A 72089-nucleotide genomic window follows, 5' to 3' on the forward strand; every position below is an offset into this window, starting at 1 on the left:
AAGTGAAAAAATTGCGAAAACATGAAAACTATAAAGGACTAAAGTTGAAAGTAAAAAAAGTTGTGAGGATAAATAGTAAAAAAATAAAAAGTTTTGGGTTGAAAGTTAAAAAAACAAATAGTTTTGGATTAAAAGTAATTTAGCAAATACTTTTGGGTGAAAAGTAAAAAAAATCATTTTTTTTTAAATCTCTCAAAGCATTGGGTAAAGGTTGCTTATTTATAGTGTTTTAATTTAATGTTTTAATATAATGAATAAAAAATAGCAATAACAAAACAACAAAAATAAATAATGAAAAAGTAAAAAGTGGATGATGTATCAAATCACAATAAATTACTTAACTCAAAAAACATATATAAAAAAATAAATGTATAAAAATATAAAATACTTTGTAATCACATGGCAAATGAGTTGGCTGGTCGAACCTGACACACATTCTAAATTTTACACACTCCCTAACATGACACGAAACCGAAAATTATGTTAGACACATGAAGCCGAACACAACACAAATATTCTCCCATTGACACAGACACGATCCGTTTAACCCTAAATCTTCTTTTCTTTTGTTTTTTCGTAGATGATGGGTCCGTAAAGTATTGTTGTTGAACTTAATCGCATCGTCCACATGATAACCAGGTCCCATTCAAGATTAAGAAGGAGAATGAATATGTGAATCTCGAATTAAGGTGATAAAGATCAAACGGGTTAGAGATAATTCTTGAAGATTTTTTTTACCGAGTCTTTTATATTTAAATTGGGGATAATTGTAAGTTTGAATTAACAAGGTTATCTAGTTGGTTTATTTAATGGGTATGTTTGTTTGTTTTTTCTTTTGTTTTTTTCAATTAATAATACTTTAAATTACAAAATTACAACCAAAAATTTTAATGTACAAAAAAGAATTATGTTTAAACTATTAAGCATGATAATAACCTATCGGTTATTTTCTAAAAATTCGGCATAAAATACCTTATTGGTTTAAATTATGACACAAAAATGTTTATGTTAAATAAAAATGGGTTTAACGGGTCATCCATGTACCCACTAGGGGTTTTTGGGTTCTCAGGAACCCATTGATTTGGAAAAATGGAAAAAAATTAGTGGAAACATTGTATGATTTGGAAAAAAATAGTGAGAATTAGTAAGAATCTACTGAAAGTAACCCCGGAAAAAATTCCTAGATCCGTCACTGCCAACCACATCGACCAAACACGACTCGTTTAGTGTTGATACACTTTGTGTGGACGCGACTCGGCTCGGTTCGACTCGGCTCAGTTCGACTTGGTTTCGACACGGTTAGGTCCGGCTCAAGCCCGACGTCACGACATTCCTCCGTCGTGCGCCCCAGAGTTCGACACGCGAAGCACGGAGAGCCGCGGACCAAATCCCGATGACATATCACCATGACATCATCATTGTGATGTCATGGTTGACTAAACTTTACAAATTGAATATGAGTTGAGTTGAATCTGTTTCTTACGAAACACATTTTGTTTCGTATGATCATTGGGCCTTGAATCTGACATTGGGCTTTGATTTTTCATTTGGGCCAAATTTGTACATCGACGAAACAATTAGATTCACTTGTATGTCGACGAAACAGAAGGTGTTTCGTCGACTTTGTTTGTTTCGCCGAGTTATTTTTGTGTTTCGTCAAGGTCTGTGTCTGTTTTAGTATAAATACCCCTCATAGTTTCTGTGTGAAACTGATGAGCACAGAGAGACTTAGTGAGAGTCCGTTAAAACATTGTTTGTATATGTTTGTGGTTGTACTCATCCATAATCAATAGATATTGAATCATTGGTTATTCTGTGTGTTTTTCACTTTGTTTGGTTTGCACCGTCACGGGGATTCCGCACTCGTTACCGTGTTTGTGACAAACAAGGATAGGTTTACGTTATCGATCCACTGGAAAAACGGGACCTACAATTGGTATCAGAGCTTTGGCTCTAATCCTTGTTTAAAACCAAACTTTGTTAGTGGTTTATCAAGTGTTTGTGATTTTCAAATTTGTATTCTGGAAAAGTTCTTATTTTTCTGAAAAATTCTTCAAAATCAGTTTAAATTGTTGTTTTTGCTATAAGTTTTATTGAAAACCTTATTTTTATGGCATGTTAGCATGATAGGATTTGGGTTTTCATTGAAAGTTTGTGCAATTTCTTGATTCGAAAAATTGTTTGGTGACCGGAAAGTTCAAAATTTCTGGGATTGACCTTCATATCTTCAAAGAATCTTCAAAGAGTTCATAATTGTTCTTCATGACATCAACTTTTTGATCTTTTGAGAAGCAACTATGCAATTTGTTTGATAATTAAAAATTACCTGTTGTTTGAAAATGGTGCTCAAAAGCATGGTGGGTAGTGAGTTTGGTGTGATAAGCATGGTCTAGGTTGAAAAAGGTGTACTGCATGTCAGAGAAGAATAAGGCTTCCTTTGAAAGTAGTCACCAACTTTTTGATCTTATCACTTTGATTTTAAAATTCATAAGAGACAAAATCATTTTCTAAAAAAAAAAAAAAAAAAATCCACCAGCAATTTCGTCATCCACTAAACCAGTTTCATCACTCTTCATCTAGTTTCATTGCATTATATGATTTAATAACCTGTTTGTCGTATATCATTTATAAACCGGTTTCATCGATTAATATATCAACTTCAGTTTCGTCGTTCATCATCTGAAAATCTGTTTCGTTTTTCATCAACTCCATTAAAACGTTTCGTCGTCAGTCAACTTCATACAGTCAATCAAACAGGTTTCGTCGAACTCATTAATTCATTCCGTTTCGTCAGGACTAAGATCAGATCTGCTTCGTCGCACAGGTCAACAAAAATTACATCTGTTTCGTCGACAAGATCTCTCATTTGTTTCGTCGCCAAGATCTTTCACATGTTTCGTCGCAATCAAGACATCATTCTTGTTCGTCGATATGATTCACTAAACTTGTTTCGTCGCAACACATAAACCATTCTGTTTCGTCATTTAGTGAAACTCAATCAATTTCGTCGCATACAAGTTCATCAGTTTCGTCGCACCTGTTAAGAAGTGTGTTTCGTCGTCCATTTCACACAAGTCAATTTCGTCGATCAATATTCAACCTGTTTCATCGATCAATATTCAACCTGTTTCGTCGTTTTGAATCATCTTCTGTTTCTTCGAATCAATACAACATCAGAACAGTTGACGGCAGGGTTGATAATCTGCTCCGATCAGAACAGGGGTTTTGGAGAAAGAGAAATAATTTGAATGTTTCAGCTGATGTATCGCAGAGAGGGATAGGAAGGTGATAGTGGTAGCTGGGGTATTTTTGATTGTTTTGGCTGTTGATAAGGTATCGAAAAAGGAGAAGAAAAGGGCTGTGGATGTTTGGTTATCGAGAAAAGAGGAGAGAGACACAATATGTCGGCAGCATTGAAAGTGAAATGAATTGACTTTTGGGTAATATTGAAGATAGGGTTTAGTGCATGTTTGGTGGGCCAGCTTGTGATTTGATTATACTACTAAATGGGCCGATGACATGCACTATATAATTTGAATTGAATTAGTTTGCAACTTTAGTGGGCCAACTTCAACTTATTCAGTTTACATTTCACTTCATGATTTAAGGATATGCACATGGATGACGTATGGTAATGCTTGTAGAAATTAGACATTCATAGCACCACTACACTTGAGCCTATTCTTTATCAGGTATATTTTTTTGGGGGCCACTAATTTCTGAAATTGTGTTGTATGGGCTGCTCTAAAAGGCTATATATGCAGTCATATTTAAATGTGATGCAATTTTGGGTTTTTTTTTTAAGTTTGGTCTTGATCAACAAACTTTTCTACAAGACTATTTTAGTGGATCAACAATCTTAAGTGTTACGTACGAGGTCGGGTGTTCGCGGAGTTGATTTGAATCGCGCTTCTAAATATCACGGTTTCATCAAAAAGAGTGTCGTCGAGAAACTTGTTCAGTTTTTAAACAGAAGACTTGCAAAAGTGTGATAACAGCCTGTTTTCAAGTGTGTGACCAGAATTTTCACTTATATACACCAATCATGAGTTGCACAAACCCATGGGATTGGAGTACGGACTCACAACCGGTTCAAAAACCGACTTCCATGGCCGAATATTTAGCGAGTACCATACCTCGACAACAACAGTCAATAAGTGCAAGTCAATGGGCTTTGTTGTCGAATCAAAATCAAAACATACAGAATCTTTTGGTAGCGAGAGGAGAAGGAAATGCAGCTACTAGAAAGATACGTCATGATCTGTTGAAAGAAGAAATTCGAATCATTTCATTTCTTAGAGAATGAAACCCTAAATGATATAACTACTCGTTATTATCATTTGATGAGTGAAATGTATTATTTTAGTGTTCTTGCATCTCAACAGGAAATGGTAGTACGGTTTGCTGATGCTCTACCTCCAAAGTGGAGCCCATTCATTGAGTTTTTAAAGCATACGGGCGTTCTAGATGCTGTCAATGTTAATATCTATGAATTCATTCAGAAGTTGGAGCACAATAATGATGAAGAAATTCGGAAAGCTAAACGAATTCCTGCTCCTCAAAATACCGAAATGTATCTTGCAGGTTTTAAACAGTTAGCTAGTTCTAGTTCAGTTCAGCAACCGAAGTTACAAACGGCGTTTGTGTCAAATACAAGCTCTTTTCAGTTTCCACAATCAGCTCCGAGTGCCTATCATCCGCCTGCGCATATGAGTGCTCAAGCTCAGGCTTATTCTAGACCTCATTTGGGTAGTGCTTATATTCCTGTTCCATCACAACCTCAAGTTTCCACAACACATCCTCAATTCGATCCAAGTGTCGATTGTGGTCCGCCCATACAGTTAGGAAACGGTGATCAAACAGGAACTGCGTTTCTTGCTGAAATTGTCAAGAATGTCAATGATGGTGAATCTTCGGGAAATGATGATAGTTCAGGATATAGTGGCAGTATTGATGAAGATGGTTCAGGGGTGAGTGATTACAGTTCAGAATCGGACGTGAAGGAGGGAATGGATTCTGAAGCTGATAATTTGTCGAATGATGCTAACAAGAAATATGACTTGATCAAGAAAGCTGATGCTACATCAGAAATGGAGAAGATTCTCACTGAAGATGGATCTTTCTCTTCTCAGACTGCCTTTATGGATAATGTCACAGCTTCTACAAGTCAGGTAAAATCTGAAACTCCTAGCATATGTAGTGATTGTGCTAAGATGAAACATGAATGTGCTGAATTGAAACGTGAATCTGAAACGGTTCATAGTCACAATCAGAGTTTGGTTATTGAACTGTCAAAGTGCAAAGAGGCAAATATGGCTCTGGTTAGAAACGAAAAGGAACTTAAATCTGTAATTGAAACCTTAAAGAAAAGTGTTTCCGAAGTGAGCAAAGTTGTTCATCATAAACAAGTTAGTATTAATGATTACATTAACATCATTGAGGAAATCAAAAAGGAACTAGCCATTGCCAAATGCGAGCATGATGCTATCAAGCAAAAGTTGGAGAGTTATTCTAACTCCCGATTTGTGCTCGATCACATCATAGACGTTCAAAAACTGAAAGGTAATGTGAAAGGCGTTGGGTATAAGTCGTGTCCGCCTCCTTTGAGACACAATTATACCAAATTGCCCGATGAAGAGGATATGCCTCGGTATGAACCCAGTGTGCCTCTTGATTATGAGGAAGTTACTACTGGCCTAGGGTTCAAACCGGACAATTCATCGGAGGGCTCATCTGATAACAAAGAAAAGTCATCATGTGCTTCGAATCAAAGTCCTCCAATCATTGAGGACTATGATTCTTCAGATGATGAATCAGATGTGAATGACCAGGATGAATCACTTGATGAGACGAAAGGAGTAGAAATTCCAATTGAGAATCATATTCTTTGTAATCCTCCTACTCCTGTCGTGCAACCTGTTGCCAAGCAAGTGATAGATCCTGTCAAGGATGTCAAAGACGACAAGGAATGTGTGTCTGCTGTTAAGAGCAATAACTTGTTGTATACTTTAGTCGGTGATAATAAAATTTATTCAGACAAAGATTTTCCAATCAAAAACGTCAATCAATCTTTGACTGACAAAGTGTTTGAAGATACTACAAACTAGTTTTTGGGAAAGACAATTCCAGGAGTCATTGTAACTCAATGTGACCCAATTCCAAAAGCTGAAATCAGAAAACAATTTGGAAAACATAAATCACCGACAAAGCAACAACCAATTGCTTTTAAGGGTAAACAACAACAACGAGCTCCAAAGCCAAAGGCTAAGGTTGATTCTAAAGGAGCTCGTTACAAGAAGAAAACAAAAGACGTTAAGTTTGTGGCCTCCAAAGGTACTAATAAAGTGGAGACTTTTGAAAATAAATCAAATACCGATTTTGTACAAAAAGTCAACATTTTGAAACGTAATAGTGATAACAATTCACCCAACACACAAATGGGTGTGAAGCTAGTACCTCTGGGTCTACAACTTCTACGTCAAGTTGTCGATTAGATTCTCCTAAGTTTGTTGAAAGGAGGACTAGTTTCAAATGTGGGAAGTTTGCGCACATCATTAAAGACTGCACAAACTCGCCCAAACCAAATTTTGTTGAAAGAGCCCCCTCTGAACAAGGTCACTCACAACGTCGTCCTGTTTCTCCAAAACATGATAAACGCACTATTAAAGAACAAGAAACAAAACAACGGAGTCAAAATGTGAAAGTGATCGAAAAGGCCTTAAGACCTGAAGAAAAATCTGTTAAAAGGAAACCTAGTTTGTCACAACCATTAAAACCAGAAATTGTACATAATACACAATCTAGTAAACGGAAACAAGCTTGGAAACCTAAAACGGGTGAAGGTTCAAGGGGAGGCGTGAAATTTCCAAATCATCAAGAGATTGAAATTACATTTCTTGATTCTCAGGGGCAACCCAAGTCTATGAAGGCTTGGGTCCCTCTCTCCAACTAATCTCTGAGTGAGTGTGCAGAATGTTCCAGGAGGAACTATTGATAGTCGTAAGATTGTTGATAGTGGAGCGTCCTTGCACAAGATAGGCGACAGAAGAAATTGTTGCCTTTGATGGAGAGAAGAAGAAAAAGGAGACAAAATTGTCTGTTGAAAGAAATTGAAAAGCTTCGACAAAATGCAAATCATTTCAAAGTGTGATTGTTAAAGGCTTTGATCGGGTCCCTGGGATAGATTCAAATCAAAATGTACGCACCTGCAGCACGTCTGAAGTTCAAAATCAACAAGATGAACGTGCAGTGTACATTTCTTCGCAGTGTAATTGAAGAAAATGTGTTTCTTGAACAAACCAACCGGGTGTGCGGATACCTTGGCATGGATTGAACAACTGCACACTACTTCTCAAAGAGAAAGTCAAGGACCTTCGCTGGTGCAATGTGGAAGACCAGCCGGACCTGGAGGTTTATGATCTTGTTGCTGTGAAGAGATTTCTCGATTAATTGAAGTAGCTGAAATATCAACCTTGATATCTACACCGGGTGGATATCCAGTTGGGAGAGCACTCAAATTCCTGGCAATGCACGAAGCAGTTGCAGGATACGGTTTTAAATTTCTAATCTCTCCTCTACTTGTCGATTTTTAAGCTGCTTTACGAATTATTATCATCTCATATAGCACTCTTTGGCCTGACACGTTGATCTTGAATATCACCTCACACGTCATTGTTTCAATATGAAACTCGTCAATGTTGTCATGGTCCGCACCGCTTACCGACGTGCCAACTTATTTTTCCAAAATTCGATAAAATCATTTCTGATTAAAATTTAATTTTGGTAAACGGCATTGAGGTAAAACAAGAGTTAATCCGACATCGGGAAATCGTTTTTGTAAATACCTTTGTGTTTTTAAAATTTATCATAGTTTGTTGATTTTAGGGGGAGTAAATCCAAAATTTGAAAAATCCAAAAACATCAAAAAATTTCAAAAACACAAAAACAATAGAAAAACAAAAATGAGTTTCCTGGCGAGAAAAAGAGAAAATGATAGTACATCAGTGGTCTATCCAAACCTCTTTAAGCCTTAAATGAAAAACGATAAGCAGCTCTATATAAGATGTATTGGTAGGCTCACAACCATTTTAAAGTGTGCAGGGTGATATAAACCTTAATCGACTGAAGACCAGGTGGGAACCATACATTAGCATATGGTCTTGGTACCGAAATTTCGTTTGAGAGATTGCCGAGTTTCTGAGATATTCGGTCTTTATGCTGCTTATCATCTGGGTATCATGGTTGTATCTTTTAACAAAAAAAAATGGGGACGCAAGTCTAGATCTTCCATGATACCATACATACGTGTACATATTGCATTCGACCTCAATAAGTGATCAACAATCACATGTCCAAACAAATAAGTGATAAAATATCACATTTCTTGCGGGAGTCAAGTTCGTCTCTTTGCTGTACGAAAGTACTGACCTGTTCACGGACTTGCTCCTGTGCCCTCATGCATCGAAAATCAAGTTCCTCATCAATAAGTGATTCTATCACAAAGGGCTTGTTTTCAATCAAAATAAGTGAGTTTCTCACATTCTTTTATATGGTCAAACAGATGATAATCGGTATACTCACCGGTAAGATGAACCCTCGTGCATACCTTGATACGGGAATGTGTCGTGTGTGGATGAACACCGGTCGGTAAGTATAAATCATACCTTAACGTATCCCCTAAACATGATTACATCTGATAAGTTGAGCTTAAGTGGACAACAATACCGATAATTGTTATAGGATGCTTATCTAAATGTTAACTAAAAGAACAACAAGAGCGTTTTGACATGACCGTACACTGATATGATTCTCTTACCCTCGAAACTCGCAAAAAGAATGTCTGTAAATATTTATTTATTGCTTTCGTTTCTGCATCTTTGTATATATTTATTTATTGTTTTCCGTCTTTACTTTTGAAAAATGAAAAATACCAAAAAGATTTTAGGTGTGTTTTAATATAAACTTTATAAAATCCAAAAAGATTTTGCTTCTAGTTTATTTTTAATTGACCGATGTTGGAACTCGAGTCTATCCTACCCAAAATCCTGATCGAAAGCCGGAAAACAATTGCATCTTCATAAATGGTCGAAGTTAACGAGTTTTGAAAGTTAAAGGATCAAGACTGAACATTTTCTAAACTTTCAAACTGTTGTCGGTAGGTGTTTGATTGAGATTTGATCTCACATGTGTCGCTTGTTTAAATGTTAACTATATTCCAAGCAATTGTTCTCATTATGCGTTTAGATTTCTTGCATGTGCAGATGCTAAAGGCGAGGAGAACATGTTCGATGACAAGCTTCAGAATGAAGACACAGCATGAAGGCTCTCAAAAGATAATGATGATAGAGTTGTCGCTGACCACTCATCAACACCACAAGGATCTGAAGAATTAAAGTCAAAAGATTCACGAGCATGACTCAATGGAGAGTTCATTCTAAGGGGGAGTTTGTTAACACACTTCCTACATGAAAAGGGGAGTTTGTTGATACACTTTCTTCTTACGAAGCGTGAAGACTTTGAAGATCCTCCGACATGAAAGACACAGAAGACGAACTATCACAGAAGACGAACCATCACGAGTAGCGTCCAAGGGGGAGTTTGTTGATACATTTTGTGTGGACGCGACTCGGCTCGGTTCGACTCAGCTCGGTTCGGCTTGGTTTCGACACGGTTAGGTCCGGCTCAAGCCCGACGTCACGACATTCCTCCGTCGTGCGCCCCAGAGTTCGACACGCGAAGCACGGAGAGCCGCGGACCAAATCCCGATGACACATCACCATGACATCATCATTGTGATGTCATGATGATGTCATGGTTGACTAAACTTTACAAATTGAATATGAGTAGAATCTGTTTCTTACGAAACACATTTTGTTTCGTATGATCATTGGGCCTTGAATCTGACATCGGGCTTTGATTTTTCATTTGGGCCAAATTTGTACATCGACGAAACAATTAGATTCACTTGTATGTCGACGAAACAGAAGGTGTTTCGTCGACTTTGTTTGTTTCGCCGAGTTATTTTTGTGTTTCGTCAAGGTCTGTGTCTGTTTTAGTATAAATACCCCTCATAGTTTCTGTGTGAAACTGATGAGCACAGAGAGACTTAGTGAGAGTCCGTTAAAACATTGTTTGTATATGTTTGTGGTTGTACTCATCCATAATCAATAGATATTGAATCATTGGTTATTCCGTGTGTTTTTGCACTTTGTTTGGTTTGCACCGTCACGGGGATTCCGCACCCGTTACCGTGTTTGTGACAAAAAAGGATAGGTTTACGTTATCGATCCACCGGAAAAACGGGACCTACATTTAGTAAAAGTGCGTGTGGATTCAATCCACCAGACTCGTTTAGACCAAACAATCCGACCTAACTAACAGTGCAATTTGTGATAAGTAAAAACAAAATCCAAGATCATGTAAATTAGTTGTTATTTTTTTTTTTTGAATGGCAAATTGGATCACTGAAGTATCATCGTGCTACCAGCAGAACTACCCTATCATATCCTTCTTCATTAGGTCATTAGGCATAATGGCTATACACCAATTCAGGAGTAAACCCAATAAATTTTGGAAAAAACCCTTTTGTGGGAATCGAACCCAGGACCTATTAGTCTCAAGCCTTATCCCACTCACAAAATACCACTGTGCTATAAAGCAATGGGCAAATTAGTTGTTATCTGATATACTTTTATTCCTATTCTTTTATTTGATTTAATCTCCAAAATTAAAATCTCTTAATTTAATGCAAACATTTATTTAGTTTTAAATGTCACGTCTTTTGTGCCAATCTCTTAATTTAATGCAAACATTTATTTAGTTTTAAATGTCAAGTCGCTTGTGTTCTTAGGCTATGCGGTATGGTAAAAGCTTATCCTTGGAGGATGACCCGCCACGTAAGTGTCACGTCATAGTCCTTGAAGTATGCCCCTCCAATGATGAAACCATGGAAATAGAGGATGAGCCTACCCTACCAACTTTATTTATTTATTTTTTTAACTTCATCTATTTTTTTAACATTTATTAAATAAGATATAAAAATAAATACATTAATATTAAAAAACCAAAAAAAAAAAACATAACCTAAAAAAATAAAAATCCTAAAAACTATCCCACATTTTCATGATTTTTCTTGCATTTTTATTAAAGTAGCTCGCTTTTCTTCGGGATAATTTCTACATCGGTTGTCATTATATCCCATTCTTTTAGTTCATTTTTTTCTTTGTTCAATCGAACCTTTTCTTCCGCCACGCGTTCCTTCGTCTTTGCCTTTTGGGTCGTGAGCATCTCCCCACTCCAACCGGGAAATCCCTCCCCCTCTTTTAAGGGCGAGTCCTTACTCAATTCGTAAACAAATTGCGGACTCGAGGCTAGGCTTTCTCTGTGACTTTTCCTCTTTAGCCGGCTTTCAGGCATGAGGGCTCGTGTATGCTTTGAATTGGGCCATAAACGCGTCCATCTTGGAACCGCCTCCCGTTGTGGCTTGTTTTTTTAGCCGCCTCCTTTTTTGATTTGTCCCGGCCCGTAGGACGTTCCTCCTCTCGTACCGTGTACTCTTCTTCGTCAAATTCGGGATCGTCCTTTATATTAATTTGACATCATGTGTCCGAGTCCCCGGCACTAAAACTACCGGTCTCCGAGGTTTTTTGTCGTTTAGGCATCTCAACCTCATTTGGAACCGGCGCCCACTTGTTGGACGTTCGTGAGAATTCAGGATCGTGATCGATTCCTCTTCCGTTGAATGCGTACAAACACGTATAATGTGCGGAATCCAAATACATGAGTGAATCAGAAATCCGATGTAATTATCAATGTTTTCTATTGCTGATATGACAGTACAATAACGCGAAAACAAACGAGCAGAGCTTCGCCTCAAAGTTGCTCCAAAAGTTACAAAGGATCAAGACTTCTCTCCTATATATAGACTTATGCCTTCGTACGAAGCTTTAGGTGGTGCTTTCATACGAAGCTGCCTAAGCTTCACTTCATATTCTCTTCAGTTCAGCATGATGTGTGTGTGAGTGTCGTAGGTTTTTATGTATATTTTTAGCCTTTTTTACACGTTTGTCAAGTTTTAAATTTATAAAACACCATATTTTACTAACACCAAACACACATATGGGCAAGTGCACCCATCGTGAGCATAGTATAGTGTTGGCAAGATACCGAGGTCGTCCAAGGACACAAGAGCTTTTAATACCGGTTTATCATCAACGTCTAATCAAATCAAAAGTTAGAAAAAGGTTTTAAACTAAAAAAATAAAAACTAAAAATGCTGAAAAATAAAAACAGATAGACAAGATGAATCACTTGGATCCGACTCATGTTTAGCGTAACCTTTGATTATTTCCGCATTGTTGCACTTTTGCACTTTTTAAGAGATTATCTTAGTTATTGTAGTAGGCCCCTCTTTCAGTTAGTGTAAAATCAGAAAATGAAGGTTAACCAAGATTAGTAGAGAGAATGGTCACATAGACATTGAACAAAAGTTACCAATGAAATTCCAATAAGAGGTGCAAACTTGAAACCCTAGAACAACAAAAACGAAAAATTGTAAGTCTGAAATCCTAAAACCTTTGTATCTAACTTCTCTCTAGAATTTAAGATTTAATCTCTAGAATTGAAAGTCTGACACGGTACTACAAAAACCCATTTAAAAAAATTGTATATGTGTGTGGCTTAACCTATTGCCCATCTTGTCACTTCTACAATACTAAAAGAAATCAAAAACATATGAACCTGTGGATATGCCACAACTAAGAGCAGACTTTATCAAGTGAAGCATCATGGCTGATCTTAGACACTTATTAAAGATCAATTGTGCTTTTAACAAAGGGCGTTTTTGAGAATTCATAGAAACAACAGCATGAGCATGATACTCAGCTACCTGCAGCCTCTGCAAAATACAATTTTTGAGACATTTTTTATCAAACGTAGCATAATAAGTCCTACGTTCACTAAGAATGCTATGATGCTCGTTTTCCAAAACTTATGATCAAATAAAGTACCTCAGTAGGTGCTACGTGCCTAGAGATATTAAGAATTTCGGTTATGTTTTGTGACACTAATGACCAGTGCATGATTGAGTCGTTAGACACGACATACACATCATGCTTTGAGGTAGCGCATACCATGTTCCTTAACTGTACACATTTTTATGGCGGTTAATAGAAATTACGTGATTGAACATTTGAACGAACAGAATGTAACGGTGGAAACCTGAAAATGAACGACCGTAGGCGTCACTGCTCTAGAATTATGAAAGAAGTCATAGTAGTTACCACATTTCAACGTTTGTTAGTATATCTGAACATGTAAAAGGATGCAATGATATTAAAAGTGGAAATTACTTTTACGTATACAAGCGGTGGCCGGGATTGTTAATTGTACCTTATCAGCAGTTTGACCGGATAAGGGAATGTCTTCATAGTTTTCGTATTGTAGCGCCTTCCACGTCGATATTGTTCCCTTGTTAAATGCATTCCCCTCCACGGAAAGCCCTGAATATATTTACCGGTTCTTGCTTGAGCAGCGGACGTATTGGAACCGTAACCAATTTGATCTTCGTTGTCGGTTTCTTCTTCCTCATATGTATCGTCTAAAGAATCTGATATGTCCCCATACTCCGCCATGTAATCTATTCAATCAACTTGGTTACGCACATTCAATCAACAGTTAGTGTGCATGAAAACTAAATAGCTAAAGCTACTTCCAAATAAGGGAAAAAAGACCAATTTAAAGTATGCTCAAGAAGCCGTACAGATCAATGAGTGAAATCAAAAACAGAAATGAGAAAACCCTACTCAAATTGCTGACATTTATGATCCAGAAAGGATCAATGAGTGAAATCAAAATAGTAACTAAAACAAAGATTTAAATTACTTATAGAGCATAAATATGGAAAAGATCCTCTTCTTGTTTGTTTTCTGCAACAAATTCAGAGGTGTGAATCAGCTCAATCTTTCTTCCAGTTGTGTTTAAAAGAAAAGGGGAGATGAAAATGGTGGAATATACATAGAAAAGGGGAGATTCAGAGGTGTGAATCAGCTCAATCTTTCTTCCAGTTGTGTTTAAAAGAAAAGGGGAGAAATATATTCCACCATTTTCATCTCCCCTTTTCTTTTAAACACAACTGGAAGAAAGATTGAGCTGATTCACACCTCTGAATCTGTTGCAGAAAACAAAAAAGAAGTGGATCTTTTCCAAATTTCTGCTCTATAACTAATTTAAACCTTCGTTTTAGTTACTATTTTGATTTCATTCATTGATCCTTTCTGGATCATAAATTTCAGCAATTTGAGTAGGGTTTTCTCATTTCCGTTTTTGATTTCACTCATTGATCCATATGGTTTCTTGAGCATACTTTAAATTGGTTTTTTCCCTTTTTTGGAAGTAGTTGTAGCTATTTAGTTTTCATGCGCACTAACTGTTGATTGAATGTGCGTAACCAAGTTGATTGAATAGATTACATGGCGGAGTATGGAGACATATCACATTCTTCAGACGATACATATGAAGAAGAAGAAACCGAGGAAGAAGATCAAATTGGTTACGGTTCGATACGTCGGATGCTCAAGCATGTAGGTCCCTTTCCGGAGGATGACGAACCTAAACCTTGTTATACTAACTCACTAGCGAGTGCGGAATCCAAGCTAGCAAGCAAACCGGGATGAAGCAAGTATAAACACAACACACAAGGTTCACCGATTAACACCACTGTATTAATACGTATGAAGGTTTCGGTTACAAGCACAATGTTTACAAATCTAACTTGCAAACTCTCAAGTGTGTGTGTGTGTTTTCGGACAGAATGCTCTCAAGAATACTCTTCTATCTTTCTATGTGCATCTGTCTTCTCACATACACTGCATGGGTATATATATACCCAGCCCAGGTTGACATGTCCGAAGGATTCGATAGATGGTCGAAGGATCATCTATCGATTACGCAGTCATCGAAGGATTCACAGGGACCTCGAAGGATGATGTTTCGAGGTCCATCAATCGAAGCTTATCTTTCGAGGATATCGAAGGATCCACATCATCCTTCGATCTCTTATCCTTCGAGACAGACAACCCATATACAAACATAACTGTTTGACCAAGTCAATCCGGAGGATGGTTGACTCGGTCAACTTACAGACTAACTCGGACATCGTTTACATATAGACCGAATACAGACAAAGTACAGACACAAGTGCACCAACAAACTCCCCCTTGGCTGTAGCTTTGTCTCGAACTTCGATGGTCTTTGGTCTTCGAGTTCTCAAAACTCTGATGTCCTTTCAAGTCTTCAATGTCGGAGGATCTTCAAAGTCTTCACGTCTTGAAAGCAGAGAGTGTATCTACAAACTACCCGTATCATGTAGGAAGTGTGTTGACAAACTTCCCCTTAACATAAGCTCCCCCTTGAGTTATGCTCGTGAATGACTTGATCTTTATGAAGTGAGATCCTTGTGGTGTTGATGATGGCCAGCGGCAACTCGATCATCTTCATCTTTTGAGCGCCTTCTCGTCGTGTCTTCATTCCAAAGCTTGTCATCGACCATGTTCTCCTAGCCTTTAGAATCTGCACATGCAAGAAATCTAAACGCGTAATGAGAACAACTGCTTGGAATAGTTAGTATAACCAAGTGACACACGAATGACCATGTCATAATCAAACACCGTCCGACAGTTTGAAAGTTTAATAAATTTCTCAATTTTAGACTTAACTTTCAAAACTTGCAAATTTCGACCGTTTATGAAGATTTAGTCAATTCGGTTTTCGTTCAGGTTTCAGGTAACGAAGACTCGAGCTCCAACATCGTACGATCGAAATTAAAGTAGAAATAAAATCTTTTTGGCTTTTACAAAGTTTATATTAAAACACGCCTAAAATCTTTTTGGTATTTTTGAAATTAAAAAAAAAAACAATTTTAATATCCTTTGAGTGTTATCAAACGACATCATCGCTAATGTCGTGCTGATATGCACCAAACGACGAAACTGTTTAAAAGAAAACAATAAAAGTTAAGCAGTAAATAAATATATACAGACATTCTTTTTGCGAGTTTCGAGGGTAAGAGAATCATATCAGTGTACGGTCATGCCAAAACACTCTTGTTGTTCAGTTAGTTAACATTAAAATAAGCATCCTATAACAATTATCGGTATTGTTGTCCACTTAAGCTCAACTTATCAGATGTAATCATGGCGAGGGGATACGTTAACGTATGATTTATACTTACCGACCGGTGTTCATCCACATCACGACACATTCCCGTATCAAGGTATGCACGAGAGTTCATCTTACCGGTGAGTATACCGATTATCATCTGTTTGACCGTATAAGCTGTGAGATACTCACTTATTTTGATTTGAAAACAAGCCCTATGTGATATAATCACTTATTGATGAGGAACTTGATTTTCATATGCATGAGGGCACAGGTGCAAGTCCGTGAACAGGTCAGTACTTCCGTACAGCAGAGAGACGAACTTGACACCCGGATAAATGTGATATTTTATCACTTATTTGATATGGACATGTGATTGTTTATCATTATTGAGGTCGAATGCAGTATGTAATATGTACACGTATGTATAGTATCATGGAAGATCTAGACTTGCGTCCCCGTTATTTTTCGGTAAAAGATACAACCATGATACCCAGATGATAAGCAGCATAAAGACCGAATATCTCAGAACCTCGGCAATCTATCAAACGAAATTTCGGTACTAAGACCATATGCCAATGAGTGGTTCCCACCTGGTCTTCAGTCGATTTAGATTTATATCACCCTGTACACTTTAAAATGATTGTGAGCCTACCGATACATCTTATATAGAGCTGCTTATCGTTTTACATTTAAGGTTTAAAGAAGTTTGGATAGACCACTGATGTACTATCATTTTCTCTTTTGCTCGCCAAGAAACTCATTTTTTTTTTCTATTGTTTTTGTGTTTTTGAAATTTTTCGATGTTTTTGGATTTTCAGATTTTCGGATTTACTCCCCCTAAAATCAATAAACTAAGACAAATTTAAAACACACAAAGATATTTACAAAAATGATTTTCCGATGTTGGTTTACTCTTGCTTGACCTTAATGCCATTTACCAATAATAAGAAGTCAAATCTAGATTTGTCAAAAGCTTTGGTAAATAAGTCGGCACGTTGGTCATCGGTGTGGACCTTAACAACATCGATTAGCCTTTTCTCAAAGCAATCACGTATGAAGTGATATTTGATTTCGATGTGTTTGGTCTTTGAATGCTGCACAGGATTTTTAGTGATATCTAAAGCAGCAGAATTATCAACGTAAATAGGAGTAGTTAGGAATTCAAAACCGTAGTCCCGCAATTGTTGTTGGATCCAAAGAACTTGGGAGCAACAACTTGAGGCAGCAATGTATTCAGCTTCGCATGTTGATGTAGCGACGCATGTCTGCTTCTTGCACTGCCATGTGACTAGGCGATTTCCTAAAAACTGACATCCAGCCGTTGTGGATTTGCCGTCGATTTTGCATCCGCCAAAATCAGAATCACTGAAAGCTACCAATTCAAAGTTATTATCCCTAGGGTACCACAGACCGGTGTCAGGGTACGCCTTCAAATAACGAAAAATCCTTTTGACAGCTGCAAGATGTGAGGCCTTCGGGTTAACTTGATATCTGGCAAGCAGGCACGTTGGGTACATTATATCTGGCCTTGATGCTGTGAGGTACATAAGAGATCCGATCATCGCGCGATAGTATGAAGGGCTAACAGGTTCACCCTTCAAGTCAGGAGTTATTCCGTGATTAGTTGGCAATGGGGTACCAATGGGCGTTGCATCGGACATCTGGAACCGGCTCAAGATGTCACCAACATATTTAGTCTGATGGATGAATATCCCAGACTCCGTTTGTTGCACTTGTAGGCCCAAGAAGAAAATCATTTCCCCCATAGCACTCATCTCGAACTTATCCTGCATAATGCGCTCGAAATTCCTACACAAAGCATCATTAGTAGAACCAAAAATAATGTCATCAACATATACCTGTACCAGAAGAAGATCTCCATCTTGTTCTTTGATGAAGAGAGTACAATCGATAAGACCTCTTCGAAAACCGTTCTCCAGCAGATATGTAGATAAGGTTGCATACCAAGCTCGTGGCGCTTGATGAAGACCATAGAGAGCTTTGTTGAGCAACCAAACCCGATCGGGATGGACAGGATCTTCAAAACCTGGAGGCTGTTCGACATATACCTCTTCTTCAACCACACCATGTAGAAATGCACTTTTGACGTCCATCTGGTAAACCTTGAATCCTTTGAATGAGGCATAAGCCAGAAAGATCCGAATAGCTTCCAGACGTGCAACAGGTGCATACACTTCGTTGTAGTCGATCCCTTCAATCTGACGAAAACCTTGAACGACTAAACGAGCTTTGTTCCGAATAACCACTCCACGGTCGTCTTTCTTGCATTTGAAGACCCATCGAGTGCCAATCTTCTTGTAATTCTCAGGTTTTTCAACAAGCTTCCAAACACCAAGCTTGTGAAATTGCTGCAATTCTTCCTGCATGGCTTCAACCCAAGCACTATCTTTCAACGCTTCTTTCCACGATTTTGGTTCTTCTTGTGACACGTAACACGCGAAGGACCAGTCATTTTGTTGACCAGATTCTCTTATAGCTGAATACAAACCAGCATTCCGGTTGTTTCTCAGCTGATTACGCGTCTGCACACCGCGATGGACATCTCCTATAATGTTCTGCTGGGGGTGGGTATCATGAATCCTCATTTCAGGATTATCTGGCACACGTGCATTGATACCCAAATTGGTAAGATTAAGATCAACAACCAACTCCACACCAGGAATGTGGGTAGAGGTGGATGCATTCCCTTCAGCAGTGTCTACATTCTGCATATTAGGTGTATCACCAGAGGCACCTTGAACAGGAGCAGCTGGAGCCGAAGATCCTTCGGCTGCATCATGATATTCATCATCTTCAGAAGAATCATTATAATCAGCAGCATCTTCATAAACCTCATTTTGAACCATATTGTTGACTGACGAAGAAGCTTGAGGGTCAACAACAATAGGTCTAACCAAAGGCGAGACAGCAGCGTTGTCACTTTCCAACAACATCCTAGCCGCTGCTGATTCTTCGTCAAAGGTTGGCAGATTGAAGGAGTCAAATAGCCCATCATAATCGAACATCCACGGATCACCCGGAGCCCTAACAGGACTCGTGTACCTTTGAACCCTAACTTCACTCCATAGCTCAATCTTTTTGGTAGCTAGATTCCAAACACGAAAATTCGGAGTAGCATATCCAAGGAAGAAACCCTCGATAGCTCTTGCACCAAACTTTCCATCCGGCTCAATCATAGTACATGGAGCACCAAACGGTTCAAGGTAAGAAAGATCCGGTTTCCTTTTCTGAAGGAGTTCGAAGCAAGTCTTGCCATGTCTCTTTACTGTAAGAACTCTGTTCAACGTGTAGCATGCAGCCGATACAGCCTCCCCCCAGAATTGAATAGGGAGTTCCGACTCTACTAACATTGTTCTTGCAGTTTCTATAATCGTCCGATTCTTCCTCTCAGCGACACCATTTTGTTGTGGAGTATAACGAGAACTGTACTCATGAAGAATGCCTTTAGAAGTACAAAACTCATCCATAACTTGATTCTTGAATTCGGTACCATTGTCGTTTCGGATCCTCTTCACTTTCAACGAGTAGAGATTCTCCAACATTGTAAGAAGATCCTTGAGGATGCCAGGAGTTTGACTCTTGTGTGCCATGAAGGATACCCAAGAAAATCTAGAGTAGTCATCAGTAACAACTAGACAATAGGCATCACCGAACGTTGTCTTGTGCTTCATAGGTCCAAAAAGGTCCATATGAAGACGTTCGAGAGGCATGCTGACAGTGTTGATTTTCTTCAAAGGGTGAGACTTCTTTGTTTGCTTCCCCTTTTGGCACGAGACACAGATATCCTGAAGATGAAAACTTCTCACAGGCTCACCATTCACAAGATTATTTTTCACCAAATGGTTCATCTTTCTCAAGTGAATGTGTCCCATTCTTCTGTGCCAAGATATAGACTCCTTTTCTGTGGCTTTTGAGACAAAGCAAGTGACTTGTGCAGATGTAGTAATCGCCTGGCTCATGTCGAGAATATAAAGATCATTAACTCTCGGAGCCGATAAGAGAATCCATTCTTGTGGAATTTTGAATCCAGGTTTCATCACATAGCAGCCGGCATCATCAAAATGCACGGTGAATTTCTTATCGCAGATTTGCGACACACTGAGAAGATTATGATCAATCTGCTTAACATAATTGATCTTATCGAAGCACACCATACCATTTGAAATACTTCCTTCTCCAGTGATAAATCCGCCTTTGTCACCCGCAAAAGCAACATACCCTCCTCTAATGTTTCTCACGTCGTATAGGAGCCGTAAGTCGCCGGTCATGTGCCTGGATGCTCCACTATCAACAATCCAGTGACTATTAATAGTTCCTCCTAGAACATCCTGCACATGTCATGTAAAAACATCAGTTGAGAATGGGGACCCAAGCCTTAGTGGTCTTGGGTCGTCCCTGAGCATCACGAAACGTGATATCAATCTCTTGATGGTTTTCAAGAACAATTGCCCCCTGAATTGTCACCCGACTTAGGTAACCAAGTTCGTTTTTGCCTACCAGTTTTTGAAGATTCTGGTTTTACAGGTTGTGACACACTTGGTTCCTTTTGAACTGTTTTAACTTCAGATTTTAAAGCTTTTTCAACAGTTTTCATGTTTTTACGTCGTTGTTTAGTTTCTTGTTCTTTTACAGTTCGTTTATCATGTTTAGGTGAAACTGACCGACGTTGAGGGTGAACTGTTTCAGGTGGAGCTTTCTCAACAAATTTCTTCTTTGCAACATTTGGGCAGTTTCTGATGATGTGCCCAGTTTCTCCACATTTAAAACATGTTCTCCTTTCAACATATTTTGGAGAACTTGATTGACCATAAGATGTCGAACTCGTGGAACCCGAGGTACTAGCCTTTTCATCACACCCATTTGTGCGTTGAGTGTAATTGTTATCACTGTTACGCTTTAAGATTGTTACTTGTTTTACAAAATCCGTGTTAGATTTGTTTTCAAAAGTTTCAATCTTATCAGTACCCTTGGATGACACGAACTTGACATCTTTTGCTTTCTTTTGAAAACGAGCTCCTTTTGTTTCAGACTTTATCTGAGAGACTTTATGCTTTTGAGCTCGTTTGACTGGTTGTTTACCATTAGAAGCAGCAGGTTGTTGAGTGGTTGAAGATTTTTGTTTACCAAATTGTTTTCTAATCTCAGCCTTAGGAATTGGATCACATTGTGTTACCACAATTCCCGGAAGTGTTTTTCCCAAAAATTTGTTTGTGTTATCTTCAAAGACTTTGTCAATCAAAGATTTATTTACATTTTTAATTGGGAAAACATGATCTGAGTAGATTTTATTATCTCCAACCAATGTATACAACACGTTACTGCTTTTAACAGTAGTCACACCTGTCTTATCAGCTTTGACAGGATCAATCACTTGCTTCTTAACAGATGGAACATCAGGAGTATCAGGATCACAAAGAATGTGATTCTCTCGTGGAATAACTACTCCTTTCATCTTGTTAAGTGATTTATCCCGTTCACCTACATCCACTTCTGACTCATCATCCGATGTCTCATAGTCCTCGATAATTGGAGGACTTTGCTTCACGGATGATGAAGTTTCCGGTTGCTCAGAAGATGCATTTGAAGAATTGTCCGGTTTGAACCCTAGTCCAGCAGCAAATTCCTCAACATCAAGAGGCACACTGGGTTCATACCGAGGCATTTCCTCCTCATCAGGCATCTTGGTATAGTTGTTCATCAAAGGGGGCGGACATTTCTTATACCCTATGCCTTTCTGATTTCCCTTCGGTTGTTGAACCTCGATGATGTGATCAAGCACAAATTGGGAGTTAGAATAACTATCCAATTTTTGTTTGATCGCATCATGCTCGCATTGGGCAATGGCTAATTGCTTCTTAGTTTCTTCCACAATGTTAATATATTCATTTATACTTACTTGCTTGTGGTAAACTACTTTGTTAACCTCGGACACATTTTTCTTTAATGTTTCTATTACAGATTTAAATTCTTTTTCATTCCGAGTTAAAGCCATGTTCGCCTCTTTGCATTTCGACAGTTCAATAACCAAATTCTGATTATGACTATGAAGCTTTTCTGATTCAAGCTTCATATCAGCACATGATTTACAAACACTAGGAGCAGGAGGTTCAGAATTTACCTGACTAGAAGAGGCTGAACCGTTTGCCATGAAGGCAGTTTGAAAAGAAAAAGCTCCATCTTCAGAAAATAGCTTCTCCATTTCCTTTGATGCAGTAGCCGCCTTTCTAATCAGAATTGATTTCTGACATTTAAGCTCATCAGCTTCATTCAGTAGATCCTGAATATCATCATCTCCTTCCTCCTTCACATCAGGCTCTGAGTGATTATCCCCAGAAACAGAGCCTTCTTCATCAGAACTTCCAGAATAACCAGAACTATCATCACTTCCAGAAGACTCTTCTTTATGAACATGCTCGATGATCTTTGCATAAAGAGCTGTTCCACTTCTCTGATCATCATCACCAAACTGAACTGACCAGTCACATCCCTCATCTGCTTGAACAGCTAGAGCCCGATTGGGATTTGAAGCTCCAGGCTGGCCCTGATTGTTATTAACTGCCACCATCCTCCTCTCACGGTTCTCTTGCTGGGCATTCACATTTGTATTACTCGTCTGGTTTCTGAAAGGGTTGTGATTGCCATGTTTTGTTGGTAGAGTGCACTCACGTTTGAAGTGCCCTTTGTTACCACAGTTGAAGCATGTCACGGCGTTGATATCAAACCCATACTTCGTATCTTTCTTTCCTTCCAACGAAGTTCTACCAGTACGAGCCATAAAGTCTTTGGCCTTCTAACCGCACTTGCAAAAGCCCACTTAATATCCATCAACTCCATTTCTTCCTTGTCGATTTGTTGATAATCTTCATTGGTCATGTTGATGTTTCCAAGCTGACCTGCTACCAATCCACAGTAAGCATTGACCATTGTATTAATAATTTCCATGTGCTCTTTAGCAACTTCAATGCTGAGGTGTGAAAGGTTTGAATTATCGACTCGGATTGTGTGAGGATTTTGAGGTTGAGGATTGTTTGTATAATGAGCCTGCTGTTGTTGTTGTGGAGGTTGGACTTGTGGCTGTGTTGGGACAGGAATGTACGACCTCGGATCGAATTGAGGTTGTGGTGGAGCAGCTGTTGACTGAGGAAACGGAAAGGAACTTGTGTTGGACACAAATGCAGTTTGCAGTTTAGGTTGCTGTTGCTGAGCTGCAGCGGATCTTGCCAAAGCATCGAAGCCTGGAAGGTACATTTCTGTATTCTGAGGAGCTGGAGCACGCCTTGCTTTCCTGATTTCTTCATCATTTTTATGTTCTAGCTTCTGAATGAACTCGTAGATGTTAACCGTGTCTAGAGTTCCAGTGTGCTTCAACAACTCAATAAATGAACTCCATTTTGGAGGCAAAGCGTCAGCAAACCTATTCACCATGTCTTGTTGAGTGGAAACAACCCCATAAGCACACATTTCACTGATCAGATGATAGAAACGAGTTGTCATATCATTTAGAGTTTCGTTTTCCAAAAACTGAAACGATTCAAACTCTTTCTTCAACAAATCATGACGAGACTTTCGAGCAGCTGCATTGCCTTCTCCTCTAGCTACTAAGGCATCCCACAACGTTTTCGTGGTCTTGCAGTAGGAGAACTGATGATAGATATCTTTGTTGAGTGCTTGTGTAAGTGTAGCAAAGGCCTTTTTCTCCAATTCATAAGCTTTCTTGTCATTTTCCAGCATGTTGGCATAACCTTCTGAAGTGGACGCAGCAGTTTCAAGATTAGTATTGAACGCATTGATGAAACACGTCCAAAGATCGGTGCTTTGCCCTTGAACATACGTGTGAAAACGGTTTTTCCATGATGGAAAATCATTCATATGATTTAGCTTTGGTGGACGATTGTTGCTGCCAGTTTCGCTCTCACTTATCAAAAGGTTTTGAATGCTTTGACTTTGATTGGATACCAAAGCCCATTGACTTGGACTGATTGATGGCGGTGGAAACATACTTTTTGCCCAAGCATCAGCAGAAGTTAGTTCTTGACTAGATTGTGAGTTCAAACTCCAATCCCAAGGACTTGTACAACTCATTTTGATCAAATATTAATAGATAACCTACACAAACACAAACTGTTAAGTGCACACAGACCCGAAATGAAAGATACAACCTTGTTCGAAAGATCAACGCTTGTTCGAAGGATCAACAGTGTTCGAAAGATCACTGTTGAGTTTCGAGCAACGACTCCGAAAGATTGACTTCGAAGGATTGACCACATGAAGGATCCTTATCTTTCGAAAGATGATTTCGAAAGATTCTCCTTATATTTCGAACACAGATCTCGAAAGATTCACCAATACGAAGGATCCTTATCTTTCGTAGAGTAACAGTAGCTCGAAAGATGTATCCTACGACAAGATTCCTTGGCTCGAAAGATAGAACACAGGCTTCGAAGGATATTCGAAGGATGGTTATCTGTCGAGCCTCCTTGATCGAAAGATTATCTTTCGATGTCGAAGGATGTCTTTCGAAGAGCTCTGACACAACTGAAAAGATGACAGGTTGGTGAAAAAGGTGACAGGTTGGTGTACCAACTTTCGGCAGAAAGGATGTTCTGCACACGATTTTTCACCAACTTTTTGACTTTCAAACAAGATTTCCCAAAAAGGCAAATCTTATCCAACAAGTCCAGTCACCGGAGATAACCGGAAACTTGGCCGGAAAATTCAAAGTCACTTAAAAACAAGTTTTCAAGTTACCCAACCCAACCTGAACACACCCGAAAGGTTTAGAACACGTTTTCCAGTTTAAAATGCAAGAAAAACTACCAAAAACGGGTGCTAAACCTAGTGTTCAAACACACCAAGAACTTGAACAAACCCGGTTTTAAACAAGGTAAAGAGCCACGGCTCTGATACCACTTGTAGTTCCCTTTCCGGAGGATGACGAACCTAAACCTTGTTATACTAACTCACTAGCGAGTGCGGAATCCAAGCTAGCAAGCAAACCGGGATGAAGCAAGTATAAACACAACACACAAGGTTCACCGATTAACACCACTGTATTAATACGTATGAAGGTTTCGGTTACAAGCACAATGTTTACAAATCTAACTTGCAAACTCTCAAGTGTGTGTGTGTGTTTTCGGACAGAATGCTCTCAAGAATACTCTTCTATCTTTCTATGTGCATCTGTCTTCTCACATACACTGCATGGGTATATATATACCCAGCCCAGGTTGACATGTCCGAAGGATTCGATAGATGGTCAAAGGATCATCTATCGATTACGCAGTCATCGAAGGATTCACAGGGACCTCGAAGGATGATGTTTCGAGGTCCATCAATCGAAGCTTATCTTTCGAGGAGATCGAAGGATCCACATCATCCTTCGATCTCTTATCCTTCGAGACAGACAACCCATATACAAACATAACTGTTTGACCAAGTCAATCCGGAGGATGGTTGACTCGGTCAACTTACAGACTAACTCGGACATCGTTTACATATAGACCGAATACAGACAAAGTACAGACACAAGTGCACCAACAAAGCATGAACCGGTAAAGATATTCAGGGCTTTCCGTGGAGGGGAATGCGTTTCACAAGGGAACAATATCGACGTGGAAGGCTCATCCAATACGAAAACTATGAAGACATTCCCTTATCCGGTCAAACTGCTGATAAGGAACAATTAACAATCTCGTCACTTGTATACGTAAAAGTAATTTCCACTTTTGATATCATTGCAACCTTTTACGTGTTCAGATATACAAACAAACGTCGAAAGGTGGTAACTACTACGACTCTCATAATTCTAGAGCAGTGACGCCTACGGTCGTTCATTTTCAGGTTTCCACCATTACATTCTGTTCGTACAAATGTTCAATCACGTAATTTCTATTAACTGCCACAAAAAATGTGTACAGTTAAGGAACATGGCATGCGCTACCTAAAAGCATGATGTGTATGTCGTGTCTAACGACCCAATCATGCACTGGTCATCAGTGTCACAAAACTTAACCAAAATTCTTAATATCTCTAGGCACGTAGCACCTTCTGAGGTACTTTATTTGATCATAAGTTTTGGAAAACGAGCACCATAGCATTCTTAGTGAATTGCCCCAAAAATTGTATTTTGCAGAGGTTGCAGGTAGCTAAGTATCATGCTCGCTATCTATAGCACACGAGTGGTTGGTGACACAACCATTGTTTCTTTTCCTTCATCAGAAGGTGTTGGTTGACATGATTACAAACTCCATAACAAAGAATCAGAAAGGAAAATGTATATAAAGATTGGATTCTAGGAAGGATGGAGATTGTGATGGTTCTAAAGTGCTAGCTGTTGGTTTAAATAGAATTTTGGATTATGTAATTTATATAGGTAACATTTTCCACTAAGTCAAACTAATGCTTAATATATATATATATATATATATATATATATAGAAAAAGTATGTCGTACATTAGTACATTACGGCTTAACGTACTTCACGTACAACAACGTGCGTGATTTGTTCTATAACATGCATGATTAATATTTTCGTGATTTTGGATTTTTGAGTTATAACGTGCGTGATTTTAAAATGAACGTGCATAATTACCTGTCGTACCGTAATATACGTTAAGCCGTAATGTACGTTAACCTTCCTCTATATATACATATATATGTATATATATATATATATATATATGTATGTATGTATATATAAGTACACCAGATATTGTTACCCTTGTAAACTACATAATCCAAAATTCTATTCAAACCACCCGTTATAGCTCTTTAGAACCATCACAGTCTCTATCCTTCTTAGCATCTAAGCTTTCTATACATTCTCCTTTCTAATTCATTATTATTGAGTTTGTAATCTTGTAACACCATTTCTAATGAAATAAAAGAAGTAAAGGGTGTGTCATAAACCACTTGTGTGCTTCGGATAACACGATTCCTCGTACCAACCCATTCCATGCAGACCCAACATGATCACCCTTCTATACCCAACTCCACTATTTCCTCCATCCCCACACATCTTCAAACAGTGAGATTTACAGGGTGGGTTAACCCACAACCGAACTGGATAGTTTGGGTTGATATCTTGAAAAGGGAACATAGTCCCCTATGGATGAAAGTCGGAATTCAAGGTGTTATTATGAATTCTCTTTTAAATATCCTAAAAGACCAAATCTATATTCTCTGGTTTGCTGAGAAATGGTCACCCAAACCCAACACATTTGTCATCCCATAGGGTGAAATAACCTTTACTCTCGAAGACATCATGTTATTAGGAAGATTTTCTGTTTTGGCAAGTCCTGCCACCTCTCGTGTCGAGAATTCCGAGGAATTTGTCACTTTAAATGAATTCAATAACGCTTAGATAAGTTTTTATAGATCCCAGGCTAAAAGGTCCTCTTTCAAGGCATGGATGGAAGAATTCATGAGTAGAGAAAACCCGCATGAGCACGAGGCGTTTTCAGCACTATGGTTATCAAAGTATCTTTTTGTGTATGTGAAAAACACAATTTCACCTCAACTTTTCACATAGTTGTTCTATAGCCAGAGGATGGAGAATTGCAATGATGCATGTCGTCCTAGAATCTTTGTATAGTGACTTGTAGGTTTTACAAAATGCAATTTTAGATCCCCAACAAGGTGGGTTCTGAAAGGAAAAGGTTGGTGTGAGGAATCGTGCTATTTGGAGCATGCAAGTAGTGACACAACTATGATTTCATCTCACTCATTAGAATGGTGTTACTTGACATTTTGCAAACTCAATAACAAGGAACTAGATGGGGAAATATGGGCAAATCTCGGATTCTTGGAAAGATGAATATTTGATGGATCTGAAGATCTATAACTAGTGTAATTTACCTCCAATATTTAAAATTATATTTAGACCACTTGTTCTGGCTCTTTACACCCATCAAAATTTCCATTTTTCTTAGCAACCAAGATTTCTCTGCATTTCCTTTTTGTGTTTCTTGCTATTAAGGATGAAAATGTCAAGTAATGTCCATTTTTATTAGAGAACTTAAATAATGGTTGGGTCACCAAACACTCGCATGCTCTAGATGGCACAATTCCTCTTTCCAACTTAAATAATAACATTTTGTAAAATGTGTAGGTCCATATACAAAGTTGCTTGGTTGGCAGGCGCCATAGAAGTTCTTCGCCCTCTACTAATAGAATGGCTAGATGAAAAATTTTGGGTGAAATTGGGATTTTAACATATGCAAATAGATATTTTGATAAACACCATGCTTAAAACTGCTCCGTGTTCATAAGCTTTTTGTCTACCCTGAGTTTTCCACCCATGCATTGAAGTAGGCCCTTTTAAAACGAGGTATAACTAACTTTTTGTGCGTTTATTTAGTTTATATAAAGCAACATGAATTTCAGGACACTCGAAACAAAGGTGGCAAGACCATCGAAAACCAAAACGCATCCTAAATTATCATGTCTTCGAGTACGAGCTACATACATTAAATTCATGAGCTACATAAATATTTAGCTCGTGAATCTACATGTATTTAGTTTAGTTTTACTTATAACTTTACAAAAAGAAACTAAAAAAATTGCTTAGATAGTGCTTATATGAAGTACTCAAGTAACTTTGTGGTTCTCTCATGATACTCTACATGCGTGTGTGTGGATGATCATGAGAAAAATTAACACTTGACATGTGTAATAAATATTGCAACCATGTGCAGTATAGTATATACGGTGTATATATACACTATATATGCACTATATATGATATATTGCATATATGTATTAATGCGATATTAATAATATATGTACATATACAGTAGGGTGGGATTCGGCTACGAAGTCCATTTTTCCTACAAAGGGTACAAAGTCATAAAACACCACAATTTCAACCATAAAACACATTCAAAACGCAAAAATAACACAGTGAAGATAACTAAAACACAACATCCAAACCCTATGGGTGCATATAATTTCAAACACACTATCATAGAACTATGAATATAAAACACAACATAATAATCAACATAAAACACACTAATGTTAGTCATTCGATAATCAAAGCCTTGTCATCCAAAACAAAACACAAAACCCACAAATATAATGTTTTAGTAATCTTCACTTTGTTATTTATAGGTTTTGAGTTTTTTTTTATGGTTGAAATAATGGTGTTTTATTACTTTTTACACTTTGTAGGAAAAATGAACTTTGTAGCCAACTCCCATATACAGTATATGATATATACATGTATCCCCGATATATAATACACATGTCCAATATTGAGGTTTCTAGTTTTCTTACGAATAAAATTTTTTTCATAACCATCTCCCTATATATATATATACACACAATGAGAATGTTGAGACCTATCTTCCGCATATATTTTTTGAAATTTTGAATTAAACAATTTTAGATATTTCAAATTGAAATGATGGTTGGGTCACCACTCGCCAAACAACGGTATGCTTCAAATAGCACAATTCCTCCTACCAACCTTGTCAATATAGATTTCAATCAGCCTATTTTTTCTATTTTTGTTGATCCACCTATAAACGATTAGTATTCTTCGAATAAAGCCGCCACATGATGAGTGGCAGATATAGGTTTAGACTAAGGGGTTCTTTGGTAGCTACATAATAATTCCATTAAGAGACTACCTCTAAACCGATAATAAGTAGAGTGTGTTTGGACCAAATGTCTATGGAGTGGTTGATTATCTCACCTCTTTATCCCACATCTGCAAAAAAAATTTCCCTTTCTCTTCTCCCAAATGCCTTTGTTCCACAAATATCAAAATGCATCCCAGAACAAAGAAACCCATTGAAGCCGGATGAACACAACCATCCATAAGGGCAGGTGTGACAACTGTGATATATAATCATCGTATTATGTAAAACAATGTCCGTTATCAATAAAACAATATGCTTTGGTGCTATTATGTGTTTTTTTTGGTGTTAATATATGTGCAATTGTGTTTATTAATTTTACAATTTGATTCGATACCAATTTCAAGCTTTAAATTACTTTCTGGAAGGTTATACGCAAACTGGTGCTTAAACGCAATCAGTTTAAAGCAACATACACTCCGGAACTGTGACGTAAGCCAAACATACCCTAAATATCCCTTACATAACTTAGAAATAAGTTTCGAAGGATTCGGTATGGCGAAAACATGTTTATTTGAACTAAAGAACTAATTACGACAAAACTGCGAAACGAACGTTGGTGACCGCCCGGATAATATTTAAATCCCACAAATATTCTATTATGATTAAAATCTTATTTTAATCAGGTTCGTGTTGAAAAATAAATTAAAACGCTTAAAAATGTTATTTTTCAAGTTTAAGCGCGTACCGTGTGTTCCTACGCGACACAGTGCTTATACTGCAAAACACAAGCAACGCAGCAAACCTAGGAATATACCAGGAATATGCCAGGAATATGCCAGGAATATGCTAGGAATATACCAGGAATATGCCAGGAATATGCCAGGAATATGCCAGGAATATGCCAGGAATATGCCAGTAATATGCCAGGAATATGCCAGGAATATGCCAGGAATATGCTAGGAATATACCAGAAATATGCCAGGAATATGCCAGGAATATGCCAGGAATATGCTAGGAATATACCAGGAATATGCCAGGAATATACCAGGAATATGCCAGGAATATGCTAGGAATATACCAGGAATATGCCAGGAATATACCAGGAATATGCCAGGAATATGCTAGGAATATACCAGAAATATGCCAGGAATATGCTAGGAATATGCCAGGAATATGCTAGGAATATGCTAGGAATATGCTATATGGAAGGTCTATAAATACCACCATACCATAACTCCATCATTCCACACTCAACACTACACTCCATCTCTCCCTCTCTCTATCTTAATCTTCTTCATATCTTCAAGTCTTGTTCTTGAAGATTCAACATCCTTTCTAGTAAACTTCAAGATAGTGTGAAGATCTAAGGTTGTTCCCAAGGTGTTGTCAAGTGAATACAAGCTTCCTATCATCCCATAACTTACTTGAATCTTGAAGGTATAACACTTATATTTAAATCATACCTTTGGTTCATAGTTGTTCTTGATGATTTGAAGTTTCTATTGAATCTTGGGATTTTCACTAAACTTGAAATCTAAAAGAAATGGGTCATGAAACAAATAAAAAAAATGATGGTGTGTATACATATGTATATAACCGTACATATATATGTGTGTATATGAGTTTGAGTTTTGAGCTTTATTTTGATAAAGTACTTGTTTAAGTGTTTCATGTTCTTGAATGATGGAAAAAAATGCAAGTATTTGGTGATTTATGTATGATATGTTAAATTTAAATTACTTCAGCAAATAAACCTAAAAACAACACATATTTGATGCATTTAGATCAACATAAAATGTTGATGCTATGTTAGTATGCTTTAGGCACTTGTACATGAAGATACATTTCGATTTAAAGCTCAAGAAATGGTAAAAAAGGGGTTGTATGGCAAAAATGTTTTAGATCAGGTTATAAACACTAAAAATGACATTATTTAGTGTATTATAATGGCATGAAACTTTGACATAAGTTTGATAGCTTTGCGTGTTGTACATATAGCTTAAAAAGTGGTAAAATATGTGAAATTTACATGATTTATGTGCTTTACTTAAGACCTGCACTATCATGAGTATAACCATTATTTTATTCAATAAATAACATGGGTTATGTTAAAATTTCAAGTCGTTTCGATTTGGGATGGTTCGGGTAATGTTTGATGCAAAACTATGCGGTAAAACGGTTAAAAATCGCCTTTTCGGAGGACTTTTACAAAACTTTTTTAGATCAGTAACCAAACTGATATTTTTGGTATAAAAACAAGTATTTTAACTTATATTAAGTTTACTTAGTGTTCGGTTAGTCATACGTGACTTCCGACGCTCAAAAATGTTACCGAAACGCTAAAATAAGTGTTTTTCGACATAACTATAATGGGTTGGTCATGAGTAAATTTTATGTGTTACAATGTGCTATGTGTTTTATAATATGTGTATGATGACATGATAATACTTGACAAGATTATTTGTTTTACGCTTGAGTACATATACGCGAATATACCAAAATAATCAAAAATAATAACTTTTCGGGGAATCTCAAAGTTATGTGAAAATTCTAAGTATCAGAGAAACTTCATCATTTTTATGAATTTTGTTTATTAAATCATTCTTATTTAATTTAGGACAAATAAATAATTTGAGGGATTGTGTTAGCATATAAAAACGCACCCAAAGGTGAGTACATAGTTCCCCTATTTTACTGTTTTCAATTGTTTTGGGGTGATTCATATGTATCAAAACGATTTCGATGTTTTAACGATAGTTTCACAACGAGTAAGATAGTTTATATCAAACTAATAACGATTTCGATAATGTGAACGAGATTGTTGGTTGTAATTACATAACAAATGACATTCATTAATTTCGGCCAAACCGACCAGTATTAGGTTATGGTACCATAGGATCCGACAAATCCCGTTATCATACTGGACCCATGGTTATGTGTGGGTTAGGTGGGTAACCACCGAATCTGATGATTGTTAACTTACCCTTTGGTGGTTTGTTAATACGAGAACAAGTGGAACGATGAACGAGTCACAAAGGTTTGAATGTTGTTAACGAGACGACCAAAAGTAGTTTCACAATCTAAAACGAGAATGATTTAAACGACTAAAGAGATGTTTAACTAATTAAACGATCTGGGTAAAAGATTGGAAGCGATGTCACACAAACGAGGTTTTCGAAACGATATAAACTATACGAATTTTATTACGAAAATGATTTACGATTTGGTTTAAGAAAAGCAAATGTTTTGGGTAAAGATTCATGGTCTCGAGGTTTACAAATTATAACCAAACTATTTTGATTCGGTTATTCATTTTACGATACAAATATTTTACAAAAAAACAAGATTTCTAATGTCGATTAACGAAGTTATACGAGTTATTTCGACATGCAAACGAGCCATGAATCTGACACTCACGCAAAACCTATGTACTCGCCAGCATTTCTTTGCTGACTTTGTTTTTACATATGTTTCAGGTGAAGTTGCTTAGTCTTGATTGCGAATAGGAAGCATGCTCACTTAGGACCGGACGAGGCCTTAGTGATTTAATAATGATATTAGTCTATGTTTGATTTGCTTGTTTAACTTTAAAACCATGTTTAATATTTAATGAAATGAAACTCTTCGTATCCATGGTTTGAAACAATAATTCTGTTACAACACTCCCCGGCGTTTCCGCCACGATTTGTCGTTTTACGTGGTCGGGGTGTGACAGCAGGTACATGGGGGCCAGCTCGGACGACCACCCGAATGCCTTTCCTAAATCGGAGGCGGTGGCGAGATAGTTCAACTGCATCTACGACACCGCCAAGACCTTCTTGAGCTTCGATGAATAGGCAGAGAAATCGAAATTGGTGCCTGTGAATGCCTTTGGATCCATATGTTGCTCATCAGAATCATCCATTTCCGAGATTGCTCGGCCATCCCCCGCCTCGTGCAGATCAATTGACCGTTGATTCCCGCAAAATTAAGGAATTGTTGGTTGGTTTTCAAGATTGCGACCATCAGGTACGTCTAATCGACCTTAATCTTTGCGTTAATTCGAAGATTCCAACCACAAATCCTATTATTATACTTCAATCAATAAAGAATTAGGTTTTATTTGATTTGTTTACACAGGAACAGAAGAAAAAGATCATTCATGGCAGGAGCAATTTTATACAGGAACAGAAGAAGAAGATCATTCATCGCCAACAGGTTGCTTCCTTGAATTTTTTATTTGATTCAACTTATATGAAAAAAAAGAAAAATATTCATAGATTAGGAGGAGAGGGGTGGAGAGAGGGTTGGAAGAGTTGGAAGACATTGGACCATGCATGTCTTTGTGTGTGAGGAAGAGGACGCACAGAGGTTTGAAGACATTTTTTGATGAAATGTCTTCTAAAAAACAAATGGTCTGCAGAGCTCAAATATGTCTGCGCGTCGTCTGCGCGGCGCAGACATAAGAGATCAGAAAAGGTTTTTCTAAAAAAAACACCCTGTCTGTTGTGTTGTGGAGTTCAAGAAATAGAACAAAAAAAAAAAGAAACATGATAAGCAAGAAATGTAAACTTTGGGGAGAATAGAAAACCATCACATGTGATGTTTGGTCACATCAAAGGCCCACGACGGGAGTTGCACAAAGTGATGATGTAGCGTGGGCGGTCTGCGGTGGTGCATGTGTGAATATTCCGGTCGACATTTGATAGCATAGGCTGGGGCTTAGCTCCCGTGGCGGCTTCCGGCAAGCATAATGTGCAAAAACGGATGGCGGTTGGGACTCCGAACACCAGATCTACGACAGGAAGGGTTCGTATCTGGAACGATTGCCTCACCTCCTCTCTCTCTTAAAAATGACCAGATCTGGGTTGGTGATGGTGGTGGTGGTTTTATCCGGCCATTCACCCTTTCAGACGCGGCTGAAACGGAAAAGAGGTCAGGGTTTGATGTCGTGATTTTCGCCAGAAAATAAGAACTCAACGGATCATCACCGCCTGCCGTTGTCACCGCCGGTCCACTCCTCCACCACTCTCCCTCCCTCCCTCCCTGTCTTCTACTTATAGAAAGATAGGTGGCAAGAAAAAGAAACAGTGACACATTTAATTGTGCAACGTGGCAGCAAGTCATCAAAACAAAATATCTACAGTAAATCTCAAACAGTAAAAAGATAATAATAATAATAATAATAATAATAATAATAATAATAATAATAATAATAATAATAATTTTAGAGTCATCATAAAAACAATAATTTTGCAAAGCCATATAAAGTAATAGCCCGAGCCTTAGTTAGATTTCATGCTCAACTTAATGAACATTAAGATGAGAATGCTGGTAAGCAAATAAAAATTAAATTTATCATATAGCTAGGACTATTATTTGGAAACTAAAAACTAAATAGGATAACTATAATTATTTATTTACATGTAACACACCAACTATTGGTATATTTCACAATTTAACATGTGCACCTTTTACACAAAAGGATAAGACAATCATCTTATGGGAGAGAAAAGATTACCAGAGAGCATCATGAAGATATTTTCCAAATAGAATAAATAGATTATAATAAAATTACCAAAGGTAGATGTAGGTTACCTAGTTTTCAAGATTGTCGATACCGTTGAATGAAGAAACATTATCTCTCTTCATTACAATCTATCTACAAAAACACAAAAGATTTTCATAATTCGTTTGCTAACTATATCTATTATGTTGATGCGTTAAAATGCATGTACCAACAATCACCGGAGAGATCAAATGTTACCTTAGATATCAGTAACAGAAAGATTGCATTTTCCTTAGATGTCAGTTGTAGCAGGCGGCAAATCCACATTTGACAAAGCTAATTGTTGGCATAAGTTTTGAGAAATGGTTTTGTGTGGGGTTGAGGATGCTCGAGATGTGAGATGTAACTGAAAACAAGTTTAAGAGAGTTGTCGATCATAGTAGAGAGGAAAAGAAATGGGCTAAGTGTGACTTGAAGTTGCAACGTTAATGACTTAATTTTCTAGGTTCGTGTAAAAAACCATGGATACAACACAAGAACACAATGATTACGTGAACTTTTTTTATTCAACCAATCCTAATTACACCAAAGAACGGAATAGAATAGACGATCTTATCACCTAGACGATGAGAAGAAATTATAGACGCTCTAACACACTGATACACAAAACCTGAATAACACAATCAGATTACAAGATTACAAGACAAACTCTAAATCAATCAGATGCTTTAGGGAAGACGAAGACTGGCGGCGGAGAGAACAAAGACACGTATAAAGTAAATGAATGAAACCCTAGCTAGATAGCAAGATTATATAGCTGACCATTTTATACTTTAGCCCTTCTCCATATCATTGGCCTTTATAACAGCCTTGAACTTTCAGACTTTGCATATCTAGTCCGTCAACTAATAATTAATAAATACAAACCAATATAAGTAGAAATTATAAAATAACCAGATAAAACTTAATAAACAAACAACCAAATCGAATACTTTGTTGGATAAAATAGCTTTAACATTCCCCCTCAATTCAGTTGACAAATACATTTAGCAAATAGCATGTAACGCCTCGCTTTTTGTAACCTACCTTATTCAGAAAGTTTGTCTTGTACTTCTATTTTTGAAAACTTGTATTGTCTTTGTATTCGTCTTTCATTTCAACCCCTGTAATTTGAGACTTGAATCATAATAAAAGCTTGATCTTTTTATACCTCTTGTTATACATATTTGGTAAATACTTGATATACATTCGCTATACGTGCATACTTGATACAATTTATACACAAATTCAAACTTGTTTATACATGCAAATTCATTCATACATTTGTTTACACATATAATATGCTTACGTATTACACTTATACGCTTAAAACCGACAAAATACGCGAAATCAACAAACTTGTATTTCGAACAAAAGGGGAAGACCCCTCTTGTGCAAAAGGCCCTATTGCACGAGAGGCCCCTCTCGCCCGAAATACCTGTCATCCCAAACCCAGCTTCAGCCTATAAATACCAACCCACTTCTTCATTTTTCCACTTCCACAACTCCGAAATTCTCTCTAAAAACCTGATTTCATGCACCTGCTGCTGTCAACTTCCAGAAACCTTCTAAATGAGTTTGCCACTCACTAACACCCTACTTTCTTCTATAATCTTCTACTTTTTCTATCTTTTTACAAAAACTTCATATCAAAACAGCTGGTACATCTGATTTGCCTTGGCAATCTGATACAACTCTCATTATGTTGAGGACCTAGCTAAGGTTTGAAGTTTAACTTTCAAACTTTTTACAAATAAACTTTCTGATTTCGAAACTTGGAAGAATTAGAGACTCTTTAAGCTCACAAGCTAAGTTCATAGTTGTGGGTTCATGTTAGAGTCAATTCCAGCCAAAAAGGTGAACAGTTCAACCAAAACCAAACTGATTTCATCTCGAAACAGCACCTATCGCCCGAAAGTCAGCCCTCTCACACGAAAGGTTAGCCCTTTCGCGCGACAGGAGCCTTCTCTCGCACGAAAGGTTCTGATTCAACCTGTTCCGAAAATTTCTAAGTATTGTATGATTATTCAGATCCCTATTCTCGGTATAGACAATTTTGTAATATCAGTGTGTGAACCATGGAAGCTTGGTTTCCAATCTAGTTCCACCACCTCGCTTGAACTTGGAAAACGAACACCCAAACAATCTCCTAGACCTAGAATGAGTAAACTCCGTCTAGCCTCCAACACTCAGTTAAGTCTGCACACCTGGGTTGTACTTGTTCAGTTGTTTGGCTATTATAATTATGTTATTTCCATTTTTGTTATTCATGACCAAATGGTTAGTTAACCTTGTTAGCTAATTTGTGCTTTGGTGAACTGTAACGAGGTTTATACCTCCATGCATGACTTCTATGAACTATATGAACATTCAGGACTATTATACTATAACATATAACTTAACTGAACTCACAAACGAAACCGAATAATGGTTAAAACGTTCAAATGAAGTTTGGTTCACCAAACAGGTCCCTGTCGCGCGAAAGGGTGATCCCTTTCGCGCGAAAGGCTCCTATCGTGCCAGCTTCCCTTTCGCCCGAACAGTTTGTGATGTTTCGGTTCCGCTTATTTTGTTTATGCATTCCTTGTTACTGATTCTGTCAGGCAAACCAGGACCCGTAAAATCACAGAAACTCAGTGTTGTGACAAGTGCCTAGACAGAATATACTTTCTGTTTATATCATACTTTTATACTATATACTTTAATTCTGAATCCAAATCCTCAGTTCAATCTCCAACAACTCACGCCATCGTTTACCCCCTGTACGAGGCGTATAAGGCACATTAGTGTGCAAATAGGCACATGGGGAGTGCGAATAGTTCGAGCCAATAACAAATGCAACACATTCTAGTTTACCCACCCTTCTTGGTTTGTAAACCAATGCTCAACACCTGCACTAGCAGATTCATCAACCAGCATCTTTTGGGACGTGTCTCAATTTGGATTCGTAGAACCTTGAGATATTTCTTGGGTTTTTTATTTTCTTGAATTTTTCCTTGAGCTTATTTCAGCTTCATTAGTTCTAGCAGCTTGTTTAGAGTTTTCAGCACAACTAAATTGACCCCTAAAACACAAGAAATACAAAAACTTGCTATAAAACTTCATTAAAAATGGTAATTTAGAATAAATTTTAACTTAAGAACCACACTTACATGTAATCAATGTTTGATATACTAGGCTGCTCAGACTGTTTGCTCTCTGCATTTATAGGGAAGAAATTAGGCAAGCAACTTCAAACCGAATCTATTACATTATTTGCATTACTCTGAGATATTCTTTTATCTGTCATGGTACTAAAATATTCCGTACAAAATTCATCCAATGCAGCTGTTGAGATACAGAAACTCTTCTCGGTTGGAAATCCTCCCATAGATCTTTCTTTGTGGACGTTTTAATTGATTCATTTAATTTTATCTGCTCACTTAAACCTACACGTTGCACAAGATCAGGTGCGCCACAGTTCAAATACGGTTCTGATCTGTTACAAGTCTTGTTAGTAGCGCCTTCACTGATATAAGGACCATCAAAATCTGAGTCAGAATCAATCAACTGAAACCTTCAAAGAGGACTAACAGATAACTTTGGAAATGGTGGTTTATTGCAGCTTGTGATTACAGAATGAGGTGCATTTGAGGCATTATGTTTTCTAGTTCCTGATAGTGTAGTTGTAAGAACTATAAGAACAAATCTGGACCATGTAAATTTTTAATCAATGGATGTTATTGATTACACATAAGCCCTTAGTATTAGTTATATCAATTAGTGTTTTAAGGGTAAGTTAGTAATTGTACTAATTATATTAAATAAAAGGAATAAAATTAAAATTAGTTATGTTGACTTTTTCTAACTAATTCCACCGGTATGTTTAAAAATAAAATAACTTTTATATACTTTATTATTTTTTTTTAAAAAAAAAACACCATAAAATTAAGAAATTTTTTATCTTTAATATGAGTATATAATATTGTTATATGATTTTTTTTTTTTCAAAATGATATTTTTAAAGACTACTAAAAATAACACTTCAAACTTTTGTGTTGGTTTCAATATTAATTGTACTAATTTCGAACTTGTTTGTGTTGGTTTTGTTTGTTCTAATTAGCACATCAACATAATCAACTTAAATTGTTGATTATGTTTGTTAGCATAAGTTGTAAACATGCATGTATACAACACATCAATATATTAGCATAACTAGGTTATCACCCGTGGTACCCACGGATTATTTTATTTTATTAGTTATTAAGCATGCGTTTTTTTTTAAGTATAATGGCTTATTTTTTAAAAATTTGTGAGGACATTTACTGATAATCCTATATAAATTATGACACGTGATTATTAGTTTACTGTTTGAGGATATAATCTTTGATTTTAAAATAAATAACATGTGGCTATTGAAACAGCTCTTATAATTACTTAGCATACCAACTTTAACGTAATAAAGTAGTTAATATAAGACGCAATAAAGTAGTCAATACGATTTACGAAAATTTATTTCAAAACAAAATAACTTAAAGGAAAACTTCAAATACATCAAACTGAAAGTGAAAATTACATCATAATGTAACACCCTCACTATTATAAAAGGGTTTTAGTACTCATAGCGACAATTAATTGTGTTCTTACAAATACACGTACATGTAAAATACGGGTTTACTAAAAACTTTTACAATTTAAAAGTTTGATAACATATTGTATATAAGTTCGTCGTTTAAAAGTTATGACGCAGCGCAGTGCGGAAGCTTGTATCTTGGTCATGTTCGGTTCTTCGTTGAGCTTGATCTTCATCCGGGAATCCTTGACATTAACCTATGACCAAAACCAACTTAAAAGTTAGCTTTGGTAGTTAAATAGCAAGTATAAACAAGTTATATGGGTCAAACAAACAAAATTACACAATTTTGGGATTCAGGGGGGGCTAGACGCCCCACCTAGCCCCCTTTTTAACAGCAAGTTCCTTTATTTGTTGCTGCATTTGCCCAGCTCTATTTTTTATCAAAATTTTAACTTCAAAGCTTCATAACTTTTGATCTAGATGTCCGTTTTACGCGATTCTTTTTCCTACGCGTTCGTAATTTAATTACCAATGCATCTATCAAAATTATTATATCAAAAATTGGATGTACGGGCTGAAAGTCTATAAATGCCTTATGTATTTATTTGACCCGTTTAGCTTTTGCATTAATTTGACCACTAACAAATTTTATATCCGCAAGACGTATTTACCCAACATCCAGGGCTTAGGGCTTATGATCACCGGCGTTTCATTACCAAATCTATGGTTTCACGCACTTGTAATCCGTCATTGCTAAATGCTATTCTAAACACACTTTTACTACTTACTAGACAATTATTCGACCCGTTTGGCTCATTTATGGAATCCTCCATTTCTAATGCTACCAAACGCTTTCTAATCTAATTTTAATTCATTAAATCAAGTAGTGAACATTGTTACTTCAACTAATACCAATCTTTATTCTAAAACACAACTATGAATGATTACAATATCTAATTTGCATAATGTAACGAAACAAGTTACATACCTTCATAATTCATCAACATTGCTTTCTAACCATAATTACCCATTCCCGGGCTTGTCAACCTCATCGTATCCCTTCAAATCCATGGTTTACGCTTTTATAAGTCAAATTTAACGAGTGACGTTCGAGTCACTTTGAACACTACCATTTCGACCATTATTTTGACCAGTTCTTTATCTAGTGAATTACACCACTTTACTTACTTTCCCATTATGACTAATTAAACAATATTATCAATAAACATATCTAACCAACTATTTATTTTGACACGTTCTTTATCTAGTGAATTACACCACTTTACTTACTTTCCCATTATGACTAATTAAACAATATTATCAATAAACATATCTAACCAACTATTTATTTTGACCCGTTTGGTTTGTCGAGTGAATCCCATCACTTCTTGGACTTACCAAACGCAACTATTTTCACTATAACAACATTAAACATATCTACAACTAGGCTTGTCTACATAAATGTAACGAGACGACAAGTCGCGTACCTTCAAAGTGTTCCTTTCAAGCGCGTGTCCGCTTGAAGACTCGGCTCCTTTTCCTATAAAGTTCAATCAACACTTCGTTTAGAACTCCATTCATGTCTTATAACCCATAATTCATCTTATCATTTAAATATGCGTTTCATTCGAAATCACCATATCTAGCTTTCTTTTAGGCATTTCTACAAACACCTAAAGGGCATAATTTTACATGATTTATTAACAAGTTCATAACTTGTCACATAGCCCAAGTTTTCATAAATTAAACTATCTAACATAAATATTAGCCTCTATAATTCTGAAATAACCTCACATATGTCAAATTACACTATAACAAACCCAAATTTCCTAGTGTTTATCAAGTTCTACATAACCCACTAATCACCTACAATGGTGTCCATGGATTTTAGTAGAATTAAGCATGATTTCAACATGTATTAGTCTAGGGTTTACTCCTAGACACTACAATGTTCCTATTTTATCTCTATAACACACATGCATCATCAAATTTCGACTTTCACAAGTTCATCTAAAATTTAAGATGGAACCAAATAGTAAAATTTTGCATACCTCATGAACCCTTCACTAAGGTGCTCACTAATCTATGCTTGGATTTCGATTTGGGCTTGATTTGCCCCTTCAATTTGGTGAATTTTTGTGTTTTAGGGTTGAAGCTTGAGACCTCCTCCTTGGTCTGATTGAAATCGCAGGACACACCACATATGTGTGTGTTTTGTGTTTAATATTTGATTTAATTGAAACTTTAATTCATTTGCCCATGTCTAGTCCCTCCACTTTACACAAGTTTTTTTATAAAGGGTATTTTAACCATGTTTGTTCTATCATTTCAAGCTTTTTAACTAACTAGGTTAATTATTCCTAGTTATTTTATCTTGACTATTACCGTCATTTAATTTATAATATAGAATCTATATTTTTTGGGTGTTACAAGTCTACCCCTCTTAAAGAGGTTTCGTCCCCGAAACCTTCTTTTAAGTAGTTATTTGGCTTGAACTAAAATAACTTAGTTTTGTTTTTAAGGCATTCTTTCTTTTAGCCAAAAGTTATCCTTTGCCTTGACGCATGCGTCTTTTACGCGTAAGTCCTCACGGACCGTAACTTGTGTTTTGCATTTCTTATCTTGTCGCATATTTGTCCCGATTGCCACTTAATTACCTAATAGTATGAGTTTGCCAATATGCTTATTCCATACTACCCTACATTGACAAGTTTTTTATATAATTCACAACACTATTTTGACTTTGGATAATCTTATCAGCTAGACTGGCTAGTCACCGTCACCTCATGCCCCGTTAATTTGGGTATATCCCTTTGCTATATTCGGACTTACGTGAGTTTATGATCTCCTATCCCGTAACTCACGCTACAACATGATTATATTCTATATCACTCTTTGTGACCATGATCGCATCGCATCACGTCATGTTTAAGTTTTTTTTCATAAACTTTTCATTATCAAAATCTTCTTTCTAATGTATCGCATCATGTCTTACACCTATCGGTGTTAAGACCTATATCCTTTATTATTAACTATTTCCTAATTTGTCTCATAATATTCATATTCGTTAAACGTTGTCTCTCACTAAAACTGAATTTTAGTTTAACGTTTATCTCTTCAACTTATGTTAATAACTCATACCCAGGAATTGACGACAAGATTTTTTTTCTTTTCCGTTCTTATATTACGCGAGGAATCGTAACTAATCCCCATGCTTTACCCCAAGTGACTCGTATGTTCTATTGCTTAGCCTCGTAAGTTATTCTGTTAGGCTTTCACCCCCCCCCTTTTTGTTTATTTCCTTCTATTGCTGACGCGTGGTTCACTTAGTCTTTTAAACCCTTACTTTGTTGATAATCTCAAAGGTTATGATGATCCCGTAGATCATCTTTTTCTTGTGTCATTTCGTATTCTTAGAATTACACTTCTGGTGTCAGGGCACCCTTTTCAAGCCTAAAACTTATTCATTTTCATTTTCAAATTTTATCGATTTGACCGTAGTCTAAGGCTACACCCGTTTCCTTTTGAACTATTCTTCCGACTCTATGACTTCTTCCGTCATTTACACGTCGGTTTGTTCACTTCATTAAGTTCCCGGGTTCGAGTGTACGCACTGTCACACCCTGGCTTTGCGGAAGCGTGGTTAATTTGGTGTGACTTCTTAATACCATAGCTTAACCATAACAAGCTATATGAATTTAAAATCATGCAAAGTCATCCATTGAAAATAAAATTGTCAAACATTGTCTAAATGGGTAAACACCCAACAACCATTACTTGTCTTAAACAGTACAACTACTACCATAATGCAAACAAAATAAACATGGTTCAGGGGCTATGGCTTGTCCAGGAAAGAGCCATAAGCCTTGAACCCGGATGACTCTGAATCTAAATGCAGCGGGAAATCCTGCTAAACCGTGCCAGATCCTTAATTCCCTGAAATACATGTAAGTTGAAAAATCAACAATAATGTTGAGCGAGTTCATGCGAAAATGAGTAAATAAACCTTTATTTTTATCAAAAACCCTGGTATGTAGCAAATAAGGAAATAAAAGAGATCACCAATGGGTTGCAAGTCCACTGATATGTGTGAAGTGCAAGTAGGGATGACTCAAACCTAGCGGATTTATGCGTCGGGCACTAAGTCACCCCGAGGTCCGTTATGCTGGACCTGAGGCTGGGCTCGCTACACCCAGATAGATCTACCGCTCCTGTCCCTCGGTCCTCAACGAGGATTAATGGCCTCAAGTTTCTGCCTACCCACTCACATGATCTAAGTAATAACCCTCCTTATGCTAACCATACCATGTATAACATATCCATAATCATTGTAACATGTATTTCACCCCCGCAGTTTATAAAACTGAAAACAGTTAAGAGAAGAAAAGGGGGACATGAACTCACAGTGAGCGCGTCACAAAATCAAGCAATCCAATATCCAAGTGCTGTGCAACGACCTACATGTGCTAATTCTATTAGACGGATGGCCGTGCTTTAGCTTCATAGATTATATTTTTGGGAAACAGTTAGTCAACCGTTTCGTATATATATTTGATACGCATTCTCCTTCCCAAGGATGGGGGATTTAAATACATGTGTATTTATATCATTTTATTAAGTCCCACTTAATATATTTTATTTCTTATTCCAAAATATATTTATTTTTCTCAAAAATAATATATTTCCTTTTTCTCATAACATTTTCCCAAAATAATATATTGACAACATACGTGCTTATGAATACTTCCGAATAAAGCGTAAGTTACGTTTCGGTGATTAAGTGGTAATAGAAATTACCGTTGTAACTTATATGTTTGCCGTGAAGGCGTTTGTATTATTTCGGCTTGACAAGGTTAGTAAATATTACTTTTACTCTAAAAATAATATTTATATATCTTCACAAAATAATCATAAACAGTGAGGTGACAAAATATATTTACCGAATAAATATTTATCACTTTTAGTTTTGTGAAAATCCCACCTCCGATTATTTATAAATAAGGTTGTGGCGAAATATATTTTTGAAAACATGTCAAAGTAGTCTAACACTTGTAAATAATTCTAAGTGTTAGATTTTTAGAAAATTTCGCCAGAGTTTCCCCTGTAACTGGAGGTGGCCACGCTTTCAAGCGTATCATTTTCTTTTACAAAATCATCTCAACAATTTATCAAATCAACCGAATCAATTTTCAACACTTCAAATAGAAGACTAGTATGTAAAACCGCGTTGTTTCATGAACTTGTAGTTTTTACAAAATCTCCGGTGTAGATCTCGTTATTTTTAGTGGATCTATATATAACATAACTTAGTCTTGCAAAAACCTCGTTTTTGGGACAAATCACTTCTTACAACTTCCCGACAATTTTTGTGAACATTGTTATTTTGTCGGATCTTTTATTCTACAAGTGTTTCTACACTTGTAGTTTATAGAAATCGTGTTTGTTAACACTTTATCTATTTTTATAAAAACATGATTTTCTCGACACCCGGTCCTACGAATATACCACTTGTACATACGTAGATCGGCTTGTTTTAAATACTATTTTTCATGTTAAAACATTTTTACACAAGTTCATGTTTCCCGTGTGGTGGAGTTTCACCTTTTAACCCTTGTACACAAGAAACAAGTGTATGTCAAGATACGCGATCCGAACAAAGTCGGGTTAAACGATGATGAGAGCCACCACATCGTAGATCAGGCCATATTAATCAACATATTCAAGTACTACGACATTTACACGCGTTTTGAGCTTTTAACCAACGATATTCACGTTTTAGCAAACTTTAAAGTTCCATCAAGCGGGTTACCGACATTCAACCGACAAATATCTTTTTAACCACTTTAGACATGACCAAAAATGAGTTTTAAACGTTATACCTCTAGCTCGGGGCTAGGGAAGAAACTAGTCGAAAACTGCGTGGATAATAGCAAACGGTAGAGGTCCTCCGCGTTCCGTTTGTTCCGAGCTCCGTTGTACGTAACCACCGACACTTGTATACCCTTGGAATGTCAAGACTTGAACCGAAAAACGGATGTGGGGGTGGTGGTGATCTCGGCCGAGAGGAGGGAGAGGGAGAGGGAGAGAGAGTGAAGGTGAGGTGTGTGTGTTTGTGTGTGTGAGAGGTGATGTTATTTATAGAGAAAGTTGTCTCGATCCTCGTGCAATCCAATTAAATATTCAAAAGCGTACTCTCCTTGGCCCCACTAGTTGGCCGATTCCATTGAGTTGTAATGGTGCTCGGTTCGTTTCCAATTGTTCAGTTACGGTTCAGTTTGGTTAAGTGCGTTACTTTAAGGTACTAACCTCGTTAGTTGCTCGATGCATTAAAAGCGGGTGTTAGGGTAATCAGGGACCCTAACTGGCTCAGAAAAATACCAATATTAATTTTTGGCAATATTTTTATGTTCCGGGTATTGTCCGGTTGTTCGGTCGGATAGTAATCCGTTAAAGTGCTTAAGATATCCGTTAAGCGTCATAAATAATATTTTTAGCGACACAATTTATTCCGCAAAGTGTCGGGAATAATTCCTCATATTTTGGCACTTTATTACTTAGCTAGAAGCTAGTGTGTTGATAAAAGTGCTGTGTTTTGTGCTTAAAGTTCGTTTTAGGCACGTCCAAATCTCTATATCTTATTCCTAGAGACGTAATCATACGACCCTTGTATCCCTACACACACTATGGGTGTAGTAAAATAATTCTGGCTCATTCAGGCCTTTAGAGGCAGCGTTTGCCTGATGCTGGCTATACCAGCAAGTTCACTGTGTATCCGTTTAGTGCTACTGTGCTTTTGTGCATCATGTTTGTCACTAAGGTTTAATAAATAAGTAGTGTAGTGACAGGAATATCAAAGTATGATGCAGATATGTACAAGTACCAACAATCAAGTAGCAGTTTATCAGCAAACTCAGTAAAGCACAGTAATTAGGCAACAATTAATAATTAATTAAGTCGTACGGATACCTGGTTTTGAGAGGGTTGTCACATTCTCCCCCCGTTAAATAAATTTCGTCCCGAAATTTAGGTTCTGCTTGAAGAAGCAGGGTTCTTAGGAAACAGGTGGGGGTATTTCTCTTTCATTCGGTCTTCACGCTCCCAGGTGAATTCAGGACCATGTCTAGCATTCCAGCGAACTTTGACGAGCTTGACACTGCTCCGGCGGGTCTTGTTAACTTTCCAATCCGTGACCTCAACAGGTTCTTCAATGAAGTGGAGCGTGTCATCAATATGAATCTCGTCGGTAGGAATGGCAACGTTAACTTGAGTTGGACTCCTCTTTAGATTGGATACATGAAATGTATCGTGAACGTTATTCAGCTCGGCAGGTAGATCCAACTTGTATGCTACTGTTCCAATCTTCTCCAAAACCTTAAAAGGACCAATGTAGCGTGGATTCAACTTCCCACGCTTCCCAAAGCGTGCTACACCCTTCCAGGGTGATACCTTCAACAAAACCATATCCCCAACCTCAAACTCTTGAGGTTTCCTTTTCAGATCTGCATAGGTCTTCTGGCGATCACGAGCCGCGCTAATGCGATCTCGGATTTGCGCGATCTTATCTGTAGTTTCCTGAACTACATCGGGACCTACCAGTTGTCTATCACCTGCGTCAGACCAACAGAGCGGCGACCTGCACTTGCGCCCATATAAAGCTTCGAATGGCGCGGCACCAATACTGGTGTGGTAGCTGTTGTTGTATGAAAACTCAACCAGGGGTAAATGCTTATCCCAGCTACCGCCTAAATCCATCACACATGCTCTCAGCATGTCTTCCAATGTCTGAATCGTCCGTTCACTTTGGCCGTCGGTCTGCGGGTGAAAAGCGGTGCTCATATTCAGCTTCGAGCCAAAAGCTTCCTGGAAGGATTGCCATATCCTTGATACGAACCTTCCATCTCTATCAGAAATAATCGAGAGAGGTACTCCATGGCGAGTGACAATTTCTCTCATGTAAATTTCAGCCAATTTGCTTGTATGATCCTTTTCACGGATAGGCAAGAAATGTGCTGATTTCGTCAAGCGATCCACTATCACCCAGATAGTGTCATGGCCCTTAGGCGTTCTTGGCAACTTTGTAACAAAATCCATGGATATATCTTCCCACTTCCACTGGGGAATTTTCGGTTGCTGCAGAAGTCCCGAAGGCTTCTGGTATTCTGCCTTAACCTTAGCGCAAGTCAAACATTGGCTCACATAAATAGCAACATCGCCTTTCATCCTAGGCCACCAATAATAATCCTTAAGATCTTGGTACATCTTATCCGCTCCCGGGTGGATAGAGTACCGTGACTTGTGAGCTTCATCAAAAATAACTTCTCTTAAATCACCAAACAAAGGAACCCAAATCCTTTTCTCAAAACATAACGTTCCTTCCCTGTTTGGAACCAATATCTTCTCCATCCCACGGAGATATTCTTTCTCAAGGTTCTCCTCCTTGAGAGCTTCTTTTTGCGCTGCTCGAATGCGTGAGGAAAGATCGGTTTGGATAATCATTTCCATAGCCCTAACCCTTATGGGCTTGATTCTCTCCTTGCGACTTAGGGCATCGGCGACCACATTCGCCTTCCCTGGATGATACTTGATCTCGCAGTCGTAATCGTTCAGCAACTCAACCCATCGCCTTTGCCTCATATTCAACTCCTTCTGGTTGAATATATGCTGGAGGCTTTTGTGATCTGTAAAGATCGTACACTTCGTACCGTAAAGGTAGTGTCTCCAAATCTTCAAAGCAAAAACCACTGCGCCTAGCTCCAAATCGTGCGTGGTATAGTTCTTTTCGTGCACTTTCAGTTGGCGTGATGCATAAGCGATAACCTTTTGACGTTGCATCAACACACAACCCAATCCTTGACGCGAAGCGTCGCAGTATACCACAAAATCGTCGGTACCTTCCGGTAGAGCTAAGATTGGCGCGTTGCAAAGCTTATCCTTCAACAACTGAAATGCTTCATCCTGTTTGATTCCCCAATCAAACTTTTTATCCTTTTGCGTGAGGAGCGTCAATGGCTGAGCGATCTTTGAAAAATCCTCAATAAATCTTCGATAATAACCAGCCAAACCCAAGAATTGCCGGATCTCGGTTGGCGTCTTTGGCGCTTCCCAATTCTTGATCGCCTCGATCTTGGTTGGATCCACATGAATTCCACTTTCATTTACCACGTGCCCAAGGAATTGCACGTCTCTCAGCCAAAACTCACACTTAGAGAATTTGGCATACAACTGCTCCTTCTTCAGTAGCTCTAAGATAGCTCTGAGGTGTTGCTCGTGTTCTGCCTTCGTCTTTGAGTAGATCAAGATGTCGTCGATGAACAAAATCACGAACTTATCCAGGTACGGCTTACAAACTCGGTTCATCAAATCCATGAACACTGCAGGTGCGTTTGTTAAACCAAACGGCATGACAAGGAACTCGTAGTGCCCATAACGAGTTCTGAAGGCTGTCTTCGGGATACTTTCTTCCTGTATCCGGAGCTGATGGTATCCAGATCGAAGATCGATCTTTGAGTAGAAACTTGAACCTTGAAGTTGGTCGAACAGATCATCAATCCTTGGCAAAGGATACCTATTCTTGATCGTCAGCTTGTTCAATTCTCTGTAGTCAATGCACATACGGAAACTACCATCCTTCTTCTTGACAAACAAAACTGGAGCTCCCCAAGGCGAGAAGCTTGGTCGGATAAAACCCTTATCTAACAACTCTTGAAGTTGCGTTGACAGTTCTTGCATCTCAGACGGGGCAAGTCTATACGGTGCCTTAGCCACAGGCGCGGCGCCCGGAACTAAGTCGATGCGAAATTCCACTTGCCTCTGAGGCGGCAAGCCAGGCAAATCTTCTGGAAAGACTTCCGGATATTCCCTTACGACAGGGATATCTTCGATCTTCGGCTCAGCAGCCTTTTTATCCATGATGTGTGCTAGAAAAGCAACACATCCTTTCTTCAGACACTTCCTTGCTTTCAGACAGCTGATAATCCGCAACGGCGTCTCACGCTTCTCTCCATGAACAACAATGGTCTCACCATCGTCGGTCGAAATACGGATAATCTTCTCGTGACAAACAATCTCCGCCTTGTTACTTGCTAACCAATCCATCCCTACTACCACGTCGAAGCTTCCTAACTGGACTGGTAGTAGATCGAGAGCAAACTCACGCTCTCCTAACTCGATTACGCAACCTCTAATCACTTCATTGGCTTCTACTAACTTCCCATTAGCTAGCTCGATCGAATAAGGAATATCTAACTTACTAGCGGCTAAACCAAGCGTGTTCTTAAATTCTAGCGATACGAAGCTATAATCGGCACCAGTATCAAACAAAACAGACGCATAGCGTTGGTTTACAGGGAACGTACCAGTAACGACATTGGGATCCTGGCGCGCTTCCCTGGCCTCCATGTTGAAAACTCTTCCACGAGCTTGGGTCAATTCCGGGCAGTTCCTCTTGAAGTGCCCTTGATCTCCACAATTAAAACACCCGGGCCTCTGCCCGTTTCCACCATTGTTCCCAGCCTGGTGGTTTCCCTGGTTTCGGTTCACGGTTCCTGCTTGGTTAGCACGGTTTCCATTTCCTCCTTGATTTCCTTGTGGGCGGTTCCCATTACCACCACGGTTGTTTCTATTCCCATTTCCTCCTTGGCCTCCCCGGCCAGCATTAGCCCAACAGAAATCTCTCGTATGTCCAGTCTTCCCACAAGACTCACAAACCCTTAGACTGCAGCGACCAGAATGATGTTTTTGACATGAGTTGCACTTGGGCTGTGCACCCATGTATCCCCTGCTCTTCTTTTTATCACCAACTGAATCTTGAGTTGGTGCATTCGATTCTCCCTTCTTGACCACCGTCCCGGTGCTTTGTTTGAAACTTGAAAACTTCCGCTTATTACCACTAGATGACTCCACATGAGTCTCCTTTTTCTTGGGTTCAATCTCATCGAACTTGTTTAACCGAATCGCTTCTTCAGTAAGAGCCACACTGAGATCAATGGCTTCTGTGATGGTTGCGGGTTTGGAAGAAGTCACCATACTGATTATCTGAGGAGCCAGTCCCCAGATGAAGCGCTCAACCCTCTTAAACTCGGGTGTTACCATATAGGGTACCACGTGAGACAGATCGTGGAATCTTTGAACATATTCCGCTATCTTCGACCCTTCCATCTTTAAGTGCCAAAACTCAGTTTCAAGCTTTTGAATCTCCGCGCGAGAGCAGTACTTCCTTCGCATAAGCTCTTTCAATTCGGCCCAAGACAGGGCGTAGGCGGCGGCTTCGCCTAGAGTTTGCACTTGAAGGTTCCACCAAGATAGGGCTCCATCTAGAAACAGCCCTGAAATGTAAGTGACCTGCTGGTCGATCGCACATTTGCTCATACGAATGGTGGAATCAGTCTTCTCTGCCCAACGAACGAAGGCAACAGCACCGCCCGTGCCGTCGAAGTTTGTGGGCTTACAGTCCAGAAACTGCTTGAAGGTGCACCCTGCACATTCGTTTCAACATAGGAACTGTATTAGCAATTGTTACAGGAATCCGATTAGACCATGGTACGTCGTAAAGACTTAGGGTTACCATGAGTGGGATTCTGGTTGCCATTGCCGTTGGAGCTACTCCAGCTGGGTCCTCCCTGCGATGCAGCATACTGAGCAATCGCGGCAGCAATGATTCCTTGCAGTTCTTCTTGAGTCGTGGGCATCGGCTGCGGTTGACGTCTTGGTGCCATTTTCTAAAGATGCGTACGTCGATTAGGCCATAGAAATCATACGTATATAGTAATAGTAATAGCATATAACATCTCATGTTATCAATATATCACATACAACATCCCATGTCCAACATCCCATGTCCAAATATAAAAATAATCAATCAAGTAAATCAGATATGATGAGAATGCGGCGATTGCATATATATCAAGACCATAAGCATAGTAAGTGTGTTAGTACATCCATCAATCACATAGGGGTTACATCACCCCTGTACAAAATACATCATATCAGTGTTACATACAAACAATACATCACATGTATCAACAAAAATCTGTGTAGTCAAATGGTCTTCAAAAGCTGTGCATAACAATCGCGGCTGTCTCACCGGTGTCTACCCTGGTAACGTCGATGATCTCTAGAATGGTGGTGGTGGTGGAGGATAATGTAGGCGGCGAAAGAGAAGCCAATCCTCCTCCAAGGCCTGCTGGGTGCGGATCACGGATGCAATCTGCTGCTCTAGGACCGAAAGTCGAGCAACAATGTCAGGAGGAAATGATCGAAATGGCTGAGCAGATGAGGATGACGGACCAAGATATGGACCAAAAGACAACTGAGCTCTCTCGAGCTCCTGCAAACGCTGAGAATGGGAATCATGCTGGTGTACAAATGACATCAAAAGATCCTCAATAGTATGGCCCAAATGAAATGGGTGGTATGGATCTGTGGGTGGCATGGGTGAGGAAGAGGACCAAAGTAATGGCGCGCTGGTAAGATCGATAGGTGCAACAGAAGATGGGATGGATGCTAACTGAGGCATGACAGGTAATGGCATCGGTACATGGCCAAATGGATGGGCGGAAGAGCCCTCTCCAGGCCCCGCTGGAGGTATGACAGAAGGAATCTGAAACGAGAACTCAGGATGGTGAGCATCAGTGCGGTGAGGAGGAAGCGGCGGAACATCCTCGTCAGCCGGTATCCAACCGTGCTGAGCCTCCTCGTCAGGGGGATCCATGTGCTCTGCAAACAGAGCATGCTCGGGCTCAATAGGCAAGGGATCAACAGGAGCTAAAACAGGATCAACGTGAGCAACAACAGGATCAATATGATCGACATGAGGGTCAACTGGAATGTCAGCGATCAGAGGGTCAACAAGAGGATCAACAACATGGTCAGCATCTAACAAAGGAATATCATCAACAGGAACATCGCCAAGTGGCTGACCCGCCAAAATAGGATCAACAGGAACATCAGCATGCGCCAAACCATGCTCATGTGCGGGATCGAAAACAGCGGCCTGCTCTGGAGCTACTGCAGGCTCGGGATCGTCAAACGCCATATCGAAGTCAAAGTCCGGATCGATAGGATCAAAAGGGTCGGCAGGGTCAACGGGGTCCTCTACAGGCTGGTCCATATGAACGAACTCAATATCACGGTCTGGATCGAATCCAGGAGGAAATACAGGGTCAGAATCCTCGATATCGTCATGCTCAAAAACAAAGCTCGGCATAGGGGCGGCAGATGACGCCTGGTCAGGATCCGAGTCATGAACGAAAAGCTGCGTGCTCGCCACATGTGATGGAGCAGATGCCACAGACTCAAAGGAGTCTGGAGCTGGAGAATGAACAGGCGAGTCTCCGGCAGGAGCACCGGCGATCATCAAAAGACCGCCAGCGGGCAAAAGAGCTGGGTCAGGATCCTCGTCCTCGTATAGCTCATCATCGAAAAGATCAATATCGTCACCAGCCTCGGCATCAAGCATAAGCTCATAAGCTGGGTAGGATGCAAGAGGAATCGGGGCGGGAATCACAGCGAGAGGAAGATCCGCAGCAGGACCACCAACGATGGGCTCATCGACGCCGTCAGGTAGTGCGAATGGCTGAAAGTCGTCGTCGTCTGTACTGGTATAATCCGAGGTGTGCTCCTCGTGCTCTGATGACATACTCTCGTCTGACTCCATGGGTCGGGGTCCAGTAGTGTCCGAATCTCCTGTATCTGAGGTATCCATGCGTCTGTAATACAATCACAAGTATGTACAAATATCAGTAAATCAGGTAATCACACAAGTTACCACATAATAATCACATATTCCTCCTAGTCCCACTAGCCTCCCAGCCTCCCAGACTGTTCTTCCTAGTCCCACTAGCTAACTTTTCTCAGCCTCCCAGACTGACTCCCTAGTCCCACTAGACAAACATTTCCCAGCCTCCCAGACTGACTCCCTAGTCCCACTAGACAACTACCTCGATCGATTGGATCGAGCCTCGACCTCCCAGACCGAGCCTCAGCCTCCCAGACTGAGCCTAAAATAATAAAATATGCTCAACATTTGTTTATAAAAAGTTTTGGATCTGGACTTAAGTGGTATGCAGAAAAACATTTTCGTGAGAGCCCTAGTGATCATAGTCTAGACTCAAAATGAACCCTAGTTCGCTATGATCAAAGCTCTGATACCAAGCTGTCACACCCTGGCTTTGCGGAAGCGTGGTTAATTTGGTGTGACTTCTTAATACCATAGCTTAACCATAACAAGCTATATGAATTTAAAATCATGCAAAGTCATCCATTGAAAATAAAATTGTCAAACATTGTCTAAATGGGTAAACACCCAACAACCATTACTTGTCTTAAACAGTACAACTACTACCATAATGCAAACAAAATAAACATGGTTCAGGGGCTATGGCTTGTCCAGGAAAGAGCCATAAGCCTTGAACCCGGATGACTCTGAATCTAAATGCAGCGGGAAATCCTGCTAAACCGTGCCAGATCCTTAATTCCCTGAAATACATGTAAGTTGAAAAATCAACAATAATGTTGAGCGAGTTCATGCGAAAATGAGTAAATAAACCTTTATTTTTATCAAAAACCCTGGTATGTAGCAAATAAGGAAATAAAAGAGATCACCAATGGGTTGCAAGTCCACTGATATGTGTGAAGTGCAAGTAGGGATGACTCAAACCTAGCGGATTTATGCGTCGGGCACTAAGTCACCCCGAGGTCCGTTATGCTGGACCTGAGGCTGGGCTCGCTACACCCAGATAGATCTACCGCTCCTGTCCCTCGGTCCTCAACGAGGATTAATGGCCTCAAGTTTCTGCCTACCCACTCACATGATCTAAGTAATAACCCTCCTTATGCTAACCATACCATGTATAACATATCCATAATCATTGTAACATGTATTTCACCCCCGCAGTTTATAAAACTGAAAACAGTTAAGAGAAGAAAAGGGGGACATGAACTCACAGTGAGCGCGTCACAAAATCAAGCAATCCAATATCCAAGTGCTGTGCAACGACCTACATGTGCTAATTCTATTAGACGGATGGCCGTGCTTTAGCTTCATAGATTATATTTTTGGGAAACAGTTAGTCAACCGTTTCGTATATATATTTGATACGCATTCTCCTTCCCAAGGATGGGGGATTTAAATACATGTGTATTTATATCATTTTATTAAGTCCCACTTAATATATTTTATTTCTTATTCCAAAATATATTTATTTTTCTCAAAAATAATATATTTCCTTTTTCTCATAACATTTTCCCAAAATAATATATTGACAACATACGTGCTTATGAATACTTCCGAATAAAGCGTAAGTTACGTTTCGGTGATTAAGTGGTAATAGAAATTACCGTTGTAACTTATATGTTTGCCGTGAAGGCGTTTGTATTATTTCGGCTTGACAAGGTTAGTAAATATTACTTTTACTCTAAAAATAATATTTATATATCTTCACAAAATAATCATAAACAGTGAGGTGACAAAATATATTTACCGAATAAATATTTATCACTTTTAGTTTTGTGAAAATCCCACCTCCGATTATTTATAAATAAGGTTGTGGCGAAATATATTTTTGAAAACATGTCAAAGTAGTCTAACACTTGTAAATAATTCTAAGTGTTAGATTTTTAGAAAATTTCGCCAGAGTTTCCCCTGTAACTGGAGGTGGCCACGCTTTCAAGCGTATCATTTTCTTTTACAAAATCATCTCAACAATTTATCAAATCAACCGAATCAATTTTCAACACTTCAAATAGAAGACTAGTATGTAAAACCGCGTTGTTTCATGAACTTGTAGTTTTTACAAAATCTCCGGTGTAGATCTCGTTATTTTTAGTGGATCTATATATAACATAACTTAGTCTTGCAAAAACCTCGTTTTTGGGACAAATCACTTCTTACAACTTCCCGACAATTTTTGTGAACATTGTTATTTTGTCGGATCTTTTATTCTACAAGTGTTTCTACACTTGTAGTTTATAGAAATCGTGTTTGTTAACACTTTATCTATTTTTATAAAAACATGATTTTCTCGACACCCGGTCCTACGAATATACCACTTGTACATACGTAGATCGGCTTGTTTTAAATACTATTTTTCATGTTAAAACATTTTTACACAAGTTCATGTTTCCCGTGTGGTGGAGTTTCACCTTTTAACCCTTGTACACAAGAAACAAGTGTATGTCAAGATACGCGATCCGAACAAAGTCGGGTTAAACGATGATGAGAGCCACCACATCGTAGATCAGGCCATATTAATCAACATATTCAAGTACTACGACATTTACACGCGTTTTGAGCTTTTAACCAACGATATTCACGTTTTAGCAAACTTTAAAGTTCCATCAAGCGGGTTACCGACATTCAACCGACAAATATCTTTTTAACCACTTTAGACATGACCAAAAATGAGTTTTAAACGTTATACCTCTAGCTCGGGGCTAGGGAAGAAACTAGTCGAAAACTGCGTGGATAATAGCAAACGGTAGAGGTCCTCCGCGTTCCGTTTGTTCCGAGCTCCGTTGTACGTAACCACCGACACTTGTATACCCTTGGAATGTCAAGACTTGAACCGAAAAACGGATGTGGGGGTGGTGGTGATCTCGGCCGAGAGGAGGGAGAGGGAGAGGGAGAGAGAGTGAAGGTGAGGTGTGTGTGTTTGTGTGTGTGAGAGGTGATGTTATTTATAGAGAAAGTTGTCTCGATCCTCGTGCAATCCAATTAAATATTCAAAAGCGTACTCTCCTTGGCCCCACTAGTTGGCCGATTCCATTGAGTTGTAATGGTGCTCGGTTCGTTTCCAATTGTTCAGTTACGGTTCAGTTTGGTTAAGTGCGTTACTTTAAGGTACTAACCTCGTTAGTTGCTCGATGCATTAAAAGCGGGTGTTAGGGTAATCAGGGACCCTAACTGGCTCAGAAAAATACCAATATTAATTTTTGGCAATATTTTTATGTTCCGGGTATTGTCCGGTTGTTCGGTCGGATAGTAATCCGTTAAAGTGCTTAAGATATCCGTTAAGCGTCATAAATAATATTTTTAGCGACACAATTTATTCCGCAAAGTGTCGGGAATAATTCCTCATATTTTGGCACTTTATTACTTAGCTAGAAGCTAGTGTGTTGATAAAAGTGCTGTGTTTTGTGCTTAAAGTTCGTTTTAGGCACGTCCAAATCTCTATATCTTATTCCTAGAGACGTAATCATACGACCCTTGTATCCCTACACACACTATGGGTGTAGTAAAATAATTCTGGCTCATTCAGGCCTTTAGAGGCAGCGTTTGCCTGATGCTGGCTATACCAGCAAGTTCACTATGTATCCGTTTAGTGCTACTGTGCTTTTGTGCATCATGTTTGTCACTAAGGTTTAATAAATAAGTAGTGTAGTGACAGGAATATCAAAGTATGATGCAGATATGTACAAGTACCAACAATCAAGTAGCAGTTTATCAGCAAACTCAGTAAAGCACAGTAATTAGGCAACAATTAATAATTAATTAAGTCGTACGGATACCTGGTTTTGAGAGGGTTGTCACACGCACACTCCTTCCCATTATGACACTTATCTTTCATTGCATTCCCGGGTTCAAGTGTACGCGCACCCCTTCCCATTGCAATATTTATCGAGATTACTTTTCCCTCGGTATCACATACTCGCCATTATTTACATAATTCATTCATTTCACTAATCATATATGACCATATGCAACTCTCATTCATTATGTGAATTGTTGCATTCTACTTGTCTTATCGTAATTTAGAACGTGTACCTGATTGATACTCGCCTTGATGTACTCCGTTGTCTCAAGTCATCACTTGATTTAGGTTCTTTGCTAGCATGTTCTTTGTCATGCTTCCGAACCTTCAACCCTTTAGATTATTTATCCCCCGTCATCTTCAGATGCGGTCATCATATCATTCGAACATTTCCAATTTATTATTAATCCTGCTATTCAATGTTTCCCGTATTGTTATACGATACATTCAAATATACTTACCTTATAAGTACTTAATTTATATTCAATCTATGATTAGGATTTATACTACCTAATCATCTTTTATCGACACTAGACATCTCGAATCTGCTATGTTTATGTCAATTGTTAAACGTTTCATTTCATTATCATTTGTATCTTTCACTTTGATTTAGCCAAGTTTGTAACTTTCTTAAACCATTCGTGTTTAGTTCACTTTCCGGGTCTAAGTGTATTGACACACACTTCCCATGCACTTTAATTCATATTCTTTTCCTAATATTTTGTTACAATCTACTCATATAAATAATTCTTACCGGATGTTTGATCAAGCTTCGAACCAAACACACTTTGTTGACAACCTTGAGCTCTGATACCAACTTGTAACACACTCAGTATTATAAAAGGGTTTTAGTACTCATAGCGACAATTAATTGTGTTCTTACAAATACACATATATGTAAAATACGGGTTTACTAAAAACTTTTAAAATTTAAAAGTTTGATAACATATTGTATATAAGTTCGTCGTTTAAAAGTTACGACGCAGCGCAGTGCGGAAGCTTGTATCTTGGTCGTGTTCGGTTCTTCGTTGAGCTTGATCTTCATCCGGGAATCCTTGACATTAACCTATGACCAAAACCAACTTAAAAGTTAGCTTTGGTAGTTAAATAGCAAGTTTAAACAAGTTATATGGGTCAAACAAACAAAATTACACAATTTTGGGATTAGGGAGGGCTAGACGCCCCCCCTAGCCCCTTTTTTAACAACAAGTTCCTTTATTTGTTGCTGCATTTGCCCAGCTCTATTTTTTATCAAAATTTTATCTTCAAAGCTTCATAACTTTTGATCTAGATGTCCGTTTTGCGCGATTCTTTTTCCTACGCGTTCGTAATTTAATTACCAATGCATCTATCAAAATTATTATATCAAAAATTGGATGTACGGGCTGAAAGTCTATAAATGCCTTATGTATTTATTTGACCCGTTTAGCTTTTGCATTAATTTGACCACTAACAAATTTTATATCCGCAAGACGTATTTACCCAACATCCAGGGCTTATGATCACCGGCGTTTCATTACCAAATCTATGGTTTCACGCACTTGTAATCCGTCATTGCTAAATGCTATTCTAAACACACTTTTACTACTTACTAGACAATTATTCGACCCGTTTGGCTCATTTATGGAATCCTCCATTTCTAATGACTACCAAACGCTTTCTAATCTAATTTTAACTCATTAAATCAAGTAGTGAACATTGTTACTTCAACTAATACCAATCTTTATTCTAAAACACAACTATAAATGATTACAATATCTAATTTGCATAATGTAAAGAAACAAGTTACATACCTTCATAATTCATCAACATTGCTTTCTAACCATAATTACCCATTCCCGGGCTTGTCAACCTCATCGTATCCCTTCAAATCCATGGTTTACGCTTTTATAAGTCAAATTTAACGAGTGACGCTCGAGTCACTTCGAACACTACCATTTCGACCATTATTTTGACCCGTTCTTTATCAAGTGAATTACACCACTTTACTTACTTTCCCATTATGACTAATTAAACAATATTATCAATAAACATATCTAACCAACTATTTATTTTCACACGTTCTTTATCTAGTGAATTACACCACTTTACTTACTTTCCCATTATGACTAATTAAACAATATTATCAATAAACATATCTAACCAACTATTTATTTTGACCCGTTTGGTTTGTCGAGTGAATCCCATCACTTCTTGGACTTACCAAACGCAACTATTTTCGCTATAACAACATTAAACATATCTACAACTAGGCTTGTCTACATAAATGTAACGAGACGACAAGTCGCGTACCTTCAAAGTGTTCCTTTCAAGCGCGTGTCCGCTTGAAGACTCGGCTCCTTTTCCTATAAAGTTCAATCAACACTTCGTTTAGAACTCCATTCATGTCTTATAACGCATAATTCATATTATCATTTAAATATGCGTTTCATTCGAAATCACCATATCTAGCTTTCTTTTAGGCATTTCAACAAACACCTAAAGGGCATAATTTTACATGATTTATTAACAAGTTCATAACTTGTCACATAGCCCAAGTTTTCATAAATTAAACTATCTAACATAAATATTAGCCTCTATAATTCTGAAATAACCTCACATATGTCAAATTACACTAGAACAAACCCAAATTTCCTAGTGTTTATCAAGTTCTACATAACCCATTAATCACCTACAATGGTGTCCATGGATTTTACTAGAATTAAGCATGATTTCAACATGTACTTGTCTAGGGTTTACTCCTAGACACTACAATGTTCCTATTTTATCTCTATAACACACATGCATCATCAAATTTCGACTTTCACAAGTTCATCTAAAATTTAAGATGGAATAAATAGTAAAATTTTGCATACCTCATGAACCCTTCACTGAGGTGATCACTAATCTATGCTTGGATTTCGATTTGGGCTTGATTTGCCCCTTCAATTTGGTGAATTTTTGTGTTTTAGGGTTGAAGCTTGAGACCTCCTCCTTGGTCTGATTGAAATCGCAGGACACACCACATATGTGTGTGTTTTGTGTTTAATATTTGATTTAATTGAAACTTTAATTCATTTGCCCATGTCTAGTCCCTCCACTTTACACAAGTTTTTTTTTTATAAAGGGTATTTTAACCATGTTTGTTCTATCATTTCAAGCTTTTTAACTAACTAGGTTAATTATTCCTAGTTATTTTATCTTGACTATTAGCGTCATTTAATTTATTATATAGAATCTATATTTTTGGGGTGTTACACATAAGTTACCAAATATCTCCTCTAAAACTGTTGCTACCACTATTGATTCGTGGCCGCCGGTCTGCTATCCACACCTACAAGAAAGTACCACCACAAAACACTATTAAACATACTGATATGAAAATTACCCGCCAACCCATTCAACGGATTACACGACTTTTAGTCTATTCCAGTTCAAATTGACGTTTTTTACACAAATAAAAATGCATGGGCTATGATCGGGCTCATTAATTCAACCCACCAACCAGCAAATATTGTAACCCCGTATTCCGGTTTGCCGTACATTATAAGAGTCAAGTTATATATGAAGTTTGAACGATAAACTTACTGCAACTTTGGTTGCAGTAGATCCTGATATAGTGGTCGAGAGGTGCCTTTCTCAAAGTGGCTGCCTGATTCGTAACCTTCAATATGTATGACAAAACATACGGACATAACATAACCAATCAAATTCTCAGTGTTGATTGCAAGTTATCTCAAAATCTTATTGACGATCAATTCAAGAAAAATTAAGACTAAAAAATGGATGACACTAATCAGAAGGTGAAATCTTACAATACTCACCGGTGTATCAAAATGTTTATTTCGAGTTCCATACTTGATCACATTCTTCTCTTTTTCTTTCAAATAGTGTAAAATAGAAAATGAATGTTAACCAAGATTAGTAGAGAGAATGACCACAAAGACATAGAACATAAGTTACCAATGAAATCCCAATAAGGTGCAAACTTGAAACCCTAGAACAACGAAAACGAATAAATGAAAGTATGAAATCCTAAAACCTTTGTATCTAACTTCTCTCTAGAATTTAAGATTTAATCTCTTTCATTGCAAGTTCCCATGAAGAATTCTTAGCTTCAAGCTTTGACAATTCATAGAAAATTGATTCGTTTTTTCTTCCACTTGTGAGCACCATTGCACCTTAGGCTTTGGTGCAATGTTTCCCAGGCTGAACTAGCATGACCTAAAATAGTGAAATTACTTAATTCCCAGTGTGTGAAAGAGAGCAATGTAAAATGAGTACAATGGCAATTATCTCTTTTTATTTTTAGTACAAAACTTAGTTCAAGATCATCTTGGACTGAAAAATTATATGATTAACTTGCACACCATTTTTACAACTCAAAAATTATATTATTAAAGTATAACCAGACATCATACCGAATCTTGTTGGAAACCCGAAAACATTTCCTTCAAAGAGTTCATTTCTTGTAATTATTGGTACGTCGCTCTTTGGTGGCACAGTCATTTTCTCAAGCACCTCTTCATTCAATGCTTCTGGAACCTGCATGCATCCAAAAGACCAAAATAATCAAATTAATTTTTTGACCCGACCAATTTTGTCTTAGCTTACATATAATAATTAGAAATCCTTAAACTATCTACCAAGAAAACATTTACCAACTTACCTTTATTGGCCCCGCTCAAATTCAGATCAATAATTGTGATTCTAGATGCCCCGATATGTGCTGAGAAACAAAAGAAAACCAAAAGCTGTAGATATATACCATTTTCCACAAGTTAAAAAGTCAAATGTACAAATTGAAGTGATAAGGCAGAAGTCAAGTGACAGCACCAAGCCCAAATATATAACATCATTTTTACGGGTTCATATTTTGGAAAAAGTAATAACAATATAATACAATTTTAGTTTTTTTTTGCAATCATAATGAACACAATGACGATTTAAAAACCGAATAAATAGTTACCTGGCACGATACTACAAAAACCCATTTAAAAAAATTGTATATGTGTGTGGCTTAACCTATTGCCCATCTTGTCACTTCTACAATACTAAAAAAAATTAAAAACATATGAACCTGTGGATATGCCACAGCTAAGAGCAGACTTTATCAAGTGAAGCATCATGGCTGCTCTTAGACACTAAGTAATGATCAATTGTGCGTTTAACGAAGGGCGTTTTTAAGAATTCACAGAAACAACAGCACGAGCATGATGCTCAGCTACCTGCAGCCTCTGCAAAATCCAATTTTTGGGACAATTTTTATCAAACACAGCATAATAAGTCCTACATGTTAGAAATAACCCGTTCATGTGGCCTAACAGATCATTTGAGTAACGTTGCCAATATGACACAATTACAAGTTCCTAACATTTACTTGATGGAAGTAATTGTTATAAGTTAACGGGACTTTACGATTTCCCTTTAGATGCTTTTAATAGAGAGAATACCAAGAGTTTATAACCAACCATGATTTATGATCATAATTATAGATCATTAGTGATAGTAGTCATGGTTTATAAATAGTTATATAAAGAACTCTTTTAAGAACACCAATATAAAAAAAAATACTAGAAAATTCTCTCTAAGGTGATCCATCAACCCAAGGCATCATAACGGGAATCATGGTTTCATCATCATCGTCTGCGAAGATAATCATTCCCACAAGTAAGTGCCTATAATTTCATGTTCATAATTATGTAAGGCTTGAATAAACATGATTAGGGTTCTATGTTTTTAACCCATGTTTAAAGATATAATCAACATGTGGTATCAGAGCAATGTTGATTATATCAAATTCGATCATGAAATCCGATATTGATGATTCGCTGTTGATGATGGAGTTGAGTTCCTTAGTCGTAAAAAAAATCAACTAAAAACATTTTAATATGATAATCAATTCAAATTGTTTTTTAGCAAATGATTTTGACATCATCGTAAATTAATTTTTGTTTGCGGTGATATTTATCCAAGTTTTTCCATAAATTGTACTTACAATTTAAAGCCTTGCTCATAAGAAATTATTTTAATATTATGTTTGGTAAACTTGGATGGAACAATCTAGTTTGCTGAATTCTTTCTATCAATTTATCCATTCATGAATATTTTATTTCAAGTATAGGTTCCATCAGTTACAAATTTGATTATGTATTCAAGTATAGGTTCCATCAGTTACAAATTTGATTATGTATTCATGAATATTTTAGAGTTGTATTTAATACAATTTGTGAATGCTATTTAGAATTTATTATGATGATTAATGGATGAATTTATAATACATGATTTTGCAATCAGTTACAAACTTGATTATGTATTCATGCATTCTTAAATTAATCGGTTACAAAGTCCTTATGAATTAATGTTTGAATTTAATGATTTCAATTAATGAATTGATTATAGAAATTCTAGACTATAATCCATGAACTGAATAGTTGATTTTGTGCCTAAATGTTTGTACACTTAAAGCCCTTTATATGCAACTTTTATGTGAGATTCTTATTTTTGCGAATGGCCCAACTTTAATTTATACCATTTTATGTGATTATGTGTATTGTTGGATAATGAAACCAACAACGAATTGTTTGATGATGCACATAATAATTATCAGCCTAATTTACATAAATATTTCATTTCTGGCCCAAAGGTGTTATGTTATATTTATGTGCTTTACTTTATTATTTATGTGTGTTCATAATACATGAATTTTGGTCAAAGCCAAAGCGAAGCTAGAGTTCATGTAGAACATTGAGACAGTCTATATTTATGTGTGTTCATAATATGTGAATTATGGTCAAAGCCAAAGCGAAGCCAGAGGTCATGTAGAACACTAAAGACGGTCTATTATTTATATCGTTCATAATGCTGAATTTTGGTCAAAGCCAAAGCGAAGCCAAAATTTAGGTAGAACATTAAGCCGAGGTTTATTATTTTATATGGTTCATAATGCGTGAATTTTGGTCAAAGCCAATGCGAAGCCAAAATTCAGGCAGAACATTAAGTTGGTTTTATTTATTTATGTTCATAATACATGTAATTTGGTCAAAGCCAAAGCAAAGCCAAAATTTCATGTAGAACAATAAGTCAGTCTATTATGTATGTTCATAATGCATAAATTTTGGTCAAAGCCAAAGCGAAGCCAAATTTATTTAGAACATCAAGACAATCTGTTATTTATGTACGTTTATAATGTCTGAATTTTGGTCAAAGCCAAAGCGAAGCCAAAATTCAGGTAGAACCTTTAATTAGTCTGTTATTTTGGTGTTATAGTAGACTATATATTCAATATAATAATTTGTGTCTGCCTTACTTGATTACCCCATAATGTAAATCACTCCTGTCACACCCCAACCAATGGCGGAAACATCGGGATGAGACGAAGTGTGAAGATTGCTAGAGACATCATAACGCTATTTGTGACAATATTTAGAAATTCCAAATTTCATTTCATTTCATAACTTCAAATAGTCAACATTACAAGAAATTCAAATACAACAAGTTTAACATAACAACATGATAACATAACAAAATTTGATACAACATATTAAACCCTAACGTCTATATGTGTATCTAGGCATCAACGCTACTTCTTTTCTTAGCATCGTCCTCATCAACCTGTAACATGTTTAAAATAATTCAATGCAAAAGCAAAGGCGAGTATACAAGTTTGGTACATACATAGCATAAGATAAAAGTGTGAACAATTCCTCATAGCAAGCATGCGATTCAAGATAAACATTAAATATGGCATGTGCATAACATATCAAACCAAGAAAACGCAACTTGCTCATGACATAACCAAAGTTTCAGTAGAGGCGGGTCGTTAATCCTATAGCGCTACATATGTCAAGGTTTGGCTCGTACGAAGTTTATGATAAGTTCAACACATAAGAATCACCCAAATTTAAAGTATCAAGCCATCACATATACAAGCATGTTATAGGAATGTTCATGTGTTTAGACAAAAGTTCATGTGTAAGTTTCAATAGGTAAACATGTTACACCCCAAAAGTGGTAAAAGTAAAAGGGGAAAAGTACGAGTATACTCACAAAGTTTGCATATGTTTTCCGATTATCCAATTGTTGACGAGTAGAGATTTAGAGTCCGAATGTATAAGGGATAAAGTTCAAGTATGTTTAGAGTCGAGATTCGGTGCTTAAAACAACATAAAAATAAGATATGAGAATAACATGGAAAATAATCATTTAGTACATATGATGCTTGTTCTTGACACTAGGAAACTCGAAGGAGTTTAGATGTTTTCATGGAACAAGGTTCCATTAGAATCGTGACAAGTTATCATAGTCTAGGATGATGTAATCTAGTACCCCGACATATGAACACTAGTTCATCATCAAAGATTCGATTATTAGAATAATATATTTAGGTTATATAATATATGTCCAATAGTTCAAGCATGAGGTAGAAGATTAAAATCTTCATTTTGGTACCTCTAAATGTCATAGAAGTCATGTAGGAGGTAGGAAGATCAAGTCTTCCATTTAGGCACCTCTATGTGTTCACCACTACACTTGATGTAAAAAAAACAACCAAGGAGGGTCATGAACATACAATAAAGAATAAGAAATATACATACTAACTAAGAGAAATCATCAAATCATGTGAGGATTGTATGTTTGGACAACCCAAGTTGTTCCATAATCACTCATGTATCAAAGACAAAGTTTGACATGACTTGTGGGTTAAAAACCCTAAACAAAACACCAAGTTTATGAGGTTTAATCCTCTGATTTTAAATGTCTCAACCTTGTTTTTAAGCTTAACCAACCATGGGATAAGTTGTAAGCATTAGGACATAGGTATGAGATGTGTTGGACACAAGTTGCATAGGTTTAAACAAGTTTTTGATGAACATAAAAACAAACAGAAAGTTTATGGACTATTCGGGGCATTTCCAGGTCTGATTTCTCCAAGGAGAAGTCTAGGAATCGAACCCCATGATTATACAAGCAAGTAGGAAAAAGAATCGAGTGAATCGGATAAGAATTGAGTGAGTTATGCTCATTTTCGTGAAGGGGTGTCAATCTACTCGAACCCTTGCTTTCAGCTACGGTTTGGTGGATGTTTTGTGAGTTTTTAGGGTTGTAAAAGTGGTAGGGAGGCTGGTTATAAGGGGTATTTATAGGGGGAAGGATTAGGGTTTCAATGGGTTGGGCTTTGGAAGTGTTTAGAAGGGGTTACACCTTGAAACTAGCCCACAAAACCCAACTATATGGGCTGAATTTTGCTGAATTGGGGCTGTCATATTTCTTTACTTTTTTATTTTTTTAAAACATTATAATGAGTAATTTTGTTAGTTAAGTTGTGTAATAATGTGCAACAATGTTTCCCCTAACTTGTAACAAGGTGAAATATGAAATAAAACATGATTTAACTAGGTAAAAAGTGTAATGTACAAGTTTTATTTACGAAGCAAGTTCCGTATTTTACAACGATTACAATGAAAGAATGGTTATAAGAACACAAGATTTCCAAAGTTAGAATTTCACGTAAGGTTTCTAAATGTAGGAAGTTTGAAAACGCAGGGCGTTACAGTCTCCCCTCCTTTAGGAAATTTCGTCCCGAAATTTATTCAAGAGGAAGGCTTGAAAGAGTTTTTGACATAAAGGTGATCATTAAGAATTGAAACTTGGGAAGTTTGAAAAGTACTAAATTTTGGAGAACATCAAGGTAGATTTGCAAGGGGAAGTTTTTAAGGATAGTATAAAAAAAATCATACTTTCGTAAAACCTGTTTATTGAGAGGAACGAAAAGGTTTGTTACTTTAAATAAAGCAATAGAGAGATACTAAGTATAGTTACACAAGAATCAAGAATAGGGAGGCTATTTTATAGGTAATGAGGTAAGTTAGGACTCAAATGTTTAAACAAGCTGGATTGCGAACGAGTTTTGTATAAAATAATACGAGTATAGAATGAACGAATGGCTCTTAAAGAGTACAAGTATGTGAATAGCATAAGTGTTGGATAGATGAACGTAGTGTGTTAAGGATGAAGTCTCGTCATGAATAATCGGATATAATGCGTTTGTGAGTTGCGTGAAGTTGTATTAGGTCCAAAAGGTCTGCAACACACTGAATTTCTCATGGCACGTTTTACGAAAGTTTGGTAACATGGTGAAAACACTTATATATAGGAAGTACCAGCGGCGTATCCACCATGTTTTAACCACATTACGTCCGTTTCGTTACTCGGGGTCATGTTACGTTCCGTGTCTTACCATACACAGTAGTACACTCTATGGTTCTCATACGCCTATCACTTTAATCCCGTGTGCACCCGCGATTATACTGATCGTCGCATGATCCACATAGCTTGTACTAGTTATGTATGAATCAAGGTATACATGAATTTGAAAATAAGAATGTGTACGTAGAAGAATGTCGTATGTAAGCATGTTTATGTTTAAGCATGTATGGGACCCACGTAAGCGAATCCCTCGGATTACGCTCGCGTATAGGTACGAATGTACGAATCATGAGTAAGGATGAAAGTATGAGCATAAGTTTAAGTATGAATACGCATGTATGTATGAGCATAAACATAAAACGTGTAAGTAGTATGTGTACAAGTAGAAGCGTAAAACGTATAAGTAGTATGTGTATGAGTACAAGCATAAAACGTATGAACATAGGTGTAGGTATGAAAAATAAATATTGCGTATATGGTGTACGTTGAGACATTGCGGAGAAAAAAAAAGGTTAAGTATGTAGATACGAACGATATAAATGATGTTATCGCGAGATATCGTCTAAAATGTGTATGATGATGTGCATGTATAGTTGTTTAAACAAAACGTTGAGTTTGTCGAATCAAAATTAGATTGAGCTTGGTTTGAAAGGTAGAATATAGTTTGTATATGTAAAGGAACATAAAGTACTCATTGGTAATGCTTAACGTATTTTGTAATGATTGAAATGCTACTTTTGTTAAAAAAAAAAAAAAAGGAGTTCACGTATGTTGAAAATTGTCGGTCCCCATGAAGTCTTCTAGCCCACGTGTTTTGAAATTTGGATGACGAGTTAAGCGTTGTAGAGAAGGTTTTTTTTTTTTCTTTTTTTTTTTTAAATAACGGGTTTGTTTCATTTGCATCAAAACATGAAATTTTGAACTTTGAAAGTTCTTGTGAAAACGTCAACCCTTAGAAAAGAAATTTAGTAAAAGAACTTAGTGATTGTTTAAAAATAATTTTAACAAAGGATTTATTGATGTTGGAAAGAGTATTTGGTAAAACGATCATATAACATCTATGAGGTCTTATAAGTAATTGAGAAAGGTTAGTTTGATTTCGATTAAGAGTGGAAGTCTCTAGTATGATGATATAATGTGAACGTGTTTCAGTTAATAAATCAGATGTGAAGTTCATGGGCAAGAGATTCATTAGACCGATTAAATTGATAGGTAGCATTTCGTAAGGTTTGGAAATTCGTGTAGTAAAACGGTAAAGACATGATTAAGAATCTCGTGTATATGATTTGAGTGAAAATGGATGGTAGAATAAGAAGTACGTTTGATAAACAATGTATTTTGAAATCGGAATAAGTAGGTATTTTGAATAATGATAAATGATTTAGGTATAAAACATGATCGGGTTTGCATAATAAAATATTTTGAAAGAGAAGTTTTGGGTAACGGTCACCTAAGTAAGGGAATCACCCCTAACTCGTTGGTGAGGTCGTTTTAAGGGAAGAGGGGTGGAGTCAATCGTCAAGGTAAGGAAGTCACTCCAATCTCGATGATACCTCTCCACTAGTTGTTACAAGGAATATGAATTTAAATTATATGAAAATCATGCATATATAAATGTATCGAAAAGGTTCGATATGTTGTGCGTGTGAAAAGAGAAATCAAAGGTAAACTCGAGGTTGAAAGATTGCATCGTATAAAATGAACAATAGAAACACATGTTTGACCAAAGTTTGGAGTGTTCCAAACGGAACTTTGACTAACCAAAGTGGTCGAAAAGTCTTTTGAATTTGAGGAGCATGCTTTGGCCTAATAGGTAAAACTCTCGCCGACAAGTCGGTTAACGGTATTTACCTTTCCGGTTACTACATGTCCCAAATCAATCGAAATTTCAAGACTTGGCGGGATTTATGAAAAATCAAGGAGTGGAACTAGTCGACAAGGTGCGGGTTTCACCCCTATCTTGACGATTTCGTATCCTAAGTGTGGTTGGTACTCGTCGGGTCAAAATTTAAATTTCGACATGTTGACGAGGGTCCACTAGAATTTGAAATTTGAGATTTACCATTAAGATGTGGATTTCACTCCTAGCTTAATGGCGATATCTCGTGTAAAAAAGAAGAATAGATAGATTGAGAGTCGTTCACCAAATTGTGGGTTTCACGCCTATTTTGGTGAATTCGTCTCATTTGTATAATGCGAGTGTTTACGGATTTAGAATAGTCGAGTAAAATGCATGAGGTAAAGAGTATGTTAAAGGAATAAACAAACAAATTTAAATGCACAATGAAGCATATTAAGAATAGAACATAACGAATGAGACAATAAAACATGTATTAGCACATATTAAAGTAAATATAGCATGCCAAATGTTAACACATAAGCGACATATATGCTTAAAAGATTAAAAAAAGGAATAAATAAGAACAAATAAGGTATCATGTAGTGGTTCAAACAAAGCATACGAATAAGGCTCTAAAACTATAGTCTAGGTGAAAGCATTCCTACTTTTCCTAATTCCCTATAGTTATGGCTCTGATACCAATCTGTCACACCCCAACCAATGGCGGAAACATCGGGATGAGACGAAGTGTGAAGATTGCTAGAGACATCATAACGCTATTTGTGACAATATTTAGAAATTCCAAATTTCATTTCATTTCATAACTTCAAATAGTCAACATTACAAGAAATTCAAATACAACAAGTTTAACATAACAACATGATAACATAACAAAATTTGATACAACATATTAAACCCTAACGTCTATATGTGTATCTAGGCATCAACGCTACTTCTTTTCTTAGCATCGTCCTCATCAACCTGTAACATGTTTAAAATAATTCAATGCAAAAGCAAAGGCGAGTATACAAGTTTGGTACATACATAGCATAAGATAAAAGTGTGAACAATTCCTCATAGCAAGCATGCGATTCAAGATAAACATTAAATATGGCATGTGCATAACATATCAAACCAAGAAAACGCAACTTGCTCATGACATAACCAAAGTTTCAGTAGAGGCGGGTCGTTAATCCTATAGCGCTACATATGTCAAGGTTTGGCTCGTACGAAGTTTATGATAAGTTCAACACATAAGAATCACCCAAATTTAAAGTATCAAGCCATCACATATACAAGCATGTTATAGGAATGTTCATGTGTTTAGACAAAAGTTCATGTGTAAGTTTCAATAGGTAAACATGTTACACCCCAAAAGTGGTAAAAGTAAAAGGGGAAAAGTACGAGTATACTCACAAAGTTTACATATGTTTTCCGATTATCCAATTGTTGACGAGTAGAGATTTAGAGTCCGAATGTATAAGGGATAAAGTTCAAGTATGTTTAGAGTCGAGATTCGGTGTTTAAAACAACATAAAAATAAGATATGAGAATAACATGGAAAATAATCATTTAGTACATATGATGCTTGTTCTTGACACTAGGAAACTCGAAGGAGTTTAGATGTTTTCATGGAACAAGGTTCCATTAGAATCGTGACAAGTTATCATAGTCTAGGATGATGTAATCTAGTACCCCGACATATGAACACTAGTTCATCATCAAAGATTCGATTATTCGAATAATATATTTAGGTTATATAATATATGTCCAATAGTTCAAGCATGAGGTAGAAGATTAAAATCTTCATTTTGGTACCTCTAAATGTCATAGAAGTCATGTAGGAGGTAGGAAGATCAAGTCTTCCATTTAGGCACCTCTATGTGTTCACCACTACACTTGATGTAAAAAAAACAACCAAGGAGGGTCATGAACATACAATAAAGAATAAGAAATATACATACCAACTAAGAGAAATCATCAAATCATGTGAGGATTGTATGTTTGGACAACCCAAGTTGTTCCATAATCACTCATGTATCAAAGACAAAGTTTGACATGACTTGTGGGTTAAAAACCCTAAACAAAACACCAAGTTTATGAGGTTTAATCCTCTGATTTTAAATGTCTCAACCTTGTTTTTAAGCTTAACCAACCATGGGATAAGTTGTAAGCATTAGGACATAGGTATGAGATGTGTTGGACACAAGTTGCATAGGTTTAAACAAGTTTTTGATGAACATAAAAACAAACAGAAAGTTTATGGACTATTCGGGGCATTTCCAGGTCTGATTTCTCCAAGGAGAAGTCTAGGAATCGAACCCCATGATTATACAAGCAAGTAGGAAAAAGAATCGAGTGAATCGGATAAGAATTGAGTGAGTTATGCTCATTTTCGTGAAGAGGTGTCAATCTACTCGAACCCTTGCTTTCAGCTACGGTTTGGTGGATGTTTTGTGAGTTTTTAGGGTTGTAAAAGTGGTAGGGAGGCTGGTTATAAGGGGTATTTATAGGGGGAAGGATTAGGGTTTCAATGGGTTGGGCTTTGGAAGTGTTTAGAAGGGGTTACACCTTGAAACTAGCCCACAAAACCCAACTATATGGGCTGAATTTTGCTGAATTGGGGCTGCCATATTTCTTTACTTTTTTATTTTTTTAAAACATTATAATGAGTAATTTTGTTAGTTA

The 72089-nt window shown here is 37.4% G+C and overlaps 1 protein-coding gene and 2 long non-coding RNA genes across 3 annotated transcripts; all 3 read right to left on the reverse strand.

Moving 5' to 3' along the window:
* Positions 1 to 12712: 12712 nt before the first annotated feature.
* LOC110876516 lies at positions 12713 to 13631 on the reverse strand. The gene is made up of 4 exons (XM_022124685.1): positions 13390 to 13631; positions 13219 to 13249; positions 13008 to 13142; positions 12713 to 12895 (listed from the first exon to the last, which is right to left on the reverse strand). The coding sequence occupies exons 1-4, from the start codon at positions 13629 to 13631 to the stop codon at positions 12713 to 12715; spliced, it is 591 nt and encodes a 196-aa protein (XP_021980377.1).
* Positions 13632 to 39893: 26262 nt separating this feature from the next.
* Positions 39894 to 42043, reverse strand: LOC118490686. Its single transcript, XR_004889888.1, has 3 exons — positions 41897 to 42043; positions 41333 to 41385; positions 39894 to 40099 (listed from the first exon to the last, which is right to left on the reverse strand). It is a non-coding gene; the product is annotated as an uncharacterized LOC118490686 (long non-coding RNA).
* Positions 42044 to 58234: 16191 nt separating this feature from the next.
* LOC118490687 lies at positions 58235 to 60383 on the reverse strand. The gene is made up of 3 exons (XR_004889889.1): positions 60229 to 60383; positions 59666 to 59718; positions 58235 to 58439 (listed from the first exon to the last, which is right to left on the reverse strand). It is a non-coding gene; the product is annotated as an uncharacterized LOC118490687 (long non-coding RNA).
* Between the last annotated feature and the right edge of the window lie 11706 nt (positions 60384 to 72089).

Source organism: Helianthus annuus, chromosome 3 (genome assembly GCF_002127325.2).
Source record: "Helianthus annuus cultivar XRQ/B chromosome 3, HanXRQr2.0-SUNRISE, whole genome shotgun sequence".
In the NCBI taxonomy this organism is placed as follows: Eukaryota; Viridiplantae; Streptophyta; class Magnoliopsida; order Asterales; family Asteraceae; genus Helianthus; species Helianthus annuus.

Coding starts and splice junctions, on each gene's coding strand:
- LOC110876516 (XM_022124685.1), bottom strand. CDS start 13,631: ATGGCGGAGTATGGGGACATATCAGATTCTTTAGACGATACATATGAG. Junction 13,143..13,218: donor CTACGGTCGTTCATTTTCAG/GTTTCCACCGTT, acceptor AAATGTGTACAG/TTAAGGAACATGGTATGCGC. Junction 12,896..13,007: donor GGCACGTAGCACCTACTGAG/GTACTTTATTTG, acceptor TGTATTTTGCAG/AGGCTGCAGGTAGCTGAGTA.